The sequence below is a fragment of the Pinus tabuliformis genome, chromosome 7 (assembly GCF_031772625.1).
Source record: "Pinus tabuliformis cultivar Carrire ecotype Pingquan chromosome 7, CPIR1, whole genome shotgun sequence".
Lineage (NCBI taxonomy): Eukaryota > Viridiplantae > Streptophyta > Pinopsida > Pinales > Pinaceae > Pinus > Pinus tabuliformis.
In genome coordinates, this window is record NC_142293.1 from 1155723602 (window position 1) to 1155795690 (window position 72089).

The window sequence follows — 72089 nt, forward strand, 5'->3', positions numbered from 1 at the left end:
GAAAAACTGTGGGTCAGACTCAAAATCAGTTTTTGATATGCATGTTTAGTCTGATGTTGGTGGATATAATTTGTTGATATGCTTTTCTCATTGATATTTATTTGATTGATGAAGATGCCTTGATGAATGAATTTAATAATGCACATGTAGCATATGTTCAGGGGGAGCATTAGCCTTCAAAATATTATGCATCATTGTTGCCGAATTCAGTGATTCTCTCAATTTTTAATGTCATTTGTTGAAAAGGTCATGTAAATATCTATGGTTTAATAATATGTCTCTTTCTGTAATAGTTTATTATGGATGAGTCCTTTTGGAGACATGATGTAATTTGTACCCCCACTTTGCATGGGAAGGATGATGTAATAATTTCAATTTTCAGTCATGCGTGAACAATTTTTGCATCCCCACTTGGCTAGGTGATTGACGTATGTATGAGTCATTGGTGATAGGAAGGTCATACTCACATAGTTGAGTTATAGAGTCATGTTATTCTTTTGAAAAATATTTTTGCAGACTCTGCATATGCTTAGGGGGAGCATAGGTAGTATAGTGCATCTCAACATGTACTAAGGGGGAGAATAGTTTGGTCTGACCTTTTCCCTTAATGTCAAAGGGGGAGAGTATCTTGGTGTTGTTTTATATATCTAATAGGTTCTATAGATTGATGTGATCAACACCAATATAGTTTCCATCAAGTCCAAAGGGGGAGATTGTTGGCATTATGGTACATGTGTTGTCCTTGATGGTAACTCACTTATATGATAACCAGATGTTCCATAGGTCAATTCAGAAATGATAAAGTGATGTGTGATGGCAACTCACATTATAACAGGTCAATTCAGAGGTAACAAAGTAATGGCACAAAAGAACAGGATAATGGGACATAGGATTATAGATCATAATCAAGAAATTGAGGAAATAGAATGTTTTAAGTTGTAGATGTTGTTTAACCTAGTCCAAGTCGTGTATACACATGGGTACATAGAATAAAAAGTGCGTATATGTATGAACATAGTTTCAAAAAAAGAAAAGCACATATGGAATGGAAAATTAAGGTTAAAGAATAGCAAGGGCCCATACCATGATATTAGCCCACAATATTGAGTGGAATAATGGATACTTGATCCCGTATAAGAATATCATAGGTTATAAGTGTTGTTTTGGTGCATGGTACTGAGAAAGGATCTAAGTATATAAGGATAACAAGATCAAAGGGCTAAATGTGCAAGCGAAATATTTTTCATGAATACTTCTACCTGAAGTATATTTTGTGTTGTAAGGGTTATGGTTATGATATATATCTGAAACATCTTGTGCACCCTTGGATACAATGTTGGATCAAGATCATGAGACCTGAAATGACTTATCATTGTATGATCTGATAATGGATAGGCTAGACCTCAGTGCTAACTCAAGTTTTATCATTTAAATGTTATGATCTGGGTATATCTAAAGTCTTGAAAAGCTATGAAGTTATAAGTAATTATTTGCAAATCTATATGTAGGTTCACCTCAGTGAAGGAGCGTATACACACAAGTTCGACACTTCCAAGTAGCCTATGCAGAGGAAGGGCTTTTTGTTAAGAAATGAGTGATCTATCTAATCCTTGTAGTTGTTTTAAGAGTGTTTGTCAATGATGTCTTCATTAGATCTGAAGTTAAACTGATTATATAAGGAGATTGAGTCTAGCTAACTAATTGATTGAGTAAGAAGGTGATATTTTGCTGCTATCTGTTTAGAACTCTGTAATATGAGAGTGGATCTTCAAAATGTCTTTGCTTAGTACATTTTTTGGTTCAAAAGTTTTATGATTCATTATATTTAGAGGTATATGTATTTTGAGTTAAAGAAAGTGTCGTATACACACAGGTTGTCCTCATTGAAGAAGCGTATACATTCTGACATATGGCTTTGAGGTTGCAGTTGGATCTGGTCATTGATGCAGTAATATGGGTTCAGCTTTGTGCTCTAGTGATAGTGATCAGATTGTTCAGTTTGATTGATTGTTTTTTTCTTCAGAGTTGATGGGTTTTATTAATTGGTTGATGCAGTTGTGTTTGATGGTTTTATTGTAGTGGTGATGGATTTTGAGCTTCAATGTTATTGATGGGTTCAATATGAAAATTTGATGAAATGTTGACTATATATTGTGTTGATGTGTACTAAGAGTATCCAGTATGAAAATTTATTAAACATGGTCCCTGGAGAATGAGTGAAGGTGGTAGCCTTTTGTAGGCAGGTGCCTAGGTACTGGTAATCATATTAACCAACACAAGAGCTAGGGGGTTGGAGCTCCCTTCCAGTAGATGGTGGAAAATAAGTGAAGGTTGTAGGCTTCAGCGGGTAGATGCTTGTGTATTGGAGAGAGTCTCCACGAGTACAAAACTTGTAATCACTTTTAATAAGAAGAAGATTAAAGACTCGGATTAAAACAATGGTGCTTATTTTCCTGTTAGAAAATTATATATTATAGAGCAATGGAACACATAAATATATTGCAGAAATATAAACATAGAAAATGCATAAAACAAGAGAGACACAGATATATGTGGTTCACCTAGTTTGGGCTACGTCAATGGAGAAACAATGAGTCCTTCCTTTAATATTATCCAGCAAAATGGAGAGATACAACCTACAAAAGATTCGTTGTAATTCCCTCTTCTCTCTCTTTCTCGCTAGTAATACATATCTACATAGACGCAATGCAATTCCCTCATATATAGAGAGGGGTTTCGTTCTAGGGAAAAAAACCCTAAACTAAACATAGCTTCTACTGTTAGATTTCAACCTAATGAATGATCCAGATTGACTACGAAATTACAACATGTTACAAGGAAATTTTACATCTATTTTAAGCTTTGGGGGTGTTATGCCCGATCCCCTACCAGGGGGGTGCTCCAATTAATCACCCTCGGCCCCCTCCCCCCGAGCCCCCATGGCAGTACACATAGATGGGCGGCATTGCTGCCACATTACGAAATGGGGTCCAATTTGGGGATACCTCTGAATAAAGAAAATAATTAGGCTCCACACCCAACAATCTCCCACTTGGACACTAATTATATCAACTCCATTGTTGCTTCATTTCCTGGATAATGACTCCACTTTGGAACTCATTGTTTATCATCTTTCTCATCATACTTGAAGACCAATTGAAACCGAGTAGAATCTCAATTTCTCCCTGGTTATAACTTTTGTTAACATACATGCAGGATTTTTGCTAGTGTGTATCTTTTCCAGCTTCAACTGTCCATCTTCCAACACTGAACGTATGAAATAGTACTTCATTCATATATGTTTAGTCTTGGAATGAAATGTAGAGTTCTTTGCAAGATGTATGGCACTCTGGCTGTCACTGTATAACCTACTCAACTTCTTGTTCTTACACAGTTCCTCCAGAAACTTTTGTAACCAAATCTTCTCTTTACTAGCCTCTATAGCAGCAATATACTCTAATTTTGTTGATGAGAGTGCAATGACACTTCGCAATTTTGAAACCCAACTGACAGCTATTCCACCTATAGTAAACACATACCCTATGGTGCTCCTTTTGTTGTCTCTATCACCTACCATATCTGCATCAACATATACCTGTAGAGAAATGTTTGAACCACCAAAGAATAATGCTTGATTTGTGGTACATCTAAAATACTTGAGAATCCACTTCACCCCCATCCAATGTTCTTTTCCTAGATTGTTCATGTACATGCTTACAACTGCCACTGCATGTGCAATACCAGGCCTTGTGCAGACCATTGCATACATTAAGATTCCAACTATTGATGCATATGGAACTTTATACATATAATCCATCTCTTCCTGAGTCTTGGAACACATCTCCTTACTTAGTTTGAAATGGCTAGCCAAAAGTATACTAACTAGTTTTGCATTTTGCATAATAAATCTTTTCAACATCTTTTGTATGTACTCACTCTGAGATAATGTTATTTTGTGATTCTTCCTATCTCTAGTTATTCTCATACCAAGGATTTGTTTTGCAGCACCCAAATCCTTCATTGAAAATGAGTTCGCAAATTTTCTTTTGAGCACATTTATTTCTTACATGTTAGAACCTGCAAAAAGCATGTCATCTACATACAATAACAATACAATATAGCTGCCATCATTTTGACTTTTAAGATAAACACAATGATCAGAGTGACATCTAGTATAACCTTGTTCAGACATAAACCTGTCAAATTTTAGATACCACGGCCTTAGATCCTGTTTTAAACCATACAAGCTCTTCTTCAACCTGCACACTAGTTTCTCCTTCCCTTTTACCTTATATCCTTGTGGATGCTGCATATATATCTCTTCTTCCAAATCCCCATTGAGAAAGGTTGTCTTTACATCTAACTTCTCTAGATGCAAATCTTCAGCTACTACTAGACTTAAAATAGTTCTGATTGAAGTCATTTTAACAATAGGGGAAAATTTCTCATTAAAGTCTATACCCTTTTTCTATCCAAACCCCTTCACCACAAGTCTAGCTTTATACCTTTTTCTACCTCCATCTTCTTCCTTCAACCTGTAAGCCCATTTACTCTGCAATGTTGTTTTACCTGTAGGCAACCTGACTAAGTCCCAAGTTTGGTTTTGTGATAAGGAGTCCATATCTTCTCTCATGGCTTTCTCCCACTTCTTCTTCATTTCTACATGCATTGTTTCTTCATAACACTCTGGTTCACTAGAATCAGTCAACAATATGACTTTTAGGAACCTTAACTTTTTCTGTGATCTCATCAAGCACTGTGTATTCTCTATTTTCTTTTTCCTATTTCTTTTCATGTACTTGATCCTTATACAAAACCTTTTCATTGAATATGACATCTTTACTCCTAATGATTTTGTGTTTTTCATCATCATAAAAGCGATAACCAAAATCATTAACACCATATCCAATAAAGGTACATTTCTTTGATTTTGCCTCAAGCTTTGTTCTATTTTATTTATTAATGTGGAAAAAGACGTCACAACCAAAAGTATTTAAAAAAGAGTAGTTTATCTTTTTACCTGTCCATGTCTCCTCTAGAATACCACCATCCAAGGAACTAGAAGGTCCTATTTTTATTAGATAAACGAAAGTATCTACAACATCTGCCCAAAATTGTAAACACAACATTGCAAGCAATGTCATGCACCTTGCATGCTCCATGATTGTCTTGTTCATCCTTTCTGACACACCATTTTCTTGTGGTGTTCATGGAACTATCTTCTCTCTACGAATTCCGTTCTCTGAATATTACATATCAAACTTGTTGTTGCAATATTCACCTTTGTTGTCTCCTCTGAGACGCTTCTACATTTTTCCTATCTCATTTTCAATTAAAGCTTTCCATTTATTGAAAGTATCAAAAACATCAGATTTGTTTTGAAGACAATAAATCCATGTTCTTCTGGTTGCGTCATCAATAAAAATAGCATAATAAAGAGAGCCACTAAGAGATGATACCTGAGAAGGTCCCCATACATCTGTATGTACAAGCTCTACAGGTCCCCATACATTTGTATGCACAAGCTCTAATTTTTCGCTCTTCTTTTCTTTCCAAAATTTGAGGAATCTGATTCTCTTCTATTTTCCATAAACACAATTCTCACAGAATTTTAAATCAACATGCTTCAAACCTGACAAAAAATTTATTGAGTGAAGAATCTTCATCCCCTTCTCACTCATGTTCCTGAGCCTATGATTCCACAATGTCGTATCTTCTCTTGTAGAGGTTAAAGAATTAACATAATTAGAAATATCATTGCATTAATAAAATGTACCAACCTTTTCTCCTTTTGCTATTACCAGGGCTCCTTAAGTGACCTTCTAGGTTTTATTTATAAAAGTAGTCACACAACCTTCACCTCCCAACTGCCCTATTGAAATTATATTTTTCTTCAGATATGGAACATACCTTACCTCCTTCAATATCCATTAATTTACATTCTGTTATTTTATGAAAACTGTACCCATTCCAATGATTTTATAGAGTTTATCATCACCCAATTGAACCTATCCAAAATATCCTTGAACATAATCATGAAAATGTTTCCTATCAGGTGTGCCATGGAATGAGGCCCCTGAATCTACCACACAAGGATCAATAATATTTTCTAATGAAATAATCAAATACTATTGCAACACATCAGCTATCACATTCACTTGATGATTATTTTCTTGCTCCACATCTCCTTCTTTTCCTTTTTGAGACTTGCAGTCCTTCTTCAGGTGTCTGTTCTCCCCGCATTGCCAGCACACTATCCCCAATCTGGACTTGGATCCACCTTTCCTTGACTTACTGCCATTTACCAGAATCTTTCTTCCTTCCATTTTTCTTCTCCTAGCCTTTGGAGTCAAAGCATTACCCGATGTCTCACCGGAACTTTTCCATCACATTTCCTCACTAAGGATTACACTCACAACATCATCAAACTTTAAAATACTAGATCCATAGACATAGTTACTAATGGACATAACTAAACCATTCCAACTTTCTAGCAATGTGCATAGAAATAATAGAGCCCTAACTCCATCATCAAAAGTTACCCCTACAAAACTTAACTCGCTAGTAACGATATTAAATTCATTTGAATGATCAGCAACAGATTCACCTTCTGACATGTTCATATTAAATGAATGCTTCATAAGAAATACATTATTTGAGGCCGAGGGTTTTGCATATAGTTTGGCCAATGCTGACATTAAACCCTTTGTTGTTGCTATTAGGCACAACCATATAGTTCGAAGTGCTTTTTTGTCAAGAATATCCCATTATGTGCCTGTCATACTTCTCGACCTCTTTGTCTTTCCGCTCAATGCCAGGTACAAATATTTCTGATAGAAGTAATATTCCACAGCTAGTAGTTTTAGCCATTAATTTTTTTGACCCTAAACCTACCATCTTCTACCATTGCTCCCACTCAAACCAGGAACCCTTCTATCCTGTGAGTTTATCAGCCAAATAGAACTTCGACTCTAATAACAGTTGTTAGAAAATTATATATCATAGAGAAATGGAACACATAAATATATTGCAGAAATATAAACACAAAAAATGCATACAACAAGAAAGACACAGATATACGTGGTTCACCCAAATTGGGCTACGTCCATGAGGAAACAACTAGTCCTTCCTTTTATATTGTCTAACAAAATGGAGAGATACAACCTACAACAGATTCGTTGTGATTCCCTCTTCTCTCTCACGCAATCTCCTCTCTCTTTCTTGCTTAGAATACAGATCTGCATAGACGGAATATAATTCCCTCATATATAGCAAGGAGTTTTCTTCTAGGGAAAAAAACCCTAAATTATACATAACTTCCACCATCATATTTCCACCTAATGAACGACCCAGTTTGACTATGAAATTACAACATTTTACAGGGCAATTTTACATCTATTTCTAACTTCAGGGGCACTGCCCCCGATCCCCTGCCCAGGCGAGGGGGCTCTAAATAATCGTTATTTCCCCCCTCAAGTCACCTTCGTGGCGCACATAAATGGGCATTGTTGCCAACACATTAGGAAATGGGGTCCAATGTAGCGATACCTCTAAATAAAGAAGATAATCAGGCTCCACACCCAACATTTCCCACATTGGGTTTCCACCTGAAAAATCCTGGTGTTCATGTGTGATGCTTATGTGTGTTGATTTATTTTGTTCTTATTGCATCTGTTTATTGCGTAGCAAATACATCACGCTCTGATTTAAGTTCAACAAACAATGAATTAACTGTTTTACAATTTCATTATCTATACGTTGGTTTCATTCATTATAGTCATGGACATACGCTATTTGGTTCTTGTAAAATCACTTATACAGTTTGAAAAATAAAATTATTATTGTGAATGTTTAAATATTGATTCACCCACCACTCTCAGTGTTTTTCCCAACACTACGTGTGTACGTTAACATTATTTCCGTCTATGGCTTCTTATTATTTCAGTTTATGGATGTTGATGTAATCTAATTTCTATATATTTTCATATGGACAATTTATTGATACATTCATTATTTCAGTTTATGGATTTATTAATTATTTTTCAAGTTTAATTTTTTTCTATATAATATAACTTTTATTAAAAAAATAACATTTTTCATTTCTAGTTTCGTAGACTAAGAAAATAAGTACAATCTTACTATGATGCAAGTCACTTTGATACTTAAAATTAGCTAAAATATATCATGATTGAATTAAAAAATACAAACATGATTGAAATAATTTTTAAATTCAATTTTAAAAGATATATGGTAAACAAAAATAAGTTTTATTCCATTTTATTTCATTGGAGGTTGTCTACAAAAGATTAGTCATAACATGATATTTAAATGATATATGTACTGAAATTTATTATACCAAAAAATTATTAATGATATATGTTTCTATAATTTTATATATAAGTTGACGAACTTCCTAAACTTACTTGGCTATCTCAAGGAAGTTTTAAAAAATAAAATTAAAATTGAAATAAGTTATATTCAATTTTATTTCTTTTGAGGTCATCTACAAGACCTTAGTCATAAAAGTATATAAGTACAATCTTACTATTGCAAGTCACTTTCATAAAATGAATTAAAATATATCATCTATCAATTTAATAGTGGAAATGGAAATAATTACTAATATGCTTTATATTGGCTTGTAGAAAGTTCCTTTCAGTGCAATCAACATGTATTCTATTACACTGATTTTAGAAATAAATTATTTAAATTCTAAGGTCATCCATATTATAATTTAAAAATCTATATATGAAAACTTTTGTGACATGCCAATATACCATTGCATGGACAACTCTTTTAAGTATTTCAATCAATTCCTTATCTCAAGGTTCAATTAAAAAACACAAATATGATTGAAATAAGTTTTATTCAATTTTAAAAGATGTCTTGTAAAGAACAAATAAGTTGTATTTGATTTTTTTTTTGAGGTCATCTAAACGAGCTTAGTAATAACATGGTATAAGTACAATATTACTATGATGCAAATCACTTTGATACTTAAAATGAACTAAAACATATCATGCATCAATTAATATTGAGCATGGAAAGAATTACAAATATGCTTCATATTGGCTTGTAGAAAGTACCTTTTAGTGCAATAACCATGTACGTTATTACAATTCAATTTTAAAAATAAACTAGCAATTGCACCACATGTTGCAATGAGAATGTTGTAAGGCATGTTATGGAAACTTGGATAGTATTACTATGATCATCTAACAAAGTGATCTAAGGGCTCACCATTTCACATAGTGGCATGCAGGGGAGTTACTCTTAAAGGGAAATGCCTGAAGGCATAATTAGTAAATAGTAACATAATAGATAACCACATGCCATTCATTAACATAAAATGTTGTGTAATAATGTAGAGTTAATATATCTAATATTGATAAAGACCAAACTAATTTATATTAAACCCATTATGTAAAATTCATAAGATTAACAAACAAAGACAAAATGGATAACCACGTGCCATTCACTAAAATAAAATGTTTACTGTGATATAGAATTAATTAATTTTATCCTTAAAACAAGACATTAAGAATCATCAAAACTTTCCTTTCTCTTCTTTGATATTTAAAATAACTAGTGTATAATGATACTCATTAATGCCAACTATAACACCAACACAAACCTATGTTAAAGATGAGAAGGATTACAATAAATTGACAACAAAAAATGATTAACATGGATGGCTTACTTATGTTAAACATATGTTGTGTTATATTCTTTGTAGATAGGTAATGTAAAGTATGTTCATATTTTTTTTTCATATTAATGTATTAAAAACCTTTCAATATATCAACATGAAACTTAAAAAAAAAATTGTGATAAAAACACTCATTAATAAATGATTAGAAATTCTAACCCAATTCTATTACATTTTAGAAACCTCATGTTGATTGTTCTCTTCATCTTTAGAGTCGTCATCTTTAATTTGGTATTTGGTATAGATATCCCCTTTGTAAAAATCCTTGGTTCTCATCCCAAGCCACCCACACATGATGGAACCAACAATTGCCACAATGGCCATTATGATAAATGTCTCATGGAAACAACTCACTCCTATGCATGTCAGTTCGCTCTAGTATGGTGCAAAGGTAGGTGAGGAGGCTCTAATAAAATCATGTGCCAAGTTATGTTGTTGTTTTGTAGCTTTTGAATCATAGAGATATCCCACAACTCTTACAGATAAAAAGTAAGTTGCAATGGGGCTAGCAGAACCTACTAAATTATAGAAGGTGGAGTAATGTTCCAACCCAAAAAGCTCAGAAGTTATGGCAAAAATCATAGGCCACTGAGCTCCAAAGAAAAATCCTATTACAATGGAAGCCACATAGAGAGCCCCTGGAACTGCAAATGCTATGAAAAGGTGGCCTATAGAAGAAATGGCTAAAACACTTGTTAGAATGAGCGGCCTAGGAAACTGTACTTCTTTAACAAAAATTCAGATAAAAAACATACAACCACTCTGCCCAAGAAGTTCCAGATACTAATGAGAGACAGAAATGTGCTCACATCCATTGAAGTGAATCCAAGTGTAGCCCTAGTCTAACCCATGTTTTCTATGGTAGTGAGAGCTACCCCAATACCACATATTGACCCTATGAATAGAATCCACATGTCTAAGTTCAACAAGCCTTGAAGAATTGAGTAATTTTCTCCTCGCATGGGAGCCTTGATATACTTTGAATATATTCCTCTTAATCCAAGCTCCTTGAATTATTCTGAAACACAACCAGAAGCCTTGATAGATCATGAATATAATTTTATGAGACATACTCTAAATGTTTTCAGTACCCCCATTACAGAATCACCATCAATATTTGTTTCCTGGAAATATTTTGGCTGATCTACATGAGTTTAGAACAACCCAAGCTCCCTCTTCTTTGGTTGGAATTCGTTAAATTCTTCCTTTTCAGCCACTCCCAGGGGTGCCATGAGAAAAATTGCAATTACATCAGCCACAATATTAAACCCAATGGAAGGGAACTTGGAATGATTTTCTACAATGATAACAACCAAAAGAAACCCAACTAGGGTCAGGGCTATGTATAGATATGTATAGAAAACGATCTCTTCATTTTTCTCTGAATTTGAATTTATCAGTCATACATTGAACATGGATTTGAAGCTTATTACACACGGAAAGCATCCAATGAGAATAATCAAGGAGTTGGGATTGTTCCCATAAGATGCATGGTAGATTTGAGTAAAAATAGCTCCACTCAGTCTTGCAAATCCTTTGAGAAGCCCAAGCACCATCCCTCTACTGTGAGGGAAGTTGTTCACACTTGTTATCATAGTTGTAGTGTTGGTGAAGGTCTGGGAATTGGATCCCATTGTTATGTACACAAACATCAACCATTTTTTATGGGTGGAAATACGGTCTGTGACAGTGAGCCACACCATAAAAAATCCAATGATGTTCATTAATCCACCCACTACAAGCACCACCGATGGAGGAAAAACTTCGTACAATAGGCCAAAAATAATCCCTACATTGGCTCCCAAATCCTTAAAGAACCCCAACGTGTCCAATGTCTTTTGGTCATACTTCAGAGTCATTTTGATTGCGAGAGAATAAATGCCAAATATATATGTACCCACTGTGAATGCCATCATTACAAAACATACGAACAAAACAAACCATATTCTATTAACCATGAACTTTATAAAATCTAGTGATTCCTTCAACTGCATGATGAGAAAAATATTTACAGAATAAGGGATTTAACAGCTCAGGACCTTAGAACCATGAACGGAGATGAATGTTTGAAACTACCAATATCCCAATTTCACTCAAATCAAGTTTTGTTGCTAATGGCTGGACTAAAACACTTATATATAGAATCCATGAATCCTTAGAGGGCTTTTTTAGCAGGGAGTAAAAAAAATTGGCCATGGGGAAGATACAATATTCAATCTTAGCTAGATCTACAACAGGAACATGTTGATTCATCTCCTCATCACCACTGAGATTCATGACGAAAATTTCACCATATTTTTAGAATGAGTAGCCTAAGAAACTGTACTTCATTAACAAAAATTCAAATAAAAAACCTACAACCACTCTACCGAAGAAGTTCCAGATACTAATGATAGACAAAAATGTGCTCACATCCACTTAAGTGAATCCAAGGGCAACCCCAATCTGACCCATGTTGTCTATGGTAGTGAGAGCTACCCCAATACCACATATTGACCCTATGAACAGAATCCACATGTCTAAGTTCAACAAGCCTTGAAGAATTTAGTAATTTTCTCCTCGCATAGGATACTTGATATACTTTGAATATATTTCTCTTAATCCAATCTCCTTGAATTGTTCTGAAACAAAACCAGCAACCTTGATACACTATGAATATACTTTTTTGAGACTTACTCTAAACTTTTTTAGTACCCCTATTATAGAATCACCATATAGATTTATTTCATGGACATCTTTGGGCTTATCTACATGAGTCTAGGCCAACCCAATCTTCCTCTTCTCTGCTTGGATTTTTTAGAATTATTCCTTTGCAACCACTCCCTGGGGTGCCATGAGAAAAATTGCAATTACAACAACCACAATCTTAAACCCAATGGAAGGGAACTTGGAATGATTTTCTACAATGATAGCAACCGAAAGAAACCAAACCAAGGTCAGGGCTATGTATAGATATGTATAGAAAATTATCTCTTCATTTTTCTTTACATTTGACTTTTCCATGATGCGTACCATGAACATGAGTTCGAAGCTTTTTGCACATGGAAACATCCAATGAGAAGAATCAAGGAGACAAGATTGTTACCATGAGATGCATGGTATATCTGAGTAAAAATAGCTCCAATTAGTCCTGCAAATCCCTTGAGGAGCCCCAACACCATCCCTCTATTGTGAGGGAAGTTGTTCCCACCTCTTATCATAACTGCAATGTTGGTGAAGGTCTGGGAATTTAGATCCCATTGTTATGTACACAAATATCAACCATTTTTATGGGTAAAAATACGGTTTTTGAAAGTGAGCCACCCCATAAAAAATTCAGTGATGTTTATTAATCCACCCACTGCAAGCACCACCGATGAAGGACAAAGTTTGTACAATAGGCCAAAAATAATCCCTATGTTGGCTCGCAAATCCATAAAGAACCCCAACATGTCCAGTGTCTTCTGGTCATACTTCTAAGTCGTTTCGATCGCAAGAGAATAAATGTCGAATATATATGTAACCCCTCTGAATGCCATTATTACAAAACATATGAATACGACAAACCATTTGCTATTAAGCATGAACTTTACAAAAGCTAGTGTTTCCTTCAACTCCATGATGACATAAATATTTACAAAATAAGGGATTTAACACCTTAGAACCTTAGAACCATGAACGCGGATGAAGCTTTGAAACTCCCAATATTCCAATTTCACTCAAATAAGGTTTTGCTACTAATGGATGGACTAAAAACCTTATATGTAGAATCAATGAATCCTTAGAGGGCTTTGTGAGTGGGGAATAAAAAAAACATTGGCCATGGGGAAAGATACAATATTTAGTCTTAGCCAGTTCTACAACAGAAAACACATTGATTAATCTTCTCCTCACCACTAAGATTCATGACAAAAATTTCTCCATTTTGTGTTCCCTCTTACAGTCGTTTTTATATGCATTACATCTTGTTGTTTCCTTTCAAAGTCATATTCCTATAGATCTGTCTGAATTCTCAGGAGTCTCAAAGCAGTACCGACATAATTCTATCATCCTTTTTCCATAATCCACACATGTAAGTTCAACAAGACTTGAAGAATTGATTAATTTTATCCTTGCACAAGATCCTTTATATACTTTGAATATATTCCTCTTAATCCAAGCTCCTTTAATTATTTTGAAACAGAACCAAGAGCCTTGATACACCATGAATATAATTTTGTGAGTTTTACTCTAAACTTTTTTAGTACCCTTGCTATAGAATTACCATCGATATTTGTTTCCTGGACATCTTTGGTCTGATCTACATGAGTTTGGGCAAACCCAACCTCCCTGTTATTTGCTTGGAATTTGTTAAATTCTACCTTTGCAACCATTCCCAGGGGGGCCATGAGAAAAGTTGAAATTACAACAACCACAATACTAAACCCAATGGAAGGGAGCTTGGAATGATTTTATACAATAACACTAACCAAAAGAAACCCAACCAGGGTTAGCGCTATGTATAGATATGTATAGAAAAAATATCTCTTCATTTTTCTCTGCATCTGACTTTTTCACGCATACCATGAACATGGATCCGAAGCTCATTGCACATGGAAACCATCCAATGAGTAGAATCAAGAAGTTGGGAACTTTCCCATAATATGCATCATATATCTGAGTAAAAATAGTTTCACTTAGTCCTACAAACCCCTTGAGAAGCCCTAACACCATCCCTTTGTTGTGAGGGAAATTGTTTCAGTCTTCTTAGCACAATTGTTGTGTGTTGAAGGTCTAAGAATTGGATCCCTAATCGAGGGGGATATTGGTGGCCACTCACCTATTCCACTTGGACCCTCACCATTTTTCTGTAATTTGTTTTTACAGTTTGCTTAATTGTAGCATATTTTACTATTTTTGGCAGTTTTTCGGGTCTTGCACTTCAGGAGTTGTTTTGAGGCCCTAAATGACAGTTTTTTGGCAATATTATTTTAGGAAATTTCAGTGAAATTGCATCTTTAGTTCTATTCCTTGGAGATATATTTCCAAAAAGGTATCATGCATGTGAAACAGAGATAATATGACCAACTTATAACCTTGGGAAGTTGGTTTCCCACATAATCCCTACAAGGCCCATAATCTCTTGGTGTTACATCTCCTTAGGTTAAGCTTTTGGTTTTTTAGGGTTTTCTCTTGTTGTTCAATAATAAAAAGTCCCTTGAGCCTCATTGTAACCCAGTTCAGAGCATGTAGCTACCACATCGCTTCTTGGAGGTAAGCTACCATCACTCGAGCTAGTCTCATTTCCATTATGTTTGTAAGCATGTTTCATTATTTGATATTAATGAAAGGAAATGTTATTTCTGCTACATCTTTGTATTTATGGTTATATCTATAATTTTTTACATGATTGTTCAAATTTATATTAGTGGTATGAGAGCAGTCTTCTCTATCTCTATTTTTCTTTGCATGTCCCCAACGAGGTCGGGATATAATGATTTATGGCTTGAACTCGTCGAACCTTTGCAAGAGCAACCTCGTAAATCAAGATGACCTCCCATGGGGGAAGAATAAAAAGACGAGGTAGCGGGTGATCTTATCCAAATATTTCTTGGGGAGGCCCTCGAGAAGCAAAGGAATGTGATGATGGATAACGTTTCCTAGATCCTTGAACGGTTGCCCATGAGTGGTGCATCCACATCCAACAGCCACTCTGGAGGCTCCACACCTTTAAAGGTACAAGTAAACTTTGACATTCACATATTTGAGGGCCAAATAGATGCAGATGTCGTCGATAAATGGTTGAATCTACTAGAAGGCTATTTTTCTCTTCATGATTTTTCTAGTTGGGAAAAGCTTACTTTTTCTCTTCTTAAAGCCATGCCCCACATCAAGGACTCGTGCAAAACCTATTATGAGCAGAATCATGAAAGTATGACCTCACAGTTTTTAGCCACTCCCACTTGGAATTTGTTCCGGGACACCATCAAGGAGAAGTACTACCCTGTCGAGGGCTACAAGGAAACTACATAAAGCAGAGCATGCTACAATAGGGAAGGGATCGAGATGTTTTGGAGTTTACCAATGTTTTTTATACCCTTCTCATGAAGTTGGGTATCAAGGACTCTGAGAAACATGTGGTACTCAAGTACTGTGGCTACCTACATAGATACATCTAGGACGAGGTGGAGTTCCTGGACATCTCCTCACTTGGCACGATGTACCAATACGCCGTCAAGATCGAGCTGAATTTTAAATAGAAGAAGCAAGACTTTGGATTTGTGAATTTGAAGCAAGGGAAATTTTCCCTCAAACTGCAGAAAAAAGGACAAAAACAAGGTAGTATGACCTAGGACAACCCGCCAAGGCCATAAGGAAAGGATAACATTGCGAAGCCAAAGAAGGGCATGGGAAAGTGGTGTGAGTTCCAAAAGAGGTCCACCCATAACACAAGTGATTTTCAGGCCAAACAGTCACTAGTGGCTAAGCTGAAGGCTTCAGAATCATATGCATCTTCTGACTTTGAGTGAGAACATGATAAGGGGAAGAAGATTATTGATGTAGAGCCCAACAACACCGTCGCCACCACAAAGATCCAGAAGGAGGAACTCGAAGATCCATAGGAGGAGGAGTGTCTCTTCCACTCGCAGATGTGGATAAATGGTTCGCTGCTATAGTTCATTGTCGACAGTAGGAGCCAAAATAACCTCATTGCAATAGACGTTGTGAACCGACGAGGCTTATCGACCACATCACACCCACAATTGTAGACCATCGGTGTTATAGACAATTTTGTGCCTTGCAGCATCAGGCATGAATTGTCAATAATCCAAGGGATCCAAAGTCCCTAAACATGATGTTCCTACCCCTAGAGGAACAAGGTCAGCAAACCAACAGCTCTCAGATCAGTTCTCCACCTGAAAACACTCAAAAACAAGCAATCCTGAAATCAAAGCAGGTGCTCCACTAGGCTTCTGCGCTGAAACTCAATTCCTCCATGGTGTACCTGCGTTGCAAAGCAAGTGGAACAAAGGCCACCTGCGCTGAGCGAGATGGGACAAGTGGCACACTGAGTCATTACTATGGAATCTTCCAAAAATGACACTTGGATCAGGGATTTCGCCTTGTGATGAGTCAGAGGCTCTGTTTCTCCAAGTGGAAGCAAGGTTCTCCAAGTGGACTCAAGAACTGAAGATCAACTGAAGAGAGAGAGGACACAAGGCAGCTACACATCAGTTGCAAGCTAACTCATCCTTTCTCAATTCATCTATATATTGAGCTCTCTCCTATGAGCTCATGAGGCTGGAATTTTGTGCAAAGTAAGGATATGCAGTTGGTTTCACTATAGAACTATTGGGTGATTGCTTGAAGGAGGTGAAGAGGAGAAATTCTTTCTGCTGGGAGGTGCTGCTGGATTGGGGCCTTCAATGGTTGTAACCTTCTCAGAACTTTACTTCTTCCATTAATAAAAGCTATTGAGGTTCTTCTATATACATTTGTTTCAATGATGTGTTGTGATAATTGTATATTTGATTTATGCTAATCCTTGAATTAGTTATGATTGCATGCTTCTTGTAGTTTCCTTCTTTGTTATTTTGCAGGATCTCATTGTAGCTGGGCCAGCAAAAGAGCGAAGAGCTAGGAACAAGCAGCAAAGAGAAGAGATTGGAGCAAATATTAAGCGCAAGGCAACGATTAGTGCATTTCTTCATTCTCTCTTGCTTTCATAAAGAAGTAAACCTTAAGTAGTTTTCTTTATAGTTGTTGCTGAGGTACTATCACCCTTAGAGTGGGATAGGGTCATCCGAATCGGATACTTTTCCCTACAAAAAACTGGCGACTCCACTGGGGATCGTATCTGTTTGATTGTTTGTAGTATTTTGCTATTCATTTCCTGAACAAAAGAGTACCAAATCGAAAAGCTTTTGACTATATCAAAAGCGAAGTAGAGGGCAGCTACTCTAGCTCATTTCTGAGCATGTTCATGATTTGAAGAGCTGATCTACAAGGATCCTTGTAAGCTCTTAGTGATAGCTTTTCATCTTCCTTCTCATCCCTTAGTGTGTACTTCACTGATAGCTTCTGATTTGAGCAAAAACTGTGAATTTTTGAGAAAATTGTGACCCGGAAACTGAGAAAACGCAACTTTCGTTTTCCAAAGCAGGTAGTACACAGGCTACCTGCTTTGCAACGCAGGTCCCGAAGGGGCTACCTATGCTGAGAGCCAGACTGGCTGTGCAGCACCTGCGTTGGCCCAATTTTGCCTTGTGCATTTGGGGTTTCCTCCCTTTTTCTTGCCTGTTTTCACTATAGATTTTACAGCCAGTTACCAGTCTTGTACCTGTTCTGAAACCAACCTTACTTGCCATCATTCCGCCTCTATTATATAACGAAATTGTACTTGTTCTTTTGTATTTCTTACATCATTTACAATTTCCCATAACGAAAGTGAACTAGTCTTGCTTTGGCCTCTTAGATCTGAACCTGTGTTAGGCATTTTACTGGTCTAAAGAGTTAGCTTGTTCGCTGTCCATAATTGATTAGTATTTTTACTTTCATCATTATGGTTTGATTTCATGTATTTCCAGTGATTAAACAAGTAAATCTTAAGGTGTCTTTTGATTTTGGACAAGCTTGTTTGTTTTCGCTTTAAATCGAAATCAAAGTTATATAACAACTTTCTTTGTGTAATACATCAACATTAAGAAAGGGAAAAGAAAATACATGCATTGTGCATTTTGCATTTGACTGTTTGCATGCTGATTTAGGAAATTTTGCATTAGTGTGTGCTCTATGATCTGTGTGAAAAGATTTGCCTTTCTTCTCCTCAGTAGTTAAGATTTTCAAAGTTGAAAGATTGAAAAGTTTGCTTCTCATCTTAGACTGCATTCAGGAATTTGTTACATACATCTCGTGGTGATCCTTAAAGGAAAACTGCTAAGCAAGATCAACATTAAAATAAATTCAATTTACATAACAACGCTTTGAAACATAACGCAAACACATAGAGGTCTAGGTAGAGACGTGTTCCGGCGTCGTTAAACGTAGTGACTGTTGATCTCTACGAAGGTGGGTGATTCCTCCTGAGAGTCGATGGCACTAATACGGACTTGTGCTCCCACGTACCGTCGCGTATATATTGGGAGACCCCTATAGGAACAAAGCCTTTATCCATAGGAAGCCGTGTCGGCCGCCCTACTGATCGCGATGCAGTGAACACAGCATTCACGAAGATCGACCACCCGTACCGTAAAACGTATTCTGTGGTTTCGCGAAAAGTTTGGCACACCCTCTGCCTAGAACTCCAGAGCAGTTTCTTTTGGCCTTTTTCAAACTCTATAACTGAAAAAGTCCATCCGAGCATTTGTCACTTCGGGCTCGTTAAAACATCGAAGGGGACTAGAGTCATCTTTAGCTTTTTCTCGACTCTTAAAACATGAAAAAGCAAAGTTGTGTCTAAAGCATCGTTAATAAAATTTATTTTAATCGGAACATAATCACCTGTTATTCCCGCGTTGATCTTTCAGTTGAAAAGTATGGAGCCCACCAACCAAGGAAGTCACCTTGGTGGAAATCCCAATCCCTTCTCCTCTTGGGGAGATGTTGGTGTGCCTCATATGGCCACATTGTCACTTCCAGGATTGACAATTGGCCTACCTGTATGGCTCTTTTCAACTAATGTAGTTCAAATCGCCACAAATCCTGAGCAGTCGAATCAACAGTCAGACCAGTCTAGAGCTGCCCACCAGCCTTCCACTTCTTACAATTCTTCCTCTGATCCTTCATCTTCACAAGGTAGAGCCGGCAGAAGTCAGCCTCCCATGGAGAAGAAGGAAAAGAAGAAGAAAGAAAAGAAGCAGAAGGGGCCTATGGCGAAGGCAACTGGGGGCAAGCAAAAGACATCTGACAAAAATCCACACACTGCACCGACCGGGCCTAAATCGCCATGTGTCATTTGCAAAGGGACCCACTTCCATCGTGATTGTCCTTGTATTCCCCGGATACTAAGGGACTGGTCCCCGAGGTTGCACGATCCGGTAGCATCAACCTCTGGTAGTCATGTTGATTGCAGTCCATCAACTAGCGAGAGTGAAAGACGAAAAGGGAGACCAAGATCACCCTGTATGTTGTGTGAAGGCGATCACGCCATCCACCGATGTCCATTCTTAGATGAGGCGAAGAGAGTTTTGGAAGATCGTCCGGTTTCACCGTTACGACTTCCTCCTGGATACCAAAAACTCGCGCCAAGTCCCTCGATAGTTGAAAATCCAGCTGGCCCGCTCAAGTGGTCAGCTGAAGTGTCGGTCATTGAGAATGAACCTGCTGAATCCAGACCAGACGAAAGTCTAAAGGTCGAAACGGCAGTTGACCCGGTTCTCCCTTCAGAGGTTTCATCCTCAAATGACTCCGTCATTGAAGACCCATCTTCAAATGACACCCTCACTGAAGAGGATAAGGATGACACCGTCCATATTCTTTTCATCAACACAGACTCTGATGAGCATCAGGGCAATGCGCCCATTCCTTTATCGCAGGAAGGAACATCGTCAGGGTCGTATCCGGCCGTGTATTCGGTCCCACCACCAAGCAACCTAGTTGTATCCTTTGATTGGAATCAACTAGGTAGACCCCGGTTACCAGCCAGTATCCCATTCAGAATCATCGTCCAAATCTACAGAATGGTGATGGCTGGAACTATCATTGATGAAGGGGCATCTGTGAGTATCCTTTCCTCTATTGCTTGGAAAGCACTGGGTTCCCCGGCGCTTTTACCTGAGATGAGAAATCTATTGGGTTTTGATAAAGGAACCAGTCGTCCGTTAGGGATTCTCCCCAATGTTCCAGTTACATTGAAGGGGAAGACAGTTCATATGAATGTCATGGTCGTCCAGGGACCCTTGGATTATAACCTACTCCTTGGACGGGACTATATATATTGCATGGGAGCAATAGTCTCCTCACTCTTTAGAGTAATGTGTTTTCCACACGAAGGAAAGATGGTCAAGCTCGTGGACCAACTTTCATTTCCGGGATCTCGCATCGCAAATAGTCAAATACCAACCCTAAACGGCTTATTCACTCAAGAAATGCCTCCACCCCCGGTTCTACTTCCCGATGAATGTGAGTGATTCGGAAAGATATAACTGGGACCCAGGGGGCATGCACCCTGGCCTGCCTTGGGCAGAGGAAACCTTGGGTATAAAGTTGATTTCCGCAGAAGAATATGACTAGTCCGTACCCCGTCCGAAAGAAGGAAGAGAGGGTTGTTCTAGAATAAGATTCTTTTGTCAAAGTTATGTGAGTGAGATAATCTGCTTCTCGCTCCCCTTGTCTAGATAATAAGGATACCGAGGAAGGGGACCATTTGCGGTAGCAAGTAGTAACCATCTTTGAAGACAAGCCTCACCCATTAAAACATATGTTTTGAAGGATAAATAGGGGCAGCCTCCAAAGAAAGAGATTCTATTGCTGCAACAAGTGGTCACCATCTTTAGTAACCTAATGGTAGACATCGCCGGGAAAAAGAGTTTAGTTTGCGGCAGCAAACAAAACCATTTTTCGGATAATAAGTAAGAGGCAAACCTCCCTCCGTAACACCAATGTTTTATCTGTTGCGATCTTGCAAAAACCTAAAAGTGAACTGATGGGAAGACAAGTACCGTCGGCACCGAAAAATAACGAGAAGACAAGTATCGTTAAAAATATAGCAAGACGACAAGTAGAAAAACGGAGGTGGGACAGAGGAGGGGTAGCCTTGAAATTATATTTTATACCTGGGGGCATGCAAACCTTTTGGAGTGCAAGCAAAGAGCGATTATTTATCTGTTTTTTGGATTAGTCGTTTCCAAACTAGCATGAAAAAAGGATGTGGGGCAAAAGTCAAAACTTGCCAAATAGGAGCATAGCTTCGTGAGATAAAGCTCCTTAAAAAATAGCTATCTCACCTGAGGCGTTTCTTGTATTATGACTGGTATAATCGAGCAGTTTTAGCACACAGTTCATGCTCGTTAAAAAATAAACGCAAGATCCGAGCAGTTTTAGCACATAGTTCATGCTCGTTAAAAAATAAACATAAGTTGTGAGCAATCTTCCCCTAGAGTTCAAGCTCACCCAGAAAAAATGAACCGGTAAATAACCTTGAGAAATGTAACCTTTGACTGCCATATTAAAAGCCATTGGTCGTGTTTATATGCCATCACCTCCATCCGTTCATTTGGCCAATCGTTCATCTCCATATGTTTGTTTACCCATTTTGAGGAACAGCTGCGAAGAGTGATTTCACTAAGCCATCCTTGTGACACTGCCGTGATTGGAATATTCCAACCTGTACCTGGAATCTGCTGCTGCCCTGTTCATCACTCGTTCCTCGAAAGACGAGTCGTCTTTAAGCTCTTTTCACTGACTCGTAAAATATGAAAAGTTTGCCGAGTTTTGGCCTTCCAGCTCGTTAAAGCGACCGGAAGAGCTATCCCTCCTCTAGATTTTAATCTTTTTTGGACCTGAGGGATTATTGCACAAAAAGATCGAGCGCTTGTTTTGTTCGGCTCGTTAAAGCAATCGAAAATTCATCCCTTCTGTATTGTTTTATACTTTTTCGGACTTAAGGGATTAGATGACGAAAAAGGAATTTTGGAGTTGACTTTACGTACCTTTTCAGACTCTCTAAAAATGAAAAGGACCGAGTTATCCTTGTCGTTAGACTCGTTAAATTCATTAAATAGCGACAAACTTGTCTTTAGACGAGAACGAGTTTCCCTATCGCCAGGCTCGTTAAAACATAGCGATGGGCTTGCCCGAAGGGAAGGTTATAGAACAAGCATATGTTATCCTACTCAAGCTTGACAAAAATAAAGAGGTACTGGTCAGCAATGACTGGGGAAAAATTGGGAGAACCTCACAGCTTTAATGGTAGCAAGTCGCTCTTGAACATGACACTTTGTCCTCCGTATCACATCGGGTTGGGTTGTTTCATTCACCGGTCTCATCACCATGGTCCTCGCCACACCATCCACATTTGGGGTAATGCTACCAATCCATCACATCAGTGTCGTTATATGTTCAAGAGATGTTGTTCTGCAAAGAGTCAACCGTGTCCCATCCACTGCCATACATTGTCCTTCATCCATTTCATGACCGCCACCCTGAACCATACATCACAGTTTGTTTTCACCTCATCACAATCACTAGCTCCGTTCCGTGTCACTGATGTGGGATTCATTAAGGCCCTCCTTTGACGGATCGCTCCTTGTCGACATCAGCTCATTATCCAAGGAGTTGATCTAGGAACAACCCCTTCAGTACTTTGAAGCTTGCATGCCTCAATGGCAAGTTTCTCACTTCCGGCGACAGGTATACATCAATGACCTTCGACCAGAAGATTTTGCATGGTGGTCGACGCCAAGTCCTTTATTCCCACCATGTGAATTGTACTGCTGTACCTTGAGGGTCATCATCCTTATCGGTGATTCCTCTCGCGTTTGTTAACGGTTTACATCATTGACCGGTAATCAAGCGATGTCTTTCCATGTTCGACTTCAAGAAATTCTCACATGGATCGACTTGTACATCGAGTGAAGATCGGAAGAGATTGAAGACCCCGGATCTAGTTCCATCCATCCGGGCTGAGATATATATTCAGGATATAAAGACATTTGATGTGTACATCATTGCAGCAGATGATCATCCTTCTCAAAGGATGATAATTTCAGCAGAGAATTATCAGTCTACCATCAGACGATCGTCTGTTCTATGTACCAAAATGAATTTATAAAGCTGAGCATGGGAATGCCCGCCTCAGCTAGATCATGAAAAATTATGAAAAATAACGTATTGTATTGTATCTTATTACAGGACACTTCTCAGCAGATTGAATGAACTTCGGATCCTCCTAATAAAGCATTTCACCCGATAAACGACCTCATACTTTAGGGGGCATCTGTTATAGACAATTTTGTGCCTTGCAGCATCAGGCATGAATTGTCAATAATCCAAGGGATCCAAAGTCCCTAAACATGATGTTCCTACCCCTAGAGGAACAAGGTCAGCAAACCAACAGCTCTCAGATCAGTTCTCCACCTGAAAACACTCAAAAACAAGCAATCCTGAAATCAAAGCAGGTGCTCCACTAGGCTTCTGCGCTGAAACTCAACTCCTCCATGGTGTACCTGCGTTGCAAAGCAAGTGGAACAAAGGCCACCTGCGCTGAGCGAGATGGGACAAGTGGCACACTGAGTCATTGCTCTGGAATCTTCCAAAAATGACACTTGGATCAGGGATTTCGCCTTGTGATGAGTCAGAGGCTCTGTTTCTCCAAGTGGAAGCAAGGTTCTCCAAGTGGACTCAAGAAATGAAGATCAACTGAAGAGAGAGAGGACACAAGGCAGCTACACATCAGTTGCAAGCTGACTCATCCTTTCTCAATTCATCTATATATTGAGCTCTCTCCTATGAGCTCATGAGGCTGGAATTTTGTGCAAAGTAAGGATATGCTGTTGGTTTCACTATAGAACTATTGGGTGATTGCTTGAAGGAGGTGAAGAGGAGAAATTCTTTCTGCTGGGAGGTGTTGCTGGATTGGGGCCTTCAATGGTTGTAACCTTCTCAGAACTTTACTTCTTCCATTAATAAAAGCTATTGAGGTTCTTCTATATACATTTGTTTCAATGATGTGTTGTGATAATTGTATATTTGATTTATGCTAATCCTTGAATCAGTTATGATTGCATGCTTCTTGTAGTTTCCTTCTTTGTTATTTTGCAGGATCTCATTGTAGTTGGGCCAGCAAAAGAGCGAAGAGCTAGGAACAAGCAGCAAAGAGAAGAGATTGGAGCAAATATTAAGCGCAAGGCAACGGTTAGTGCATTTCTTCATTCTCTCTTGCTTTCATAAAGAAGTAAACCTTAAGTAGTTTTCTTTACAGTTGTTGCTGAGGTACTATCACCCTTAGAGTGGGATAGGGTCATCCGAATCGGATACTTTTCCCTACAACAATCGGGTGGCTGCACCAAGGACAAGATCTGCATGTGATCCAAAAATGTTGCCTTCCATATAGCATCAAGCCATTCATGGATGAAGTATTATGTGATGTTGCTCCCCTTGATGTTTTTGATGTATTATTAGGCTAACCATAGTTGTGGAAGTGACATGTTGTGTGTTGGGCACCAAATCTGCTTAACTTTTCCTTACATTTCCACCCATCCTTTTATCCTTTTTACACTCATTAACATACATTTATTATGATAAACCTATGAGGTAAAACCCTTTCTCTGTCTCTTGGAATATTTAATTAATGAAGTAGAGTCATGAGGGTTTTGCCAATACGAACCACTAAAACTTGTTATGTCTATAGATTCCGAGGAATAGTTGTTGATCTCACCGCGTGTAGTAGCTGTTATGCGACTCACAACAGCTATTCAACAATACTAAAACATCATAACCAACTCGCAGTTGTTTTAATCCATTTTGGATCATTTCTACTCTCGCTCTCTCGGCACTAATGTTGTTTTGAACTGTTGTATATTTTTGGGCATTTAGTTGCCAAGTTTTAGGGAAGATGTTATTACCCATGTATTGTATAAAAGAGCCGCATAGATATATGTATTTTGACAGCTCTTCTATAGATTAATAAATTATAAGTACCTTACTATTCTACATTTCGTTGTGAGTTAACACAGCCCTGATCAGAGTGTTGGGTCTTCTCTTCTAATCAGGTGATGTGTGTCTTCCTTTTATGTATGTTGTTTAATTGCTGCATTTATTTTCTTATTGCTATTACAGATTTCCATAGATTATTTTAAATGCCTTTTTAAGTTCTGCAATTTTATTTATATTGTTGTTACATCGATGCTTTAATCTCTTAGTCACGAACCCTTGGCTGATGTAAGATTGTAACATTTATGTTGCATATACCTTGTGTGTTACCTTGAAAAGTGTACACACCGAGATTGATGAATTAATATAGGAAGCAGGGTTGAATAATTTGTTCACACTCAGATACCAACATTTTGGCGCTGTTGTTGGGGAAGGCTAATAAGGTGCAAGACACGATCTGTATTGACCAGAGGGTCAATCTCTTGTTTTAGGGAGGGAAGTGCCACCCTACTCTAAGTCCTAAGCATAGTATTTTGATTTTTGTTGCTTTTATTGTTTTTTGGCCGCGAGGTTTGTTCAATTAGCTGTTTTGGATTCTCCCGAATTATCAGAACCCAATCTCTCGTCCTGGGGAGGGAATGGTCCTTTGATGCCCTGCTCCAGGTCCTGAGGTTTAAATTTTCTTGTATGCTTATTCTTTTCTTGTTTGGTTTCTTGTCTGGGGGAGGAAAGGGTCTTCTGACATCCTGCTCTAGGCCCTAAACCCTAGGTTCTTTTTTATTTAGTCGTTTTCCTTTTTGTTGTTAAAAAAATATTTTTGATCTCTCTTCCCGGGGAGGGAATGGTATTTTGACACCCTGCTTCAGGTCCTAAGCATTGTGATCGAATATCAACATTTTCACTACACCAATTTTCCTGAACATAGGTTCAAATAAAAGGGGCAGAGGAAGAGCCCCAAAGAAGGGAGGATAGGATTTGGGAAGGAATACTTATATTCAGAAAATCATCACAAAAGTTTAATCAAAGGCATCTTCTTATGATGCTATGAGGCTGGGTGCATGGACAAGATCTGAAGGACAATATGTAGATTAGCCAGTGTTGTTCGCAACACCCCCCGTTGATTTGATACAGCAGACTGTTCCAGCAGTTGAAGATACAAGCAGTGGTATACCCGATGAAGGGGTACTGTTGCTGATAACAGAAGGATAAGAAGTTGCAAGCAGAACATCCAGGGGACTAGCTCATTCTAGTAGGGAAGAAAAAGTTGTGGAGAAGGGGTCTGAAGGGTCAAGCCACTGTTACAGAGAGGAAGAAGTTATACAGGAACTTCACCAAGGGATAGAGGGAGTGGATGAAGGGGTATTGTTGCTGATAACAGAAGGATAAGAAGTTGCAAGTAGAACATCCAAGGGACTAGCTCATTCCAGTAGGGAAGAAAAAGTTGTGGAGAAGGGGTCTGAAGGGCCAAGCCACTGTGATAAGATTCCTTCCATCATTTCCTGCAGAACCTGCTAAAATCCCTAGTGAGTATTGGAGGATATTCATGGCATCTACAACCTCCACTATTGACTTCCCAATTAGGGATCTTGGGATTGGTGCACCAACAAAGCCCATTCCTTTAACATCTTTACCTAGTTTTCATGTGCTTACATTGAAATATCCCAACATGTTCCTATTTGAATTTGACATTGTGTGTTGGGGGCATGACTATATAACAAATGCTAAAAAATTGAAAATATTCCCTACTACACTAAAAGGGGCAACCCTGTGATGGTTTATGGGTCTTGGAGGGAAGACTATTTCAACATGGGAGGAGATGAAAACTACTTTCCTGGAGAAGTATCAGGACTACTGTAAATCACGGGATATTAAGGAAGAACTTTTAAAATTTATACAAAAAGAGGACGAAAATATGGAAGACTGTGTGGGATGTTTTAAATACACATTGCAGAGATCAGGTCACTCTGACCTAGATAAGGATATTTGAAAAAGTATCCTTCTTTGGGGCTTTTGAGAGGACATTTTGGAATTTTTAAACATAGTCGGAAAGGGAGATATATCAAAACAGAACCTCAATACCATCTGTGAGTTATGGATCCAATGCTCAAGGGGAGTTGCAAGGAATAAAAAAGGGATTCAGTCAATGAAAGTATCTAGCAGAGGTGTCACAAAAGTGAAAATTAGAAATATGCTAGATAACTTGAGGACTGACATCCTGAGTACCGTGTCTACACAAATGGACACGCTGCAAGTAAACCAGAAACAACTTGAATTAGAAATAACTATGGCTATACTTTTCCCAAAGTGCATGAAGAAGCATCCATAGAGAGAATGCCCATTAAAATATATAGAGGAATGTGCAATCTGTGAGTTGAATCATGCAACAAGTTCATGCCCCTCATTTCTAGGATTGAAAGTGGTTTTTCAAGGGACAGGTGAAGAGATGGAGCAGTTGTACTTTATGGGACCTAAAAAGCCATGGCAACCTCGGCCACCAATGGGAAATCAAGGTATGTTTCCGGATCCATCTCAGTATTTCATTAATTTTAATATGGGTCCTTAGTCCATGCCTTATCCAACTATGTGGCCCCAATACTACCTTCCACCTTAGCAACAATGGGTTCCTCATGCTACTTTGAGTTCTTCCTAGGCTTCAAACTGGCATGGACTTTCTCCTCCTCAACAGTTTCCCTAGTCAATGCCCTAACAACGACTCTAATTGCCCTCTAATATGCCTCTTGGTAATCATCATGTTCGTCCTCAACTTTCGATCCAACCTAGTCTGAATACTAACAATAAAGGGGCTCAGCAAGATGACACCCTCAACCTACCTTCTTATAGCATCTCCACCGCAGAACTTTATGAGATGAATTTATTTGAGATCGGGGTAGGTACTAGATGCTCAACCCCCCCCCCCCCCCCTTTATCATTGAACAAGTTGACAGTAAGGCAAAGGAACCAGAAACAGTCGAAGGGGAATCGAACCAAGTTAGTAAAAATCATACACCTCCTTAGCCGCTAATTACTCAAAAACACCAAGCTGAACTGCCCTATCTAGAAATATTGGCTTTGTGTAAGCAGATCCCTCAAGCCGAGTTTGACTTGTTAGGGGAGTTACAAAATTTGTTTGTTAAGATCCCCCTATTACAAGCTATGAGGGATGTACCTATATATGCAAAAAATCTAATGGAATATTGTGCTAAGAATCCTAAAAAGAAATCAAGGGACCCACTCACCATTCATGTGATGGGAAAGCTATCGGATTTTATGATGGGGAAGGTCATGCTTGTGAAATATGGGGATCCTGGGAACCCAATTTTAACTGTGCAAATTAATGGAGTAGAAATTCCAAATGTGCTGGTAGATTTGGGCGTGGCCATAAATGTAATTACTACCGAGACTATGCATGCATTGGGTCTTCGAAACATGAAACATACACCTACCATGTTAGAGCTGGCAGATCAATCTACACTTAAGCCAGTAGGGAAGTTAGAAGATATCACAATCTGAGTTGATTCATGGCACTACCCTACGGATTTCCTGGTATTGCAAATGTAGTCCCCAGCTGGTGGCCATCCCCTAATTCAAGGAAGACCATGGCTAGAAACTGCAGAAGCTTACATTGGGTGTTGTTTTGGGCATATGGTTATCTCGAATGGGAAGGTTACTAAAAATGTGGCGTTATATCCTCCTACAGAACCTAGCCCATCAGTGAAACCAGTTGGCCGCAAGAAACCTTTACCAAAGGAAGAATCAGAATCTGATAATGAGGAATTAAGACCAATCCTTACTATTGGACAGGCCCTTAGATGAAAGAAGTAAAAGAAAATGACACAATTACTACTTTTATTAGTGATCTCTGTTCTATTTCAGATTCAAATCAGCGAATCCTAGAGTCAGTCGTTAGCTGTGAAACGTAGGAGAATATTGAACAACAGATGGGTTCGATGAGATACCCACAATTGCGTCCCATGGAAACAGTTCTGTGGAAATAGATCTAGGAAAGACCCTGAATATTAATCCAGATCTATCATAATCCCAAACAAAATAAGTCTTGGAAGTTCTTCGAAAACACCAAGAAGCCTTCGCTTGGGACTACATAGACATGAAAGGGATTCTTGCTAATCTATGTACCCATCATATGTATATCAAAGAGGACTGTTGTCCTGTGAGACAACCCTAGAGAAGGATAAACCCTTCTCTGAAAAACATTGTCAAGGAAGAATTTCAAAAGCTGCTAGATGTGGGATATATCTACCCCATTTCGGATAGCCAATGGGTTCCCTGTTGGTGATTGTCCCCAAGAAAAACGGTAAATGGTGAATATGCATGGATTACAGAGAATTGAATAAGGAAACACAGAAAGACCATTTTCCATTACCATTCATTGACCAAGTCTTAGATACTTTGGTTGGGAAGAAGTTCTTCTACTTCCTAGATGGATTTAGTGGGTACAACCAGATCTAGATAGCTCCCAAAGATCAGGATAAAACCAATTTTACATGCTCTTGGAGAACTTTCACATATCGGGTCGTCCCATTTGGTCTTGGTAATGTGCTTGTGACATTCCAAAGTGAAATTTTTGGGATTTTCTTTGATCTGGTAGATGACAGGGTTGATATTTATATGGATGCCTTCACTCCATATGGGAATTCATTCGAGGAGGGGTTGGAAAATCTGGAAAAATTTCTTGAAAGATGCAAACAGATGCATGCCTCTTTGAGTACAGTAAAATGCCACATGATGATGGAGGAAGGAATAGCCTTGGGACATTTACTTTTTGCTGTAGGAATTCGAATGGATCCAGCTAAGATAAAGGTAATATTGCACTTCCTGATACCTATAACAGCCACACGGGTACGTAGATTTATTGGTTGTTCTGGTTATTACAGGAACTTTATAGAAAACTTTGCTAAAATAACACATCTACTTTTTCAATTCCTAAAAAAAGATGTATATTTTGTGTGGACAGATGACTATGATGCAGCCTTTGTGAAGATCAAGGAACTTGTCTGTAGCGTTCTGATCCTTCAAGGGCTGGATTAGACATTACCATTCCATATTCATGTTGATGCCTCTCAGACAACAATTGGGGTAGTTTTGGGGCAACAAGTGGATAAGGTACCATATGTAGTTTACTATGTTAGTAAGAACTTGGCTCCTGCTGAGTTAAATTACATAGTGACTAAAAAATAATTCCTTGTTGTCATCTATGCCATCAACAAGTTTCGGCATTATATTATTGGGTATCCCACCTTCGTACCTGATGAATAAGCCCATTACTCCTGGTCATATTACAAGATGGATTTTGTTACTTCAAGAATTTGACATTACCATAGTAGATAAACCAAGAAAGGACAATGTGGTTGTTGATTTTATGTCTAGGCTAGAAAATAATGTTGAATGTACACCCATTGAAGATAGTTTTCTAGATGACCATCTCTTTACAATTTCTGCTAACATTTGGTGGTATGTAGATATTGCTAACTATCTTGCTCTAGGGAAAGTACCTTGTCATTTGTCATACAAGGATCAGTGTAAGATTATTCATCATAGTACCTGATATTCATGGATGGGAGCATACCACTTTCATACAGGGGTCGATTAGCATATTTGATGTTGTGTATCAGAGGATGAGATCTATGAGATACTAAAGGCTACCCATGATGGCCCTTGTGGAGGCATTTTGCAAATAAAATAACAAGCCACGAGGTGTTGCAAATGGGATACTACTGGCCTTCTATCTTTTGTGATGCCTGAGATTATTTTCGAAGATGTGACAATTGTCAATGGATGGGACAACTTGGGAAATTAGATGAGATGCCACTATAGCCCTAGATAGTCCTCGAACCTTTTGAGAAATGGGAAATTGACATCGCTGGACATTTCAACCCACATTCTCATCAAAATTTTCACATTCTGGTCTACACTGATTATGTGACTAAGTGGGTGGAAGCCAGAGCTATTGCAAGAGCAATAGAACAGGTGGTTGCATATTTTCTTTTTGAAGAAATTTTTGTCCGATATGGTACACCAAGGGAGATCGTTTCAGATGGGGGATCACAGTTCACGTCCCACATGATAGGAAGGCTTATGCAGAAATATGGGGTTAAACACAAAGTGACAACTCCTTACCACCTCCAGGTGAATGGACAAGTACAAAGTACAAACAAGGTATTGGAAAATATCTTGACAAAAACTGTAGCAAGTCATCACCAGGATTGGTCTTAGAAACTTCCAGAAGCTCTTTGGGTGTATAGGACAACATGGTGGAATACAACTGAGTTTTCACCATTTGAGTTAGTCTACGGGAAATCCCCCTTGTTTCTAGTAGAATTTAAGATCAGCACACTCAGAACAGCTTTGGAAGTGGTATTAGACTTATCATAGGCCCAGAAACACTAGCTATAACAACTCAATGGGTTAGATGAGATCTGTTCAGTGGTTGTCCAGAAAACTACTGCTATTCAACAACAGAGAATTAAGTGGCATGATAGATTCATCAAGAAGAAGGTGTTTCATACAAGAGATTGGGCATTTCTTTATGAATCCCGATTTAAGAATTTTAAAGGAAAGGTTCGCACTCGTTGGATGGGACCCTATGGAGTGGACGTTGTGTTTGACAACAGAACAATCAGATTGGTTGCAATAGATGAAACTCGTACTTCTTTCCTAGTGAATGGACACCGTTTGAAATTATACCATCGTCCAAATTCTAAGGATGCCTTCATCAAACACCTCTCTAATAAATCTAGTTTGATGGTTGTTGGTGCAAAGAATGCTCTCTCTGCCTCCTACTAAAAACTATAATAATAATAATAATAATAATAATAATAATAATAATATGTTAGGCCCCTATACTACTAGTGTAACCCCTTATTCTTATTAGTACAACCCACTTATTATATTGATGTACCGATGTAGTGCCCATATTGTTACTATTGTGCCCCATAGAAGCCCATTATTGTTATTATTGTGCCCTTACATTATTATTGTTATGTCGGCTCTGATTATGTTATGACCCCTTAGACTCCTATATATAGAAAGGAGGTCTTTTCATTTGTATCATCCAAGAATTGTTCATTTATGTAATGTAAAGCAGGTTTCCCCCTCAAAGAGGCTGAATTCTAAGGCGTTGATATATATTTTCTATCTTTTCTTGAGTAGGTTTCATAACATTTGGAATCAAAGCTTTGGATTCTAGGGTTTCGCTGCTCCAAACAGGTCATCATGGAATTTTCGCTATAACTTTTTTTCTGTGATGTTTCAGAAGCTAAAACACAAACCCATTTGAGAAGACATCACACTGAAGCTCAGGTCCAAATTGCAGAGTTTTTCGTGCTATATTTGCGGAGATATGATCTGAGAAAGTTGGTCTTTTCATAGACTCCTCAATTGCATTCCAAACAGGTGACCTGGGGAAAATCTTCATAACCTTCTCTCTGGGCATTAGATTGAAATTTTGTAAGAAGGTATAGAACGAGGATGGACTGCAGTTTCTTGTATATATTTTTCAGAGCCAAGGTCAAAACAGGGACACGTGGCACGTCATACAAGTTCGCTCTACTGAATTAGTCTTTAATCAGGTCACTATTGGATATTTGACATAACTCTTCATTGGAGAATCCAATTGGGGTCAGACTGGTGGCATTAGAAAGAGGACACAGATGGATACTACAGGTTGCAATTTCAAAACTTAAAGATCCGAAAGTACAAAGTTATAGTCGTTTCAAGATCAAGCTCCTAAAATCAAGAAAAAACAAGATGAGGAAGTTTGATGGCAAGGATCCGATAAATTGGATACTTTAGATGGAGCAATATTTTGATCTACATGGTGTACCACTGTTACAAAAGGTATGTATTTCATATTCATATTTAGAACTGGATCACTTTTTATGGTATGAAGGGATTTTTTGTCGTAAACAACTTGTTACGCGGTCAATTTTCACGGAGGAAATGATAGCACGTTATGAGGATACAAATAGCAACACCTTCTTTAGAGCAACAACACAACAATTGGAAAGAGTAGAAGGGATTTGTGACATAGTGGAAAGAAAAATTATGGAAACCATGAAGCATACCCCTCACAACTATAAAGATGGAAGTGTTGTTTCTCCCAACCTTCCATAACCTACAAGGGTTACACCACAACAATTGGAGGAAAAAAGAGAAAAAGGGCTTTGTTACAATTGTGATAGAAAATGCACTAAAGGTCATAAGTGTGCTGAGAAGAAATTATTTTAAATAGAATATGAAGATGAGGAAGAAAAGGATCAAGAAACATCAAAAGAAGAGGATATATGCTAGGACCTCATCCCAGAGAAAGAAGAAATGAATCAGACCATATCTTGTAAAGCATTGGCAAGAATTATCACTCCTCAAACTCTCAAGATAGAAGGACATATCAGGAAGCAAAATGTGCAAGAAGTGAAAGATCACATCGAGAAAGAAGAAATGAATCCAACCATATCTTGTAATTCATTGGTCGAAATTACCACTCCTAAAACTATCAAGATAGAAGGACATATCAAGAATAAAAATGTTCAAGAAGTGAAACATCACATTGAGCATCAAGAAATGAATCCGACCATATCTTGTAAAGGATTGGAAGAAATTACCACTCCTCAAACTCTAGAGATAGAATGACATATCAAGAAGAAAAGGGTTCAAGCAGAGAAAGATCACATCGAGAATCAACAACAGTTCTTCAACTTTTAAAGGATAATGCCACTTTGGCGCAAAATCAAATGAAACAACAGGTAGATCAACATTGTAGTGAAAAATGTTTTGATGTAGGAGATTGGGTATTTTTACTGCTACATCTCAAGCAAACTATTTATGAGAAGGAAATGTTGGCAATACTACATGCACTTAAAAAATGTCGACCTTACCGAATGGGAAGACTCTTCAAGGATGAGGATGTGGAAGCATTGTTTTGTGCTATTTCTATTATCCAACTAGATTGGATAAACGAGGCAAGGGATGAATGGAAGAAGGACGAAGAAGTATGGCCACTTATTTAAAAGTTGCAAAAGATCCTAATTCAAACAATATTGCCAGAAATTGAAGAGGAAGGAAAAATCATATTGGAACCTGGAGCAGTCACAAAAACAAGAACCCGACAGCTACAAAATCGATCAATTTCAGAGTATCTCATCAAGTGGAAGAACTTACCCGCTGAAGATTCCACATTAGAGGACAAGAATTGTATACAGAAGCATCAAGAACTACTCAAGCATTGAGGACAACGCTTTTTGAAGGAGAGGGGCATGTTAGGCCCCTATATTACTAGTGTAACCCCTTATTGTTATTAGTACAACCCACTTATTATATTGATGTACCCATGTAGTTCCCATATTGTTACTATTGTGCCACATAGAAGCCCACTATTGTTATTATTGTGCCCTTACATTATTATTGTTATGTCGGCTCTGTTTATGTGATGACCCCTTAGACTCCTATATATAGAAAGGAGGTCTTTTCATTTGTATCATCCAAGAATTTTTCATTTATGTAATGTAAAGGAGGTTACCCGTCGAACAGGCTGAACTCTAAGGTGTTGATCTATCTTTTATATCTTTTCTTGAGTTGGTTTCATAACTTAATAATAATACTGCTACTACTTACTCATTTGTCTTTTGCAGGAATAAGAATAAAAAAATGACAAGGAGAAGTTGAAAGGAAATTTTCCAAGTAATAGTGGATGTTGTTACTCTGCTGCTGCTGTTACTCAGCCATTGTTGTTACTACGTCGGTGTTGTTACTCCACCACCATTGTTACACTTGAAATTTTTCTAAGTATCAATTGTTGTTACCACCGGTGCTATTACTCCGCCGTTGTTGTTGCTTCGTTGGTGATGTTACTCCACCGTTGCTGTTACTCCGCCAGTGCTATTACTCTGTCACTGTTGTTACTCTGTCGGTGTTGTTACTTTGTCGTTGTTGTTACTCTGTCGGTGTTGTTACTCTACCATTGCTGTTACTCTGTCGGTGTTGTTACTCCATCGTTGTTGTTCCTCTGCCAATGTTGTTACTTTGCCGTTGCTGTAACTCCACTGGTTAATTTTCTATTACCCCGTCGCCATGTAGGTCTCTAGGTATGCCTTTGTTGACTCTACGGATTTAATTAAAATATTCTATTAAAGAGATAAGTACGTGCTGCGGATGGCCACATTTAAGTTGGGAGGGTCCCGTCATAAATAAACAATGGTGTACTTAAACTGTATTAATGATACATCATTACCAAATCCAATGCAAATGGTAAAAAAAAATATCGTGATTTTGTAATAATGACCATGACGCATTGGAATTTGAATTTGTATGCCAATACCTTATCAGTCTTTTCCCAATGCATTTCATTCAATTTTTATAATTATTCCATTGTACAACCATAACTTGCCATAATTCACTGCGTTTCCCAAGATAAACCGATCACTCTCACTACCCTTTGACCCCGCGACCACCATGCTGCTATCATTGTTGTTGTTAGTGTGGATTGCTGCTACTCTCCCCCTACCAGTCGACAGCATCCACCATGCTGTTATTGTCTCTATAGTGATGGGTGGATTGGCTGTGCGTCATGAGCCGGAGGATACAAAAGTGGTCCGTAACAACTAGCAAGTATGGAAGATCTTTATAAATGCATTTTGGAATGTTTATCTCGACAGGTTGTAGGGATTCAATGAAGGAGTTGCAATAGAGTTCGCACTCAATTTAGGCAAAGAGAGCTCTCGGGTTAGAGGGATAGAAGTCCCTATCATAAAGGAAGCTATCACGAAGGTCATTGGGCTACCCCAGCATGGAAAAAGCTGGTTTTCATGAAGAACCTCCCTCCCGGAGTTCCCTAAAGCATTTTTGCAAGTTGGTGAGAGCGTCATCCAAAAAGGCTGAAGACATGACCGGAATTCATTACTGCACCTATGCGCCAATGTAGCAAGTTTTATAATGAGATATATAACTTTCTCAGGGTGGTACACCACCATATTTAAATATCACTTAAGAGTGTTTGCTCACCTCCAGTTTCCACAGTCAGAATCTTTCTCGTTAAACATCCCTTTCTTCCTGTTGAAGAGCCTCTAGTTGATGGTGCAATCTGCTCAGTGCCCATGACAAGTTGCAACAGTCATCACCAACCATGGGTTGGTTCGGCTACTGGTTATGCATGCAATAGCCTAGTTCCAAATCCCATGGGAAAAATTCCAGGAATCAATAGAGGAAGAGATAGTAGTTGTTATAGCCGCTAGGGGAGAGGAGCTGGAAGCAATGAAGGAAGAACTGGTAGCAGAAGATGAATACGTGGACTAGGACGAACCAAAGGAAATGGAAATGGAGACCAAGGAAGCGGAGCAAAACAGGGAGCCTGAAGCGAAAGGACCAATCAAGGCTATTACACAAGAACCAACCTCAACTATGGAGCCAATGGAAGAAGAAGTACTGGAGCAAGAAAGGGTCGAGATAGAAGAAATTGTCAACATTATGGCCATGGCTGCTCCACAAGAACCAACCTTGAACATGGGGCTAATGGAGGAGGATAGACCGAGCGAGGAAAGAGTTGGAATGAAAGAAGTCATTAGCGCCATAGCTGAGGCTGTCACACAAGAACCAGCCTTGATTATGGAGCCAATGGAGGAGGATGGACCAGGGAAAGAGAGGCCTAAGGCTAAAGAAACCGTGGGACCGACAGAAGGAGAAACTATGGACATAATGGATGGGGTTGACATGGTGGTATAGGAGTCCACTTTCATTAATGTCGTGCTAGAGGGAATAGTGCCAACACCATCTGCTCAAGAAATGTTGGATATGAGTGGTGGTGTCACACAAGAACCACCACCAATCCCTTCGGCTCCAGAGACTGTACAGGAATTAAATCATGAGGTTGACACTGTTCCAAAAGAACCAGTGTCAACCACAGGACCAAAGACCACATTGGGGGAAGCCTCGACTCAAAGAAGAGCTATTGAAGATAAAGGAAAAGAGATCGAGGTCAGAGTCGGGGATGGAACAGACCAGTCAGAAAATATTTTTCAATTTCCTTTTTTTTCATCCATTCTGAAAGGAGTGAGTACATCTCGTACTTCCTGACGAATAAAGGAGGAGATTGTTGTTCCCACAATTCTGAAATTTGATGGGTCAATCAAAGGACAAGTTGCCATAGGACTGTTGGCTTCCGACTCCTAGCAAGACCTTCTCGAGGGACAAAGAGAGGAAGAACGCCCTACGGAGCCACGAGAACAACAATTGGGTGAGGAAAATATTCTTTGGGCAACAGGTGCCTAGGAACATAGAATAGAGGAAGGGGCAAGAGTTTCTGAAATAGGGGAACCAAGAGGGGAGATAATGGTTGAAACGCCTATGGATATCCATCCAATTGATCCGCCACCTATTGAGACAGCTCCACAGTGGGTTGAGGTAATGGTTAAGAAGGAAGCAGTTGCTTCCGAGGGAGAGGGACCAAGCAGAATGGTTTCGATAATTGAACCTATGGATACTCCCTTGAGTAATCCATCAGCTTTTGAACTAGTGGCAAGGCCGGTCGAGGTGGTCGTGAAGCAAGAAATGATTGAGGAAGAGAAAACGAGGGGGGAAAACCCGAAAATATGTCTAACAGACATTCCCCCAGGTGACCTATCTCCTGCTAAATTGGCTACAGTACCAAAGGAGGCGGTGTTCAAGAAGGAATGGATAGAGTTGTGTGAGTAGCAGAGGCTTCCCGCCAAGTAGAAATATCAGTTGCAATTCAGGGATGTGAAGTGGCTAAGAACAGAGGTTAGGAGGTTGAACAAGTGGGCGCACTGGCTAAAGAAAAAGGTGAGGAAAGATATACATCATGCTAAGAAGCCCAAATCCACGGTGTCTTAAGCAGAAACATAGGTGGACAATGTGGCAACAACTTCTGTTGCCATTCAAATGGACCCAATCGAGTAGTTGTTCGAAGGCCATGAGTTCTCCTTGATAGCTAAAATTCAAACCTGAAAATACAATGCAACACGGTATCAGAATGAAGTGAAGAGAGGCCAGGAATAGGCATCCAAGGCTATATTTGAATATGTGGATTATGTGGACATATTGTGATTGAGGCATGCAAAGTAGCAGTTCAAGGTGGAACAGTTGGAGGCACAAGTGACAGAATTGAAGGTTGATAAAGAACAAATGTTCAGCTTGGCAAAAGAGGTAATGGCATGTCATCTTCCTACTACTAGCTATGCTCTATTCTTTCATGAGAAATTCATTTTCTTCTGTTTGGAGAGCATTAGGAAGGAAATCAGTTATGAAATTGAGGATGGGGTATAGTTCCTTTAGATATTGAGGGCCCATGATTTAGCAACTCAACAATTGATGTGTGAGTTTTATCTGCATGGATATCTCTTGCGTGCTAAAAAAGAATTTAATCCAGTACCATAGGTGGGGGACATTCATTTAAGGGCATTCGCCTCCTACACTCTCAATTAGATAAGCTAGCAGAAGGATTCCAATACGTTTGAATCAAATCAGACCATGAAGCCTCTTATGGTGAGAGGAGAACATGAGTAGTCAATGACTATGTACAATAAGCACACCACCTTTTCAGGGATTGAGGGGAACAAAGAATGTATGCTGATAACACAAAGGCGGTGCATTGATCTTTGTGTCAAACAAATATTCACATTTTAGGATGAGGCCCTCGACAGTTGCCAGAAAAGGTGGATGATGTCACCTACTTTCGTCCGAAATAGGGAACCGTTTGGGGCACCAAATTTTGCACGGGCACTAAGTAGAGTGCCAAGATACGTGGCATGCATCCAAACATGTGGGGTCCAGTCGATGGGGATTGGGTGCATTTTTCCTATCATTTGGTTCCCAACAGAGCACTATACCCTAGCATATAATGTACTAGACGATTGGTGGAAGGAAGTTCTTCTTTCAGAGGGGTACAAGGTTCCAAGAACAAATATGGTAGAGGAATATGATCTCGCCCAGCTCCACGAGGACCACAGCAAATCTAACCCATATTTATGGAGGTATCGAACTGCGTGAGGGCATGTAGAAGGCTAGTTGGGGGGAGATGTTGGGCACCAAATCTACTTAACTTTTCCTTACATTTCCACCCATCCTTTTATCCTTTTTACACTCATTAACATACATTTATTATGATAAATCTATGAGGTAAACCCCTTTCTCTGTCTCTTGGAATATTTAGTTAATGAAGTAGATAAATGAGGGTTTTGCCGATGCGAACCACTAAAACTTGTTATGTCCACATATTCCGAGGAATAGGTGTTGATCTCACCACATGTAGTAGCAGTTTCACAACTCACAGTAACTGTTCAGCAATGCTGAAACAACATAACCAAATCGCAGCTGTTTTAATCCACTTTGGATCATTTTTGTTCTTTCTCTCTCGGCACTATGCTATTCTGAATTGTTGTATATTTTTGGGCATTTAGCTGTCAAGTTTTGGGGAAGATGTTATTACCCTTGTATTGTATAAAAGGGGTTTCATTCCTATGCGAAGGGTTAGCCACACAGAGATATGTATTGTAACAGATCTTCTAAAGATTAATAAAGTATAAGTACCTTACTGTTCTATCTTTTGTTGTGAGTTAACACAGCCTTGAACAGAGAGCTGGGCCCGCTCTTCTGATCAGGTGTTGTGTGTCTTCCTTTTATGTATGTTGTTTAATTGCTGCATTTATTTTCTTATTGTTGTTACAAATTTCCATAGAATGTTGTGAATGTCTTTTTAAGTTCTGCAATTTAATTTCTATTACTGTTATAGTGATGCTTTAATCTCTTAGTCACGAACCCTTGGTTGATGTAAGATTGTAACCTTGCTCCTCCATATACCTTGCCCGTTACCTTGAAACGTGTATGCACGTGGATAGATGAATTAGTGTAGGAAAAAGGGTTGAATAATTTGTTCACACTTAGACACCAACACTGTGTATGAGTCAAGGCCTCGCATTGTTATTGTTACATTGGGAAATAATTTGTATAGGATATCATAGGTAGCATTGCCTACCACCATCTCTCTAGTTACTACAAAACAATGTAGTAAGCTCATTTCCAAAACCGGGAAATTTGTTTTCCTGATGATACATCCTTAATGAAAGAAGAAGACGATGGTCACAACCTCTAGACAAGGCCCCTCTACACAACAACAACATATGGACAAGGTCATGGAGGAGTAAGAGGATATCTTCACCTCCCCCGTAGGGGTGCCTCTACACTGTTAATTCAAGCACTCCATCGATCTGACCCTAGGTGCATCGTTACCCAATGGACCAATCTATTTATGCTCCATTCTAGAGAACGATGAAATCAAGAGGCAAATTCAGGAGCTACTATAGAAAGGTCACTTTCGATTGAGTTCATGGTTTTGTGGGAGCCTGATCGTGTTGGTATAGAAGAAGGATCGGACTTGGAGACTTTGTATTGACTATTGGGTGCTAAAAAAGATCATTGTATGGAATATGTACCTGATCCCATAGATTGATGACCTTTTGGACCAAATCAAGGGGGGAAAATATTTTAGAAAGATTGACTTGAAGTCTGGATATCACCAGGTAACAATCGAACCCTCCGATGTGTGGAAGACTGTCTTTAAAGGCAAGGAGGGACATTTCGAATGGTTGGTTATGCCTTTTAGGTTGATGAATGCACCTGCAACCTTCATGAGGCTGATGGATAACATCTTGCAGCCATTCAAAAACTCATTTGTAGTGGTATACTTGGATGAGATCATGATCTTCAGCTAGACTTTGGAAGAGCACCTCCACCACATTTGATAGGTTCTCCAAACACTACGGCAACACAAGTTGTGTACCAATTTGGGGAAATGCACTTTTGACATGACCCAGGTTTAGTATGTAGGATACAATATTGATGAATGAGGGGTGCATGTGGATCCAAACAAGATCCAATTCTTTCAGGATTGGCTAGCCCCAACCACTTTGGGAGAGCTCCACAACTTTCTAGGTCTTACCAATTTCTACCACAGGTTCATGTTGGGGTTCTCTCATATCACTTGGCCCTTGAGCTAAGTCACCAAAGGAGGAGTGAAAGAAAAATTATTTCAGTCTGAATCTAAACAGGAGGTGTTCATGTACTTGAAACATCATCTCTACTCTGCACCAATTCTCACATTACCAGACTTGCAAAAACAATTTGAGATCGAGATAGATGACTCTGACTATGATATTGGGGTAGTCCTTACTCAATAGGGGCATCTAGTGGCATATCACAGTGAGACACTTCCAGACAGAGTTTAGAAGTATCACACTTATGACAAATAAATGTATTCCATTGTGCAGGCTTGCCGATAATGGAAGCATTACATTTTGGGGAAGTAAACGGTCATCCACACAGACCACCAACCCATACAGTTCATACAGATGCAAGGGAAGTTGCAGAACGATCACCATTAGAAGTGGTCCACATACCTGCAACAGTTCCATTTGAATATAATGTACAAGAAGGGCAACACAAATAATGTTGGAGACTACCTTAGCCAACCACCGATCATGGTGTTAACCACTATGGTCAACTCTTATGGGCACAAGACTTCTGATTGACACTTCTCTACAAAAGCGACCCAAGATTAGGCCACACATACCATATGATCTTGGAGGGTCAACAAGTTCTAGATTTTCACCTCAAAGATGCTTTTTTATGCCACCTGGGACACCTTTGTGTTCCCGCAAGAGAGCGTGCGAAGATGATTTGCTAAGCGCATTACAGTTGGGCTGTTAGACATTTCAGGATTGATAAAATGGTGGCAATATTGTAGAAGCATTTCTATTTGTTGAATCTTCGATAAGATGGTGGGAAGTACAAAAGATATTGCACTACCTTTGCCATTGCTGAATCGACCATCAAGAAGCAAGGTCTCTATACTCTGCTTCCTACCCCTAGTCAACCTTGGGAATCAATCTCCATTGATTACATGTCAGGCCTTCCTTCTACTAAGAATGGAAATGACTATGTTTTGTGGTCATCGAGAGATTCTTGAAGAGTATCACAGTAGAAGTCACTGCTAAACTCTTCTTTGAATGAGTGTGGGTATACTTTGGGATCCCACAATATATCATCTCAGATCGAGATATTAAATTACTCAGTACATTTTGGTCCAGTCTTTGGTCAATGTTGGACAGTAAGCTCACTAAGTCCACAACTTTCCTCCCCAAACTAATGACTAGACAGAGGTGGAAAACATGATGATCGTACACATTCTACGAATGTACAACTCAAAGCATCCACGTAGGTGGGATGAGACCCTCCTCTATGTCCAACACGACTACAACCGAGCTCTCCATAGCTTGACTGGGCACACCCATTTTCATGTGGACTTGGGACTCCAACCACTATGTCCTATTGATGTGGCCATACAATTTGCAACGACTCCGACAGATTCGACTCATGTCTAGTCCGATGCCGACAAGGAAATAGCTTCATTGAGCACATTCAAAAAATCCACCAACAGGTCCAGGACATATTGGAAAAATTCAATGCTACGTACAAGTAATGAGGTGATCAACATCAGGTGCCACACAAGTTCTGGGTGGGTGACAAAGTTTGACTACATTTGCAGAAGGAGCACCTCGTTGGACCCCACCTTAAGATTCACCCACTGCGATATGCACCGTACACCATTGCCAAGGTTGTGGGAGATAATTCTTTTGAGATTAAGCATTCCCCCATTCCTTGGCTTACACCCAGTGTTCAATGTGGATCACCTTCGACCATACTTTCCACCATTCCTGGACACGCCTGACATTGCATAACAACTCACACCAACAAATTTAAATCCAAATTGCATGGAACAAGTTGGAACTGATCAGATCATGGACATGCATATCAAGAACACTCGCCAACTAAAGTTCTAACTATATTGAGTTGTCAAATCCGACCAACTCCTACACCAAAGAAAATGGCTCACTAGGGACCAAGTTAAGTAGAAGTTTCCTTATCTCATGGAGGAACTCAATGCAGTAGAGACCATTTATTCCTAAGGGGGGAGGAATGATTGAGGTGGATATTGGTGGCCACTTGCCTATTCCACTTGTACCCTCACCATTTTTGTGATAGTTTTTTTTTTAGTTTCCTTAATTGTAGCACAATTTACTATTTTTGGTGGCTTTTTGGGTCTTGAACTTTCAGAACCATTTTGAGGCCCTAAATGATGTTTTTTGGCAATATTCTTTTGGGAAATTTCAACAAAATTGCATTTTCAGTTGTATTCCTCAGAGATATATTTCCAACGAGGTATCATGCAGATCAAATAGAGATAATATGACCAAGTTACGACCCTGAGAAGTTGATTGCCCAACTAACCCTAACGGGGCCCATAAACTCTTGGTGTTACATCTCCTCGGGTTAGGGTTTTGGTTGTTTATGGTTTTCTCTTATTGTTCAGTAATAAAAAGGCTCTTGAGCCTCATTGTAACTCAATTCAGAGGACTGTAGTTGCCACATCTCTTCTTAGAGATAAGCTACCATCGCCCGAGCTAGTCTTATTTCCATTCTTTTTGCAAGCATATTACATTATTTGATATTAATGAAAGGAAATGTTTTTTTGCTGCATCTCTTTATTTATGGTTATATCTATAATTTGTTGCATTCCTGTATAAATTCAGATCAATCCCAATGTTATGCACACAAATATCAACTAGTTTTTAAGGGTGGCAATACGATCTGTGATAATGAGCCACACCATAAAAAATCTAGTGATGTTCATTAATCCACCCACGAAAAGCACCACTAATGGAGGAGAAAATTTGTACAATGTACCAGAAATAATCCTCATGTTTTCTCCCAAATCATTAAAGAACACCAACGTGTCTAACATCTTTTGGTCATGCTTCAGATCCATTTGATTGCAGGAGAATAAATGCCAAATATATGTGTACCCCCTGTGGACGCCATTTTTATAAAACATACAAACAGAAGAAACCTTCTGTTGTTAACAAAAAACATTACAAAATCTAGTGTTTCCTTCAACTCCATGATGACAAAAATATTTACAAAATAAGGGATTTAACACCTCAGAACCTTAGAACCATGAATGCAGATGAAGATTTAAAACTCACAATATCCCAATTTCACTCAAATAAGGTTTTGCTGCTAATGGCTGGACTAAAATCCTTATCTATAGAATCCATGAATCCTTAGAGGACTTTGTCTACAGGGAATCAGAGAAGAGTAGCCTAACTAGGATTTCAAATGGCAGTTTATACTTCATAATATGAAGAAATGTGGATACCTAAACCTCCCACCTCATGATCAACACTTCGATTGGACATGGATTGCACATGTACAACTCAAAGCACCACAATTGTATGTTGAATCCCAATATAATCATCTCAATCTCAGATTATTGAGATGAAGAACAAAATATATTTAAGGAATCCAAATCTTAACACAACATGAATAACATGATCCTGTAGATTGGAAATAACTATATTAAACACCTATGTGATTGATGACCTCGATTCATACTCTTTAGGTACTGAGAGTCGTAGAAGCTTAATCTTAAACTAATTTATTTGTTCCATCAAATTTTTCTCAGCTATAACTAATAACCCAAACGGTCCCAACACACCTCTACCTGCAGCTCCTCTGCTAGTGTTGCAGTACTAGATTGCATTAACTTTGGGTGCATCAATGGCACAAACATCCTTCTAGAATTCAATAACTAGCTCAATATCCAATTGTAGCAGCAACCCTGTAACACACCACAGGATCGAAACTAGTAAGTTTCATAAAATGAAATCTAGTATTGAATCACTGAGTACCCGTATGTGAACAACCTTGGTTGTATTAACTTCCACAACAGAGCCTAGCTGGAGCAGCAAGTTTTCGACGACCAGCTCAGTAGACCAAAGCTCATCAATTTCTTCGACTGACAATTAGATAATATTGGTATTCATCTTGTTATCAAACAAAATATGTTTGGGAATATTCTACAAAAGAAATCAATAGTCTCACAATCGAACCCCCAGGACACTAAAGATGACTAGAAAATAGATAAATATATTAGGGTTAAAGATAAAGATCATGACTTCCAAAGAAGCCCATCCTTTTCTAATATTGTCATGCTCACTATCAATTTCTCCAACCCATCCTCAAAGAATTATTCTCACCTTCAATGGATCATAAAAAGTCTTAGAAGCATAATATTTCCCATAATCATACCACAGCCCCAGCCTAACATCCATTTCAAGATTATCAGGGATAAATTTCTGGCTTGAGGCATTGTAAGTTCCAATGGTGTAATAATCATGCTTATCGCCATTGAAGCTATCTTTGAGCACATGCTTAACAACCACTCTATTTGTAGAAGTGTCCAAACCTAACACTCCAGAGGTGGCCACGAGATAGAAATCCTCACCCTCCCACATGCAAATTTCGTTAACATAATGTAGAATATTCTCTTCTTCATACTTGACAAAGTCTTCCATCTTGAAAATTAGGGCCACGCCTGTTATCTCGAGCTTCGACCTGATTGTAATCCACCATGCTCCATCTTCGCCAATCCAGCTCATGGTCAGATTCATGAAATTTTTGATCCCTATGCCCTTGGGCGTAATTATGACAAGATTCACCTCCAATTTCACCCATTTCTTGAGAAGCATATTAGATGCATTCTATGGAAAGGCCAAGTTTTGGACTTGAAAGAATTCATTCGTGGATCTCATATAGAGCATCACATTGCTCCCATTCACCAAGAATGTAGCAGACCCTGTCCAAGTTCCATTGATGTCATACCAGTGGTTGGGAACCATGGACAAATCCAAGTAAACCAGTGCACCAGATCCTTCTACACCTTGTGACCCCATGTTATGTTTCCCCAATTGGTCAAGTATAGATTTTATTGATAGAATAGATAATACCATCCATTGTACACCAAAGGTGCTAAGGCCACAAAAAATAAAATTTATTTCACTTCAATCCATAACTCATTCAATTGCAATAAGGCTGGTATCTAGCTTTCAATACAATTTCAAGGCTATATGCTACTTTTAAGTGTCCCCAACAATGCTTACAAAGAATATTAGTGTAAGTGTCAAAGATTTAGAGGTATTTGATAGTGGTAAAATATCAGTATAATTATACAAGATCTAAAAGTATTTAACATGGGTTGAATTTTAAAATATATTCATTCAAAAAGTCATTACAACTTGCAATCCTATCACAATCACATTAGAATCTTGATACAATATTAATAAAAGTTAAAGTTAAACCTACAATGACATTACATAGAGCTTTCCTAAAAGAAAAGGGTTTCTCTGAACTAACAATCTTACCATATGGCTCTGCTGACATTCAATTAAGCCATAGAACCCAGCGTCAATCCCACACATAGCAATAGACAAGAATCAAAATGAAACGAAGAAATTAAATAAAAGTAAGAGTAAATCCAAATGTCTTAAATTTCTTCCAACACAGTGTTGTTCATTGAGTTCCTCTTAGGTGAAAATGAAACCTCGTTCATTGCCATGAGAGCTCAACATTCATCCATGGATATGGCAAAATCAAAGACCCCATGATTTTTTCAGAAATAACTTTGATTTGTCCCCTGGAAATCACACACTCCGTTGTCGTTCGTTCTTCCTAGTGTTTGCCACCATTTTTATTGTTGAATATCGTCTTCCTATAGAGTCCTACAACAACAATAATAAACACACAAATAATTGTAGGCCTAAGTGATGCATATGGATGGAATATCAATATTGTTTCAGTTACAACTTACAATCTTATATAAATCACATTAGAATCTTGATATAGTATCAATAAAAGCTAAAATTAAACCTACAGTGACAGTACAAAGAACTTTCCCAAAATAAAAGGGTTTCTCTAAACTAATAATGTTACCATCTGGATCTATTGATGTTCAATTCATCCACAAACCCTAGCACCAATCCCACACAGAACAACAGACAAGAATAAGAATAAACCGAAGAAATTAAATAAAATTAAGAGTAAATCCAAATCTATTAAATTTCTTCCAACATAGTACCATTCATGCAATTCTTCTCAGGATGAAAATGAAACCATGTTCACTGCCATGAGAGTTCAGTGTTTTTCCATGGATACAGCAAAATCAAATACCCCACGATTTTTTTAGAAACAACTTGGACTCGTCCCCTTGAAATCACATACTTTGGTGCCATCATTTTGCCTTTTGAATATCATTTTCTCGTAAAGTCCTACAATAACAATAAGAAACACACAAAGAATTGAAGGCCTAACTGATGCGAATGGACAAAATATCGACATTTTTTTTAGTTATAATGAGAGCTTTGATCCATCAGTGGAAAACATTTTAATCATCTAACATCAGATCAGAGGCATCATAGTAAGACACATAAGACAAGAGGGGAGTTTATTTCATAGGGGAATGCCTTACGACGTAGTTATTTAAATTCTAAAGTAATCCATATTATGATATATATATATATGGAAATTTTTGTGACCCATCAATATACCATTCCATGGTCAACTCTTTTAAGCATTTCAATCAATTCCTTATCTCAAGGTTGAATTAAAAGATGAAAATAGATTGAAATAAGTTTTATTCAATTTTAAAAGATGTTTTGTAAACAACAAATATTTTTTATTCAATATTATTTCTTTTGATATTATATACAAGACCTTAGTCATAACATGATATAATTCAATAGTTTTAGAATTTAACATAGGTCAAAAAAACAATATATGGTAACATTTTTATATAATTTTATATAACATTATCAAATTTCCTAAATTTACTTAGCTATCCAAGTATTTAAATCGATTATTTATTATTGAAATAAGTTTTATTCAATTTTAAAAGATGTCAAGATGTAAATTACAATTAAGTTTTATTTGATTTTATTTCTTTTGAAGTTATATACAAGAGCTTAGTCACACACACACACACACATGTATATATTATGTTTGTTGCACCTTTTACAATTCAATATGAAGCATGCGTGTAACTCTTTCAATGCTTTATATCAAAGTCACAAATGGCATTTATTAATAACATAAAAATATTTTAATGTTGTTCAAAACCTAGATCTAGTTAAATTTCCATTTTAAGTAAAATAATATTATATTAACTTGGTTAAATTATTAATGGATTAAATATGAGATCTTTCTTCATTCTAAATCTATAGGGTTCACATAAGGATCCTATCCTTGAAAATAAAACCTCCTTGAAATTTGTAAAACTTTAGTTTTGCAAAGGGTCGATCGAGCTTGATAGCTCCATCCAATTGCTAGTTAGCTATTTGAATTTATAACTAAAGCACTTGATTGAGTCACTGAGGTATTAAAAATCATAATTTTAGTACCTCTTCTGCATATTTCTCTACAAGACCATTTTTTACCCTAGTGGACTTAGGGTATAATTTTTCCTTAATTGGTGGAGTTGACCATGTTGGATTCATGAAAGAATACTCTATGCAATGACATATGAGCTTGACATTTTCTAATTCATATGATATTTTTCATCTAATTTATTTTAAACATAATTCTTGAATTTTTTTATTCAAAGGGGATGAATGAAAAATCAATAACATAAAATATACACAATGAAAAAATTTCAAAAAATACTATTACCTTCATTTACAAGACGAGTCCTCTTCAAAAGGGTACTCATGGTTTTTCCATTTATTTAAATAGTTGAAAAAAATTTACGTGAGAACATGTGTCTGTAAAATGCAATTAAAATATTACTATGCCAACTTCAAAAAGTAATAAAAAAATATAATTTTGCATAATTTTTTTATTTTTTAATATGCATAACTTAGTTCTCTCGGTGTAGATCATTTTTTTTCCAAAGAAAAAAATCAGCAACTTTCTATTAATTAAAATGGAGACTTACATTGTAGTATATGCAATGAATAATTCCAGGGATGTCTCAAAGGACTCATGTGATTGAAGCACACAGAGTAGCAGAGCTACCCTAAAAAAATAAAAAATAAAAAATACTCTTTTCTCCCTTTATTTTTTTCCACTTTTCGCCAACCTCCTGTGTTGGGAGTGGCTATAATGGAAAGCTAATTTTTGTTTGTAATGGGAGAGTCTTTGTCAGATTCAGATCCTTCTAAGCCATGAGTTCGCTTGGTGCCAATTATTTCCATTCCTATTGGTTGAACTTCTTGGTGCTGTAGTGGGTTGCCGAGGTCTTCCTCCGCATTAGGTGTGCTGTTTTGTGTCTTTTGCTCCTCCATTTCTACTTTGTCTTCTGTTTTTTTTGCTTGTTCTCCTTCTTCCTCAAGGGGGTAAGTGTGTTGCCATACTTTTGCCTGTTTCTGTTGCTTCTTGTTGCACTTGGGTGTTTGTTTGGCTTTCGGACTTGCACTATGGAGGTGTCCTGTTTGTGAACACCCACGACATCAAAAGGCTGTATTTTCATAATCTAGCGATTGTATCCATTGTGTATTATTGAAGTTCAATGTTATGTTTGCTGGTAGTCCTTCACTGTGATCTACCTCAATGCATATCTTGGAAAAAGTGAATATTCCTCTTATAAGTCTATCATTGTTAATTTTGAGGAATTTTCCCAATGTATTTCCTATGGTGATCAATACATAGTGGTGCTAAAAGTGTAGAGGGAGGTTGTGCAACCTGACCCAAACTGGCATATTTGATACCACAATTGTGTTGGCGTCGAACTCTGGAAACCACAGGGTCATAAATAGTCCTGCATTACCCCAGAACCATGGTCCCTTGTTTAGTATATTTTCCCTTTCTTGTGTTGTTCTGAATTGAACTATAAAGAATCCTTTTGGGCATGAGTATATTTCATAGTCTGGTGACCAAGCCTCATATATCCATTGCTGCAGCATATTAGATTTAGGCCAGAATCCACTGAACCTACATATAACTGATTTGGAATAGATATCTGTGTATAGGTTCTTTACCTCAGGCATCATGATGGTAAGCACAGGGTTCTCAGGTTTTTGTTCTACGATGTAAGGTCCTGGTAGCTCTGGCATAGTTTTTGCTTTGGCTTGTGCTTTATCCTTGCCTTTGACTGCGTCCTTAAAAGATCCAGTGCTTTTTGAGCTAGTTCCAGTGCAACGACCCCTCAAACACAGGTTGAGTATGATGGTAGAGTCTGTGGTAATGCCATAGTCCTGGAGAGTGTGTTGGTCCTCTAGACTGTGGCCTGAGCAGATCAAATTTTACTGGTGCGTTGGTATACCCAAGTAGTTCTAGATTTTTAACCTTAGCTCCTGAATCCTCTCCCCCTTCCAGATTCTCTAGCAGATGGTCTTGCCCTCTAGTGTTTTGATGAAGATTTGTATCCGATCTTCCTCAGTTGTGGGTGGAGAAGGGACTCGATCGGTTACCCATGTGCCCTAAGATGGCAGGGGTGAGTATGGTGATGATCTGTCTGATTCTTCTTTGGCTGAGTCCTGACAGACCTCCAAATGCAAGGAATTTTTTACAAGAAACACCCTAGCCATGGATCTCGTCTTCCACTTGGTGGCACAAACCCTCACCAGTCCAATGGAGAATGACGACGTGGCGATCTGCACGGCCCTTAGCCATTCTTGTGCAACCCAATCCTGCCTGACTTCCTCTCCATTTTTGTTTTGCTTGTTAACGACGGATCGATCGAAAATAGGGTATTCATTTGGCTGATCTAGTCGATGATGGGGAGAAACACCTTTACCTTGTCTCGGTAATGTTGACCCCTGCTTCACACAGTAAAACACACCTTGATTTAGGCGGAGAGGGCATTCACTTGGCCTGAGTAAGGCTCGTTCCATCGCAAAGGAATCATTTTCTGGTTCAATGCCGAGCCATAACATTGACTGAATGTCATAGTCAGCTAGCCCGGCTACTGGTTTTCTGTGAAGGCTTTGTACTGTTTCATTGTAAGCCTAATCTTTGGTTTGCAGTGTGGCGGTGGCCATGGCTAGGGTTTCCCGCTTGGTAGAAATTATATTAAAATTCTTGATACAATCATTTCACTCTCAGTGTAGATCATGCTCATATATATATATATATATATATATATATATATATATATATATATATATATATATATATATATATATATATATATATATATATATATATATATATATATATATATATATATAAATATATATATATATTAAAAATTACACATTTTAGACTAAGTTATGCTAGTTGAACCCACACATACCTCTTAAGATGTGAAAAAATTTGCAAGGAAAAACATTTCATTGAATGGAAAATACACTTGATTATTTTGCAAAAAATATTATTAGGACAACAACATGATTCTCCAAAATTTATTTTTTTACCTCAAAACAAAATTCACAATGATTATATGAATTAGGAGGGCTTCTATTCAATAAAAGTGTAAAATTTTGAAATTTCATCTCCACATTTGGCCCAAAAATGTAGCCCATTTTCATCCATTCACCCAATCATAACTCAAATATTGAAATTTATCTCTAAAGTAGTTACGCCCTTTCTGCCCTTTTAATTAAATTGATTAATTAAAACAAAAATGTGTTATGAACATGAGTTATGGTTTCATGTGTTATTAGTATGCCATGGTATTGGTCCATGTTATGTAACAAATCTTACTTACAAGTTCATAATATACATGGTAAAATGAGATTGAATCTCCATCGTAAATAATTGCTACATTTTTTTTAAATATATATATGCTTAATTCATACATTGATTATTTTTCATAATTAATAATAATATTAATATTAGTTTAAGATAAACTTATAATTTAGTTAATTTTTATATATTTTCAAATCTCGGAAATATGAAATGTATCATGAAATTTTTTATGTTTATGGGCATCTACTAGACATTTAATTTTATCTATCCTAATTTATATTATGTTTAGTGTTAAGTTGGGAAATTCTTTAAGTTGTTCTGTTACATGCATTTTTCATCACTTTATGTATAAAAATTTGGCATCTTTAATCACTATAACATCTAGTACAAGGAGAACATCATGGTTTCTTATGGATATGGGAAAAAAATGTTTATTGACTTTTCTTTCTGTAGTAACTTATTTTTAACTTTCACATTAGTATTTCAGAAAGTGTTCTTAGGCTAGCTTTTGAATGAGTACATAAATAATTTAGGAAAACCACCTTAAAGAGTGTTATGTTTAAAATTCAAAATAAGTGAATAATATTCGTGTTCAAGGGGAAACTCAGAATTACATGATGGATAAATGCATAATATGAAATTATTATTCAAATAAGTCTACGAGATAAATAATGCATAGAGTATCATACACTATATGCCAACTTATCATACAATATCTCATATAGTAAATAGAGTATCATACACTTACAACTACTTGTGGTATAGCCTATCATACACTTGATGAAAACTTGTCATATGGAATTTTTTTTTCTATTTTCATTCCACAAGAGTTGGGGAGCCTATTCCATGTGCCTTATCACAATAGGGAAAATATGCCCCTCTGGGATTTGAAATTAGGTGGATAGGATAACATCCCATTATACTAACCACTTGGTTTCCCCACAAAGACACAATATAATTATATAATTAATGAAATAACAATTAATGAGATTTAATACCCTAACATATTTCTGTTCTTTTAAAAACTCAAAGGAACCCCCCTTTGAGTAGTTTTAATTGTCGGTGCTCCTTTATGAATTTCACATATTATATATGTCATCATTCAGAGGAATTTTCTTCCATGTAATAAATATCTCTATAATGGTTTTGTTCCAAAGAGAAAGACAATTCGAATTTATAATAACTTGTGGTTTGAAAATCTATTTTCCTTTTTTTTTGTAATTATGAAAGTTCAACCTATACTTGAATAGTCATCCCAATAATTTGTTTCAAACAAAAGAAATGAAAAACCTTATGAATGCATGAAAAAAATAAAATTAACTTATAATCCACTTTAAAAATCATGCATAAGACCTTGTATTGTTTATAAAAGTTTAGAAATATGTTTTTTAGAGTGGGTTTCTCATATGTTGGGAATTACAGATATAGTCAACATTGCACCTCAAATTCTCTTTCATTCCAATGTTGATTTGTGAGTTTCTTCATCATATTTTGGGTCATTTGAAGATATTTAAAATTATCTTCAAATTTTAATTATTCTTCTCAATATGTAAGTCTACTATGGCCTATAGATTATAATAGACATGAAAATATAAGTGTTGAATATCCATAAAGATATTGGAATGGATAATATAAGGGAAAAATAATTAATGAATTGTTTAGAAAAAGATTTTAATGTTACAAGATTAAGAAAAAAATTAATAAAAAAAAGGAATATGCAAGGATTCCTACTAATAACAAATCTTTTATTAGATGTTCTCAGTAACTAAAAATTGTGGGAAATAAGATGTTTTTTGCTTGTTTGTTTGTCTTTCTTGTTGTTCATTGCCATTGATATTGTTTTTATTATTGTTTTTATAGTTTTTATGGAGTGTTTAATATAATAAGTTACATCAATGCAAAACTACTTCACATGCATTATTCTGTGTTATATATTTAAAAATCATTAAAGCTCTAAGAACATAGGACAGCCAATGTTCCTCACCTTTTTGGCTCACACTAGATCCATTGTTAACCTAACTTATAAACATATAGGAATCATCTTCACTATTGGTTTCAAGTGACACCCTAACCACTATGCATTACAAATCAATTGCACCAAACTTGAGTTAGGTTTGCAATTACTAAACATGTGCTAATGCACAATAGAGAAGACCATTACACTATTGTTTTTAAAATAGCTAAATCTTTTTGAATTACATATTTGAAAATTTGTCATTATAGTGCATTTTGATAATAGAGGAGCACCATCACACGAAATGATACGAAACACTATGAGAATAAAAATTCTTGTTGTTCGACGTAGCACACCATTTGCTAGGTGCAATATGTTTTGCAAAAATCATGCATCAAATGTTTTATTTGATGCACAACGTTTTTTAAAATTTATAACAAAAAACCATTATATTACCATGTTGAATTAATTAAGTATAATTGGTGCACCATATATGACTGATCAACATAACAACATCTATGCACCAAAACTTATGGAACATGATAACTATATGGGTGCACCAATTAACATAGAGTATTAAGGCTATGGTGGCGCCAATTGTATGCTATAGAAAAAACACATCCCTATGTGCTACATAAAGGATTGACACAGGATAACTATTGAATTTTATATTTGAAATTTTTCATTGTGATGTGTTTTGTAACTAAATGAGTGCTAGGGTACCAAATAACATGAATGATTCTTACACTGGTGGTGTTTTTTGTTTGACCTAGAACACTATTTGTTATTTGCAATATTTTTTTGCAGAAATCAGGCACACATGTTTTATTCAATACATAAATTTTAAATTTTATTATATATCATAGCAATGCATTAAATTTATAAATTAGCAACAATGTGCCACATATGAGGGAGAATTGTAACAACATCGATGCACCATAAGTATTGAGGAACTATAGCTACACCAATGTTCTCATAAACATAGAGCACCATGGCTATGGTGGTGTCTATTATCTACTACAACACATTGTAGCTGTTGTATATGAACTATTAAGGGAACAACAATGACTTTACCAAATTATTTTTGTAAACATAAATTATTTTGTTTTTTCATAGATAAAACATAGCTACATATGTGTGTATTTTATAATTTCAACTTATTTTATCTATATATGTGCCAAAGAAGAATTTTATGTGAATTAGATGTTAAATTTTATAATTGAGGTCAAATTAACATTGCACAAGTAAATGACCTAGATGATGATTTCATTAGATTCCTCTTTTCGAGAGTACCAAAATCGACCTAAATATCAGCCAATTTGGTCATGTAGAAGTTGAGTTATGACTTATTCTATTCATACATGTATTATGGAATGGGTCAACCCTAAACGCATGTGTAACTGGTTTGGTTAGCCTTAACCCAAGTGGACCCTTAGGAAGGCCTATAAATGGAAGAGACCTGAAGCTTATTTGGACACATTCGATCAAGCTATCGTCTCTTCTCCTTTGTCTTGGTTCACACAGGTTCGATGAAAGGAGTTCGCGCAAGGGTCTGAAATCAAAGGTGTGAGGTTTTCTCTGTGTTAGGGTTTTCTAGTTTATAGATCCTAGCATAGAAAATGACATTTTAGTCTGTGGAAACTGGGACAAAGTGGTAATGACAATGTCGAGAGAGCCTTGGAAGTTGGTAGGGAGGCTTATAAGAGTGTTCAGGGCTTCAAAGACAAATTTGGAGGTGTCGTTTCCCGTACGCTCGAATAAAGTGGTCTGGGGAGTGTCTAGGCTGTTATGCTCTTAACCTGCAAGACGATACTAGAATACAGAATATGCGAAGAAATATACTCAGAACATAGAATAGTGAGAAACAACAGCAAGTATTGTATTATTCAGAAAGCAATGTTCACTTGCCTCTTCAAGGGGGCAACCTCCAACAGAGCAGAGCTCGATTACAAAATAAGACATGATGCTCCTTGTAGGGAGTCTCTATCCTTTATATATGAATCATACATGCAATACCATGGATCAATACCATGGTTTTTATTAATACCATCTATCTAATACCATGGCCCATTTGCAATTAACTGTGGTCCTGTCATTAAGTGCTGGTTAACTGCTTACAATTATTAATATGGGCTTTATTGACTCTTTACTTAACTATAACCATGACTCGATCCTACTACATAAATAAGGGGGTTAGGGTGGGACCTAACATGCCTTCCCCCGTAAGAATAGCCTTTTCCTCAAGGCTGAAGCTGTGGAAATTGCTAAAGAATAGTGGCTAGTTCCTAGGTTGCATATTCCAGGGAGGTGTCTTTCCACTTGATGAGGACTTCCTTGATCATGCGGCCACGCAGGTGCCATTCTCGTGGACCTGTTTGGATTGGAGCCAGATTGACCCTTCTTCATCCAATTCATGTAGACTGGTTTGAATTCTACAATTGTTCCCAATCACTTTCTTGAGGCATGAGACATGGAAAACTGGATGGATTTTTGCAGTGGGTGGCAAAGCTAGCTTGTAGGCCACTTCTCCAATGCACTGAAGTACTTGATACGGGTTGTAGAATTTTGGAGATACTTTCTGACAACCATTGTCTTTGAGTGATGTTTGCTTATATGGTTACAACCTTAGAAATACATGATCCCCTTCTTGAAATTGGCGTTGCGTCATGCGGTTTTGAGCTTGATGAAGATTCTCTCTAAGATGGGAAAGCATGGTTGTGTGGTTTTGTAGGAGTTGATTCACTGCTTGTACCTTTCAGCACCCCTTGATATAAGATGTAGGGGAAGGAGGGAGTTGACCATAAACTGCTTCATAGGGAGTCACTTTGGTGGTGGCATGATAGTTGGTGTTATACCACCATTCAGCTAGAGGTAACCATTGTACCTAAAGATGTTGCTTTTCTGAAGCGAAACACCTAAGGTAGGTCTCTAGAAATTTGTTGATGGCTTCAGTTTGACCATCTGTTTGTGGATGATAGTAAGTATTAAGTTTCAGTTGGGTGCCTTGTAGCCTGAAGAGTTCTTGCCAAAAATTACTGGTGAAGATTGGGTCACGATCAGACACAATAGAAGTTGGCATGCCATGCAATTTGAAGATTTGATCCATGAAACATTGAGCGACAAAAGTTAGTGTAAAAGGGTGGGGTAGGGTGCAAAAATGAGCATACTTATAAAGTCGGTCCACAAACACCATGAACACTGACTTGTTTCCTGACTTTGGAAGACCTGTAATGAAATCCATAGAAACCTCCGTCCATATTGATGCCGGGATGGGCAATGGTTGTAATGTGCCTGGTGCTTTGACTATCTCCCCTTTGTGGCACTGACAGATATCGTATTCCGCTACAAAAGTAAGGATGTCCTTTTTCATGATTGTCCAAAAAAATGATCTTCTAGTTCGAGCATATGTCTTCTGAAAGCCTGAATGTCCTACAGTGGGGGATGAGTGCAATTCTATCAAAATGTGGCTTTTAAGGGTGGATGTTGGTGATATTACGACTCTGTCCTTGTAGCGAAGAATCTCATCCTACCACGAGTAGCCCTTGGAACACCCCAGTTGGTGGAATTTGGATCCGCTTGCAATTGAGTAATGACTTGGGAGAGCCAAGGATGTGAAAACCATTCCCTGCGAGCCTCTTCAATCCATTCTGGAATGGGAAGGGAAATTGCGAGCAGGGTACTTTCCTCCTCAAATTGGTGAGATAATGCATCTGCTACAATATTTCGCGCCCTTTCTTGTAAATGATCTCATAATCATATCCCATAATTTTGGCGAGCCATTTATTTTGTTGTGGGGAGGATAGGTGTTGCTCCAAAAAATATTTAAGACTGTGATGGTGTGTGCGGATTTGGAAACGTCGCCCCAATAAGTAAGGTCACCAGGTATCTACGGCATTTAATATGGCTGTCATTTCCTTCTCATAGGTATATTGTCCCATATTCTTCCCACTTAGTTGTTGGTGAGTGAAGGCAAAGGGTTGACCTTCCTGCATTAAGACCACCCCAATACCTGTACCTGAAGCATCACATTCAATGACAAAAGATTTGGTGAAGTCAGGTAGTGCTAAGACTGGAGTGGAGCACATGGCATTTTTGAGAGTTGTAAATGCCTGTTGTGATTCCTCATTCTAGAAGAATGATTTTTTCTTGAGAAGTTGAGTGAGGGGCTGCACAATGCGACCATAATTGTGGACAAATTTTTGATAGTAGCTTTAAGACCCAAAAATCCTCTCAGGCTCTTCAAGTTCTTAGGTTGAGGCCAATCCTGCATGGCGTGGATCTTTTTGGGGTCCACCTTGACACCTTCATGCCCCAAAATGTAGCTCAGATACTCAACTTCTTCCATGCCAAAATAACACTTTACATCTTAACAAATAATTTATGCTTGCAGAGAAGTTGCACGAGTAGATCTACATGCTGAAGATGTGCGGCCCAAGTGCAACTGTAGATGAGGATGTCATCGAAGAAAACAAGGACAAATTTCCTGAGATATGGTTTGAGAAGGTGGTTCATAAGGCTCTGAAAAGTAGATGGGGCATTACAAAGACTGAATGGCATGACCAGGAACTCATAATGGCCTTCATGAGTTCTGAAAGCAGTCTTTGGAATGTCGACTTCCTTCATGCGAATTTGGTGGTAGCCTGAGTGAAGATCTAGCTTAGTGAAGAATTGAGCCCCATTGAGTTCATCCAGCAAATCATCAACAACTGGGAACAACTGGGGTGTTCCCATACACTCAAACAAAGTGGTCCGGAGAGTGTCCAAGCTGTTATGCTCTTAACCTGTAAGACAATACAATAATACAGAATATGCGAAGAAATATACCCAGAACATAGAATAATGAGAAACAACAACAAGTATTTTATTATTTAGAAAGCAATGTTCACTTGCCTCTTCGAGGGGGCAACCTCCAATAGAGCAGAGCTCGATTACAAAATAAGACATGATGTTCCTCGCAGGGAGTCTCTATCCTTTATCTATGACTCATACATGCAATACCATGGTTCTTATTAATAACATCTATCTAATACCATGGCCCATTTGCAATTAACTGTGGTCCCATCATTAAGTGTGGGTTAACCGCTTACAATTATTAATATGGGCTTTATTGACTCTTTACTTAACTATAACTAGGACTCATTCCTATTACATAAATAAGGGGGTTATGATGGGACCCTAACATAGGCTATCTCAGATGCATGCAAAGTAATTAAATGGGATTTTTCGAGGGTTTTTTGGCAGATCTGGTAAGTTGGTCTTCAGACGCATTCATAGAATGGCCTAGGAGTGTTTGGGCTGCCATAAATGCTCAAACAACTCCTCCTCCCTATGTACGAGACTCAAATATGAGATTTATGTATTTTGAAGGTTCCGCTCAATGACAACAATGTTAAATAATGTTCATATCAGTGACAACAATATGTAGCAGTTGACTTTAGTTTTTGACAACACATTACAACCATCATGATGAGGTTTTTGATTTCAAGCATGATTAGATCTGTTTCATGGATATCATAGTTGCTTTGTTGCATATATAAAGTTATGGATCAATGTACTATATTCTTCTACATCATTTGATGACGATCTAAGAAGAAGAAGATTTTCAAGGGTTTTCCCCACAGTGGGTTTTGCCCTGGTCTAGGACCAATCTTGGTGTCTCTATGTGTGGGCATGCTTATCTTCTACTGTTCCTTTTATGTTACGTTGCATTGGTGATGATGATGATGATTTTCTTTCTATATAATTACATATGATGATATATAATGGTGTAGATCTGAATAATGTAATGATGATATATGGTGAACTTAACGTATTAATCATGAAGTACAATTATCAAAGAGAAGAACAATGTAGCCCTATGGAAAATCAACATTAGAGATGATGAAGACGAACATGGGAAAAATAGTAGGAATAATAGTTCACCATGTACAACTATGCATGTGAGTTGGAAGCTAGAGAGAGAGAGAGAGGGAGAATATCCATCACTCTATTGCATATTAGACACATTTCCTATTGAGGGATGTTTACCTCCCCATGTTTTATGAGATGGCTACATACTTTAGGGAATATTTCTAAATTTACAACAGATGATGGGTAGCAAAAAAGTGGATTCTTGATGTACTATGTAATTAGCTTAGTTCATATTCCCTTTTTAATTATGTGGTCAAAAATACTTTTGTGATGTTTTTTCTTTTCTTTATATTGTTGTCACTATATTTTTTATGGGAGGTTATTCTTCCCATTTATGTCACAAATATTTAGTTCTTTTTTAGAAGCTTCATGCCACTCAAGAAACAATACCCCACTTTCCTCGTAGGCCTATGCATGATGCATTCATGTACTTGTGCAAGAATTATTTCATAATAGTGACCAAGAAAAATGGCCATGTAGTTTAGTTGTTAAACAGATTTTTGATTTTTGGTTATAGAGGACAATCCAACCCGTAATCCTGTACAATACCCATATGAGGGGATTGATTGAACAATATATATAAATATCTTATTTACTTTGATTAAGTGAGTAGATGGTTGAGGTGATATTATAGTTATGTTTTCTGAATATTAGTTACATAATGTTTTCTCTTATTTAGTGCAAATGTAATTTATCGTAACAATTTGTTTCAATTATATTATTATTGTTATCTATTTTCTTATGGATAACAACCAAGATGTTGGGTACAAACCTCCTTAACTAGATCAGGAGATGTATGAGGGAAATTAGAAGCCTTCAGTACATAGACTGACATGACACATAAGGTGTTAACTCATGGGGTAGACCACATACGTAGTTTAATTTCTAAGCACATAGAGGTACATTTGAACATCCACCAAATCTTACAAGACCCACGTTGATATAAAATATGGGTGAAACTTCTTTGTAACATGACATCAATATTATGTCATGTTTTTAGCACCCTCAACCTCATACAAATATTGATGGATTGTGCTCATTCCAATTAATTTGGGCCATCCTCTAAGAATGATTCTCTTAATCCTCCACCTCCTAATACTCCACTACTTGGTCCTTCACTATACTAACACACATCCTTTCATCCTACTCCACTACATCATTTCCCACCATTATATCCTTCACCAAACTAATCAACATCCCCTTATCCTCCTCTATCACATGATTCTCCACCACCTAGTCCTACATTATGTTGATTAATGTCCCCTTGTCCTCCTCTACTGCATGATACTCCACAACCTTGTCCTACACAAGATTTAATATCATCCCCTCATCCTCCTCCATATGTGCTAGTATATGTACCATCCAGTAATGTGCATCCTCCTTCTCTTCCAAAGTAGAAACCGTTGGACCATCCACCGATACACCTCATCATCCTCCAACTAAGCATGCATCAACAACTAAACTATCCATAAATCCATCACCTCCTCTTCCTACACATGTGTCACTAGATATATCATCTACCAATCCCTATCCTCCTCCTCCTCCTCCTCCTCCAGAGGTGCAACCATATACACGAAATTCCATTGATCTACCCATTGCTCCCCCATCCTCTTCTAGATATTCTACATCAATAACACTACATATTCATGATATTTTATGGGATATGATCATATTGAGTGTTGTAACCCTTAATGGAGACATAATTCATACTTTATTTTCATCTTCTTTATTTGATATGGGTATTGATAGACCTTTGACCTCTTGTAGTAGAGGAACTAATAACTCTAGCTCTGGTGGCAGACCTAGTTAGCAGTTGTATTTTACACGTATATTAGTTGTTACATGTTTGAATTGATATGTATACATGACGTGTCTATTTATTTTGATGAGATCTATATTTGAAATTTACATTAATATGTATATTGTTCATCTATAATATGTTTTCTGATATCATGTTGATTTTGTTGTTGATTTGTAAATTATACTAAGAGTATGATGTTGATTAATGTTTTTAATTATTTTTCTATTTTTGAATTAAATATGAGATATATAACTCATTTAAAGTTAGAATTGGCATATATTGTCTAACTTATTTTTACGAAGTCATTTAACTAATTCAATTGTGATTACAAAAACTTATAACCACACATGCCACATAATATTTAAGCCTTTTTTAAGATTAGTTGTTTGTTCTACAACAAGATACAACAAAATATTGGTTCCATATCATACATGAAACTTCTTTCATTTGACCCCATGTCCTTTCCTCCCTTAAAACATTTCTCCTCTATCTGAACAACATCTTCCCAAAAATTAAATTTACCATTGACATGGGAAAAGAAAAATCCGTTCCATTTTTGGATATATTTTTTATTCACCTTTAAAATAATTTTTTGTCCCACACAATATATAGAAAAAATATCACATAGATTGATACCTTCTAACCATTTAGATGATCTTGTGGACCATCTAAATAAATCCCTCTTAACTAATGGCTACTCAATGTCCCAAATTCATAAAGCATATTGTGGGGCTATAAATCACAAAAGAAAATTTATGTCCCCCTTCACCCCCTAAACTGTCATTTAACTCCCTTAAATATAAGGAAATATTGATCTAATTTTAAATTCTTAGAAAATAACATTAAGACCATGTTTAGGCCCAAAAAAATGGTACTACAACTGTTCTACTATGTCAAAGATGAACCTAATCTAATGATGGGATCAAATGTTTATTGAATTCCCTACCCTTGTGGCAAGTAATACAATGGAAAAATAGGTCATACTTTTAGAGCCTATCTTAAAGAACATATTAAAGACACAAACCACAATTGAATTTCCAAATCCACCGTAGTTGAACATTGGCATTCAAAATTCCCACATCTGATATGCTTTAGCCAAACAAAAATATTAGCCACAAACCCCCACTTACATCAATGAATTATTTGTGAATTCTCCAAAATAAAAAATATTCTAGACAATTTCAATTGTGAAGGTGACTACAAACCCAACTAGTATTCAAAGGCTTGTATTCACTGTATTGATAAACAAAAAATGCATGGCTAGTATCCATTATTATTTGATTTCTTCGGTCCCTTGTTTTTGTCCTCCTCTCTCTTCATCTCTTTCCTGTTTCACTTTGGTCACACTTTTAATTAATTCCCTCCCTCCCTTCTTGTCCCCACCCCAAATCTCTGATTTCCACTAGAATTAATCCAAAATACTTTTAATATTCAAGAGTGTCGAGTCGTATGGTCTTGTTTCCCATATTCTAATATTGTATTCTCTATTCTTTTGAACCACTCACTTACAACCTTTCCACCTATATTTCCTTCCTTTCACTCTCCCTTATTTACATTATACAATACTCAAAAAAATTTCCTTTATTTACTGGTTTATTATAAACTTCTTCCTCATTCTTCAATGCTTCATCTATTGTATTATTAATTATATTTCCTTCATAAATGATATTTATCAATTTATTAAATCTATATGCACTATTTTAAATAGTTTATTATATATTTTTAAACTAATTACTCTAATATATTTTTGACTGGGAGTATTATTAATTCTATTCCTTTTTTTATCAATTATAATTTGCTTTTATTATTTATTTTAACGTAAAAGTAATTTCAGCCCAATTTTTTTTTCCATTCTCATTAATTTATTTTATCATTAATTTTAAGTCCTCTTATCTCATCAATTATATTTTTTAATTTATTAATTTATCGCTTTACCTTCTATTTTAATATTTTTATTTAGATCAATTTGACTATATATATAACATAACTTAATCTTACATTTTATAAATTAATTTAGTTTTAAGATTTAGTGTGACTTACATTTGAATTGTTCATATATAATAAGATTTTCGGTCCATATTTTGACCTTATTACTTTGATTTTTTCCAAGTAAAAAACTAATCCTTAGCTTTAATATCTCTAATCTCATTTCCACAACTTGTTTCTTTATTCTTTTCTAGTCTGTGATGTTGAATAGAGGGTCAATTTGACTTTCAAAATATGTATCCACTTGAAACTTTGGATGTTTTAAATTATGACACACGATCTCAATCCAAATACATGAACAACAAGGTGCAATATGTTGAATAATCACGATTATAGACTTGATTAAATGTTTCAATCATCCATTTTATGATTTGACCGATTTTTTAAATTAAATTGTTCATTAAATGATGTTCATATTTATTCTTAAATATTTTTAAGAAACTTTTTATTAATATTGATAAAATCAACTTGTACGATAGTTATATATAAAAAAGAAATTATTACACCAATTTTATATAATAGTTATATATAAAAAAAAGTATTCCCCCAATTTTATATAATAATAACATCATGCACTTGAAATCATGAAAAAATCCCTAAACCAACAAAATAACCTCATAAGAAAATATTTTTTCTTCATGGTAACACTAAAACCTAGATAAAATATAATGTTGAGTAAAAGACAAATTTAATATTTAAATCATGAAAAAAATTCCTAAAACATTATGAATGGATAAATAGGTATAATATGTCGTAGAAGCATAATTGGCGTCAACAAAATAACCATATCTATCTATCTATATATATATATATATATATATATATATATATAGTATTAACTACCATACAAACTTAATAATAGCAATGCCTAAGAAGAAATAACTCTATTCTCAAACATTTAAAAAAAACCAAACAATTCTAATGTTAAGTCATAAATTTATGACTTTTTAAATTACCCAAATAAAACAAATACAAAAAAATAACTTAAACATAAAACATTTTTAAACAAGCAAACAATTCTAATGGTAAGTAATAAATTTATAGCTTTTTAAATTACCTAAATAAACCAAATACAAAAGAATAACTCGAATGTAAAACATTTTGAAAGCATGAAGAAAACAATTTTAATGACAGATATTTTCAAATAAGCAAAATTAAATAGTTTTAAAGCCAAACATCATTAAAAAAAAATTCAAACCCATAAAAAAATTATAATATCAAAAATTGAAACGCAAACAAGCAAATAGAATGTTCCAAATAAGTAGATAATCAAATAATTTTATATATGAATAATAAATCGACACACTATTTAAACTATACAAACAAAATAAACATAGAAAATAATTTTAATTCCAAACATGAGAAAAAAACAATTCTCTCTAAAATATTTTAGAATGGTCAAATAGTTCTACGTTGAAATATCGAAAACATAAACAAAAAAAATAGTCATAATATCACACATTGAAATTATAAAGAAGAAAACCATCCTAATGTGAAACATTTACAAACAATAAAATAATTCCAATGCAATATAATACATCTAAACACTATTTAAATTACAAAATAAAAAAGAGTACAAGCGAATAAGTATAATTCCAAGCACAAAAATATATAATAAATCCAGTGTCAAATATTTCCATTGTACATTGATTTTAATGTCAAATATTTAAAAGCGAAAGCAAGAAAATACATTTGGGTACAAGAATTAATTTCAATAAATATATACGTCATGTTCTTTGAGTTTTTGGAGACAAATTGTGTTAGACTAAAGATTACAGTAAATATCATAAAACTTATAATTTTAATATATTTTAGTAACAATGTATCATAGCAATTTGCATCATACGCAAAAAAAAAAAAAAAAAAAAAAAAAAAAAATGAAATTATACATCAAGAAGTCATCATCCTATCAATATAAGAGGACACAAGTCTTTATATGGAAATTTTTATAGGAGAAGACTAAAATTTTATTTCTTCTTCTTTTTCTTCAATTCATTCCATAGGTTTGCAAGAAACTACTTATTAGAGGCACCCACCTTGAAGATGTGTAAGAAACTACTTGCAATAGCCTATAACTTGATTGAGGTACTAACCTCTAAAATGTGCAAGCAACCACTTGAAATAGGCTACAACTTGATTGAGGCACCAATGTGAGAAATGAGTAAGCTTCAAATTGTTGTAGGATTTAACTTGATTTAGTCATCAACCTTAATGGAGGCACCCACCTCCTTCCTCAACTTCATGCATAGCACTTTTAACAATATTTCAAATAGGTTCCACCTCTCTTCAATATACGTCTTCAAAATTGATCATACTACTACTGTCACACTGTTATCATCAACTTGCCATACCATATCCATACTCTATTGCAAATTGTTCATCAATAAGGTCACATAAAACCCTTCTTGAAAACTCGAAACCTGTTCTGGTCATATACATAACACTAACTGCAACTTGCTCATAAGCCCCCAAAACACATAACACTAATACTTGTTCAAAAATATAGCATCAAGGCTTTTCATGCCTTCAGACATGTTCATCACCTAATTGTGATCATCATGATTATTTCAAAATTAAATTTGGGCTTTAAAATGAGTCCACAAACCCCCAAAAGCCTTATAGAATGAATAATTAAATTATGTGTTCAATAAAATGGCCCTTTGAGGGTATGTACTACAAAATGGCCTTTTCCCGATAGCTCCTCAACAAAATGTACATCTACGACCTCTTATGTTTTTCAGAAAATGTAACTTCTAGTGAAAAATAAAAATAAAAATTTCCTAACCTGATAACTATGGATATAACCTGAGTCCTCGGCTAACACATTACGACCCAATTACCAATTGATTTGTGCAATGTCTCTTATAACTCCATTCTCCTGAATTAGTTTTATTATGAACGAATTGACTTCAAAGGGGATACCACGGGGACACAAACCCATGGATGGGCCACATCTAATCTTTGCAATACAACTCAACTTTGACCAAACATTATCCACCGTCAGCATTACAACTCAACTTGGGTATTAATTGTCTCAACATTAAAACTAATCTCACTAGGTTACATGTCTCGGTGTTAAAACTCATCTCATTGTATTACATGTCTTGGCATCACAACTCAACTCATTATGTCACTATTTATGTATGCAAATAGCTTGGTGCTTAATTAGACATGTATTTCCAATCAGACATAATATACATATACATCAACTAAACTCCACACATGGTTACTCCTCATCGACATCTAAAAAGTGATCCAAATCTGATTCTAGTTTGAGTGGAACCATGTCACATACAACAAAATATCACCAATGAATGAAACCAGAACAATTAAACTGAAAAAAATTATCATAAATGAACCAGGGCTATGAAACTATAACAATGAAACAAGTTTGATATATATACAAGCAAGGCTTGAGCTTGACTTCATGTATCCATATCTAAGATAAGTACTCGTTTTTTTTTTGTAAGGATTTCAACCTTTTCTCATGATAAAAGAAACTAGAAATAACATCGATGGAATTGAACCAATGTAACTCACATAACCAATGATCATTATGAGCCACAAAACTTGTATTAGTTCTTATTCTTCATGAGAGTTCACTATCATACATTTGGAGCCCATATACAGGTGTATATATGGACATTCCTGTGGTCCTGGAGCTTATAAGGGATGATTTGGTGCCAGTGATCATGCATTCGAAACTAGATCTTTAACCCATACGACCACAACCATGTGACCATGTTGAGACTAGCGCTCAACCCTTTTCACAATATGATCATGACATGTGACTAGGTCCCTAGTGCTCCATTGTCACTAACATCCTCACATCAACATGAAATCATTATTCCATGAGGTAGCTCATGAGAGGTGTAATTTTCCACCCACTTTTGGACTTTTCACCAATCAAAATGTCTCATATATACATGCCACATGCTAGTCTCTAGTGGCACGATATCACCCAACTTACTTCATCCTATTAATGTGTCAAACCACAAAATTTCCACATCATTTCCATTTCAAGGTCATGTTCTCTTACTAACAAAAAATTTCCACATCATCTCTATTGCCACATCTAATCGAACGAACTTCACCACATGTGAGGATTGCTATGTCACCATTCACCATGTAAGAGAATCCACGTGTCATCTAACTTAAGGGTCGAAAGAATAACTATCATATCGACATGCCATCATCTTTGGTCAATCATAACATGCCATGTGTCATTGTAGGTTTTAGGGTCCTATAATAATAGGATTCATAATTTTGAATTGACTATGGTTAGTCTTGTAATATTGTACATATTTTTCTTTCTGCAAAATGTTTTCCATATTAAAAATAAAAAAAATGTAAAGTGGGTATGTCTTAAAATAAATATCAAAGGACAAAAAGAAAAAGAAAAGATCAAAAAAGGAAAAAATATGAACCCAACAAAAAACAAATCATGAAAGTGTGCAAATTCAAGTGCCACTACTTTACTTTTATGTGCAAAATAATGATTTTGTGTAGCTTGTCATAAATGCCACAACCCATGATAGTCAAATAGCTTAATCTTGACTAATTCATGGTTTAAATTTCATGTTTATAGATAGAGAATAAAGATCTAGCCAAACTATTTAAACTTGGCAGATCAGTAGTTAGGTAGAGAAATAAAAATGTGCTCATTAGCTTAATCTGAGCCATTGTAAGTTATAAGGTTAGAATTAGATAGATTTCTTGTTAAAAGAAAAGGAAATAAAGGGTGAGATAGCTCAAATACACCCAATAAGGTGAAGAAAAAATGTTAGGATAATTAAAGGGTAGGTAGAAGAAAGGTTTCAGATATACAAGGTTGTTAAATCATAAGCACATTTATCATGCTTAATCCTGTGTTTCAGTTTGCATGAGCATTTATGAAAGTGAAAGGATGTTCACAAGATTATTTTGATTAACTTCCCCTCATTTCATTTCACCCCCACATATTTACTAATTTCCCCATTATCCCATCATTTCTTATAAAAATACCTTTTTCCCTTCATTTTGACTCTTACCCCTTGGTTTCACACATTTCCCTAGTAATTACCCTCCAAAGGTCAACCCCCTACCCAAAACCCCTTTTCCCTAGTGTGAAACTCATTCCCCATTGAAAAAATCACCTTCCCCCTTATTAATTTCTCTACTCTACCTCAAAAACCCATAAAAACCCCTTATCCTAAGGTTTTATTCCACCCTGCATTATTTAATTAATTTCTTGAATTCAAATTTTTCCCAACAACCATTTTAACCCACCACCCTTGGTGTAATTAAGAAAATCTCGCCACATTAAACCTTGGTTCCACTCCATTAACCTGCTCATTATATTTTTAATCCCCGCTTTGTTTATTAATTAATTACAATTTATTGTAATTAACCCTCAAGCCGCGCAAATCATAACCTTGATTCCCCTCCATGCATATTGACTACGTGATAGTCGTTAGGTCTCCCACCCCCAGACCTAACGATGCACATCCATATCACACTCATTCCCTTTGCGACCTTTACCAGTCGGGAGCATGCGAGATTCACAGTTTTTCCCAGGTCCTATTCCCTTACGTGGCAGCTCTAGGTGAAATCGCGTGCTCCCAAGGAAATCTGCCTGCTTTCCAAAAGCAGTGTGATGACCCCTGAAACCGCTTTCCCACCAAAGCCAAAACCATCCATTGTTCATTTATGAATTTCGCGCCAAATTCTAACTATTGCTGGTTAAAAGGTGGGAGAAGCCCATTTTGACTGTTTTCACTCATTTGCACTATGAATATTGCTCAAGATTTCCCGCGCCACCCTCAGCCTCTAAAACCGAATTTGACCATTGTTTACCTCCCGAACAAGATCCAGACACCCAATTCAAGCATCCACTGCATAGCTAAAGCCACCACACCATATACAGTCACCATTAAAATCACTTTGCAGCCTGAACCAACAATTTCCAGGTATTTTGAGAAAAAACAAGAATGACCCTCTCAATTTGAAAGCGTACATTTAATTCAAAGATTAACTAATTGAATTTAATTAATTTTCCCCTAAATTGAAGAGTATTTCTACCTAAATAAGCAAACCCCTCTTTTGCAAACTGCAAATTACCCTCTCATTGCACTAGAGTTTTGAAAGCCTCACTGCTATAGCCTATAGAAGCCTAATCCACACCTTTCCCCCTAAAAATGGCTTCCCAGACCTCTCTGGATGTGAGACCTATGTTAACCCCTCACCTGGACATTGACCATTTGGCACTAGCAGATAGGGATTTCCAAATAAAATACACTGCTACTGCAACCTACCTTTTGAAGCTCCATCGCTGGAGTAAGGAGAGATTCCTCAACCATGCCGATGACATCCACCTTTGGGAATCCAATTTACCCAAATACCTATTCCCAGAAGTTCACCCATTCTATGATATCATACGCTTTTGTCATGCCTGCTATATCCCTAGCCAAAGATCTATTGTTGCCCCAAACCAACAGCTCTTATTCACCATTACACCAGAGTCCATCAACCAAATGTTGCAAGTCCAACCTAGCCCTAATTAGACCCCTCTATCCATTGGAGACCTATTGGACTTGTATATCACCCTAGTCCTGGTTAAGATAAGGCAAATCTTCTAGACATTCATTATTGAAGACCACCATACTCCTATAGATACTCCACCTTATGATGCTACCATTTTTTAGAAACATGCAAACATATAATCACCATTATCTCATGCATCCTAGGATACACGACAAATGAGCATGTGGATGATGTCATCTTGGCCTTCTTGTCCATTTTTACCCAAGGCAAGCCTCCTACTATCATGTATAATTATGCTCAGTTCATTGCAGACATGATGCATGAACAATTCACAAGACTACCCACTGAAAGAGTTTTCAAGTACTCTTCAGTGTTATTTCACATGCTTTTATATTACCAAGGAGATAAGTTCCATGTAAGCATCGAGAAGCTAAATAGCAAGGGAAAAGAAAGATATCAATAGTCTACTAGACACCCTTGATCCAGAAATACTCCACAACATTTACATAAAAATATTTCATAGATTCATTTGTATACCCAGTCATGAACATGCTGACCTGTAACACTCAACCTAGAATCAACCAAGAAATCTAGAGGGTGTTACAGTTCGCTAAGAACAACAAGGTGGGAGACTGGTAATTGTACCAAAACCACACTAAAATTAGGGTTTATGGCTGCCAATTAGCCCCTTACATGTTTCCCAAATACCTCCCTATGAGGATATTTTCACTTGATTATTTTAGACAAATCATCAAATCTGATGAGGTCCACTTCCTATCTGTTAGAAAGAAGACCCAGTTTAAGTTGAAAAACCAATTTGGCCCATTCATTTGTAGTAACAGGGATGCCGCACCAGAGGCTGGCAAGATACTACAATAGATGAATTTCAACAACAACTTCATGTGGCAGTATGACCCTCATGGGGTCATAAACAAGCTAAGACTTAGGGTCAAATTGGGACCTTATAACCATCACCCAATATCTTGCATTGAATAGTTTTCCAACCAATCTGAATGGTTGGAAAATACATTAATTGATATGGATAACATAGTTGTTGATGTAGAGAACACGCTCATTGATCTAGAAAAGAAATTTGACCAGAGTTCTTTCCTGCAGGTTCCAAAACTAGGGGAACCAATGAATATTCATCCTGTAATACAAACCCCAGCCAATGAGGAGAAGAACCCAAAGAGGAATAGGGAAGAGGCATCCAGTTCTACCATGGAGACTACGGATGAGCTGTTTGAGCTCAGGAAAAGGCCTAAGTTGAATCCTATATCTGAATAGGAGGAGAAAATTGAATCAGTAGAAATAACCGACACTGAAACAATGGGGCAGAGAAGCAAATACACATCTACATAAGGTGAAACACAACATTCATCAACCTCCAACACTCAAATTATTGAGAGACAACATAGTGTTGAGGTTTCTTCCTTTGTCAAGCTAGCTGATAGAGAAAAGGACATCAAAGATAGGTACAAGGAGATAAAGATGAGGAATGAGAGGTTGAAGGTAGAGACATATGCCCAATACTTCAAACATACACCAGCCAACTAGAGCAGTTTGATGTCATCCTTTGACATCAAAGGAGGAAAGATGGAGGTATCATTTTTGCAGCCCATTGTTCAACAACCAAAGACCTAAGTTGACTATAAGAATATTGATTTTGAGGTGTTGGCCAGGGATGTTCATCCCATTGACCAGATGGAGTTCCAAAAGTAGGTTGGAGAAGTGATTTACTCCACCCTTACAGGAAAGGTCATGGCTGCACACAAGTTGCAAGATTCACTAGATAATGTAAAGCCCAATATAAATTGGAGAAGGCCTCCTCATAGGCAAAAGACAATAGGATAAAGTCATTGGAGGACTTGGTCATTGAACTGGGTCATGATCCAAGTGACATTAAGGCTACTGAGAAATTGATAAAAAAGAAGAATGAGGATATAACAGCCCTCAAGAAACAACTTAAGCTACCTCATTTACAACACCCACAAGCAAAGGAGGTCCTGGAGTGCCAAACCAATCATGAAGGGATGATTGACCTAGTGTTGCAACTGAATGATCAGTTAAAGGAGGTGGAGAAAGAATTGGATAGCTTGATTCAGCTAAAGAAAGCTAGT

At 37.0% G+C, this 72089-nt stretch overlaps 1 pseudogene; it reads right to left on the reverse strand.

The window, feature by feature from the left end:
* Positions 1-45357: 45357 nt before the first annotated feature.
* LOC149251589 (beta-fructofuranosidase, soluble isoenzyme I pseudogene) lies at positions 45358-45777 on the reverse strand (annotated as a pseudogene).
* Between the last annotated feature and the right edge of the window lie 26312 nt (positions 45778-72089).